At 43.7% G+C, this 68298-nt stretch overlaps 1 protein-coding gene across 1 annotated transcript; it reads right to left on the bottom strand.

Moving 5' to 3' along the window:
• Nucleotides 1-8486: 8486 nt before the first annotated feature.
• SAXO1 (stabilizer of axonemal microtubules 1) lies at nt 8487-47877 on the bottom strand. The gene is made up of 3 exons (XM_045780791.2): nt 47760-47877; nt 38223-38425; nt 8487-9842 (listed from the first exon to the last, which is right to left on the bottom strand). The coding sequence occupies exons 1-3, from the start codon at nt 47780-47782 to the stop codon at nt 8839-8841; spliced, it is 1230 nt and encodes a 409-aa protein (XP_045636747.2). The 5' UTR covers nt 47783-47877; the 3' UTR covers nt 8487-8838.
• Between the last annotated feature and the right edge of the window lie 20421 nt (nt 47878-68298).

The raw sequence follows: 68298 nt of genomic DNA, 5'->3' as shown, positions 1-68298 counted from the left end.
GAAGGAGAGGGTGGGGTTTTGAAGTCACTACCCCTCGGGGGGGCAGGGGGCAGTGCTTGGATGGAGTAATGGAAAATGAAAGCCAGGGAGACGCTGGAAAGCAACTGAGGGCCATCTGGGCGGGTCCCCAAGAAGTGCTCCCAGAGCAAGACCTTAGTGAGAACAGCAGCAGGCCCAGGAGTCTGGAAAAGGGTCCCATGATAGCCCCGAGTCAGATGGGCCCCCAGGGCGGATGGCAAAGGTAAGAGATACAGCGTCTTTGGAGCTGGGAAATCCTCAAGAGCTTGGTAACCAAGAGGCAAAACGTCCCTAAACACCACCATTTGTGAGATTATAGTAAAACAAACACAATAGACGTGACTGCATGTTACCAAATCACAAGATGAAAATACCTTTTTCCCGGAAAAAACCCAAGGAATCTTTTCGTACAATGAAGAGAAGCTAGGCTTAATGTGATTCACTATTTCTGATGAAGAACTTAAAAAATTCAAAGAGCCCTTCAGGGGCACCTGGGAGGCTCAGTCACTGGAGCACCCATCCGACTCTTGATTTTGGCTCAGGTCACGATCTCAGGGCTGTGAGATCGAGCCCCATGTCAGGCTCATGCTGGGTGTGAAACCTGCTTAAGATTTGCTCTTCCTCTGCCCCTCCCCCCGCCACTCGGGCACGCACTCTCACTCTCTTAAAAAAAAAAAAATTAAAGATCCCTTCAAATAGCCTTCAGCTCCTATATATCATCATGCGTGCCTATGTATTAGCCTTGTCGGTAAGCAAGCATTGTGTCAAGAAGTCCTGTTGCAACGCAATCGGTATTTTTGTAGCCATTTGTGTGCATCCAGAAGCAACTAGTAAGTCTGAGCGCGGAGCACAAGGTGCGGTGGAGAATCCCTCGCAGGTACACGCAGGTACCATTCCCCGAGCTCGTACACCCATACACCGCATGGCCCGGGAAGGGCGCTTGAAAATTCATTCTTTCCTCTTCACACGCACAGCTCCGCATCTCTCCAGCCTTCCCCTTCTTTCCAACCCGCAGCGGCATTGCACTGTTCACCCAGCTCATTCTGCAAACATCCTTTCCTCCACTGCCCCAAGTTACGGAGCCTGTCTGCGCCTCCGCTCCCCACCCGAACGGGGGATGACGGCAAGAGCAGGAGGCACGTGTGGGTGCAGCGAGAGGTCCCGCGCGGGTGCTGTCAGAGCGCGAGAGAGCTCCCCACCGGAGGTAACACGCTCGTGCCCACTGTCCGGTACATGAACTTTCCCAGGCTCCCTGTGCCCCCGCACTCGGGCTGTGCCAGCACCTCCCATTTATCAAAAAGCCAAACAATTTCAACGGTCAGTGACCAGGATGTTTCAACACTCAAGAGCTGACCCTGAGTCACGGCAGGATCCGCTGGGGCTTTTAAATCATCGAAGAAAGGTTCGACCACATGTGTGCTTGCATGCGTATTTTATTGTATTCTAAACGTATCTGAAAAAAATGTATGATGAGCGCTTGGCAGCGTTTCTCCATGTGTGTTCCAACAGGTTTTACGCAATAAAAGGGCTCTATTGTCAGAGTTGGAAACTGTTGTTTCTGCCCGCTCAGCATTCATCCCTCCCCTTGCCTGGAAACCATCCCTCGGCTTCCTTTGGGGACCCACCGCCTCCCAAGGCCTCCCACGGTTCCTGTAGTCTACATGGGGTTGACCCCACCCGTACACTCTACTCAGTCCAGGGGTGGACCTGATTCAGTCCTGGACAAGGAGGATTTTCTTCCTCCCTGGCCATGGCAATCAGTTCAGGGATCAGCAGGAGACTCGAGCCAGGCAAGAGAGACTCATTTCAGGGATCTTTACTGAACCACTGGGAAGGAGAAGCCCTTTAGCTGAAAGGATGTTGTAAGCTTAAAATCGCTAGAAACCTCCATATGGAAACCTCCATAGGCCTGCCTAAGAAGGCAGTACAGAAGAAAATAGAGCCAAAAGATGAAGACCGAGCACCCGTCACATCTCCTTCAAGCCCCTGGATTCATCTGTGCCTGAATCCCACAGATAAAGCCTTAGACTGTTCAAATGCCTGAACCAAAAAATGCCCTTTTTTGCTTGAGGTCTTGTAATTCCAAGAATACTGACTCATGCACTGGGCTATACAAAGTGAAACAAGTTTCCTTTACTATAGGGTTTCACAGAGACTTCAAAATATTATTATGCAGTGTGAATCTCAAACAGGGTGATATCTGCAGCCTCTCCCAAACTTAGGTGTCCACTGCACTTTTTTCTGAAGACCATATCACAGTTTCTATTCCATAGAAAACACCTTCAGAGAAGTTAACAGATATTACCTGTAAGTTAACCTCATATTCAAACACTCCAAAGCTCCTGTCCCTTATAATTCTGGACAAATGAGACAAATGGGAATTCATTTATCCAACACTGTTAATGCATTTGCCCAGACTTTAAAAATGTAGGTGTATAATTTATCATTTGTATTAAACTGGGGTCATAAGCATAAACTATGGTGTATTTTTCCAGACTTCATAAAATGGGTGTATGTGCAAGTGTGTGTGTACATACATTTTTTTTTAATTCCTACATTGGGGTCACAATTCCTGAACTGCCATACTTTTGAGTTCTACATTTTAAACCACTTTTTTCGTCTCTAGCCCTACTGCCAAGCTGTCAGCTGCCACTCCTATCTGGTTAGGTGTCTGGTTCTAGCAGAAGCCCCTGCTGCTCTTCTGAGGGCTAAAAAACAGGTAAGAGCAGCTCATTGGAACTGTATTTAAAAAAGAAAGGAAAAGAAAGGAAAAACGAGGGAGAGGAGCCAGTATGAGCAGAGCATGCGCCAGGATCGGGGGTGTGCCCTGCATAACGTACCTGAGTTTCCATACGAGGAACGCATGTCAGGGATTTTGGCAACTGAAAGGCAGCATGTGTCCCGGCTCTGGCCTCAGTTTGGACATGGAAGTCTCCAAATAACTGGCCTTTGAATACGGGAGGTGTTACAACACTGAGCCAGACAAAGAGCCTCTCCAAATCAATAGTAAGCACTGAACTCTGCTGAGGAACTTTAAAATGAAAAGTGGGGTTTGTTTGTGGGTTTGTTGGGTTGTTGTTTTTTTTTTTTTAAGTCTCAGCGAGCCTATCATCCCCCAAATTCCATTCTTAGTCTATAAGTCATTCACTGGCAGACATGCCAAATTTTAGTCATTTTTCAAGCATTCCGTCTGCCTATGTTTTCTCAAGTCGCTACTTGCCTGCTTCAAGGGTATTTGCGGGCTCCCCTGTTTTATGATCCTCTGAAATGGAAGGGGACTGGGACAGTGAGGGAGGAACCAAGCTGCCCCCCCCCTTGCCAGGGAAAGAACAGCCATGGCCCTGGGGAGGTAGGCAGGGTGCTGGGGGGGGGGGGGGGCAGGCAGGCTGGTCTGGGCAGTAAAAGCCCAAGAAAGTCAGGGTTCGATTTCATCACAGGAGTGGAAAGTTCGTGAATCCTTTTGGCGAACATCAACCTGGGTTTGCTGCCACACCCCACGTCTTGACAAGAAGCAGCATTGGGTTCTCACGTCAGTGCCCAAAGATCCAGACAGGGACCTGGGGCAGCTGTGCGCCAGAAGTAGGACTAGCGTTACCCTGATGCCTTTTCCAGAATCCAGAGCATATGTTCTGGAAGGTTTACAGGCTCCGGGGCTCGTGTTGCACCCCCAAAGTGGGGAGGAGCCAAGCACCTGCTCAGCCAGCCGTGTGGAAATTCCGAGCCTGCTCTGCCAAAGAAAACACCCCCGCCTGCCCGCCACCCCCAGTATTGATGCTCAGAAGGGCCTCTGCCTTGCCGCTTCCAGGCCGCTGACCAGATGTGGGCTGGGGGGATGGCAGGGCAGGCCTGAGGAGCCAGGGGCCATTTAATCTTGGGCTAGAACCTGCACACCCCCAGCCGGCCCGCATACTTCCTCTTGGCAGCCACACAACTGAAAAGCACTTTGAGAGGAAACCGATCCCTCAGTTCATTTTTATGCCCTAAGGGACCAGATCCCCAAAGGGTGCATCACTGTGCAAAGGAAGGGGCGTGCCGATCCCGTTGCTTTGGAGTCGTCGGTTTCACTCCGGCTTTAGAGGCAGAAGCTTGGAGTGGGGTGCGGAGGACAGTGATTTCTAACTACGTATGTTACTTCCAGCGTGTTTACAGCAATGAGACGACAGTGAAAGGTATTCAGAGGATACAATGTGAAAACAAAACCATGAGACAGAGTGTTTGCTCCCCCAGCCACCCCAGCTCGGAGCCTGGCCCGAGTCAGGACTGCTCCTCCTCGTGTCGCCACCGGGCTGTGGTCTCTACTCAGTTGACGGCTGTCTCTGAGCCCCCCAGACCCTCCCCCTCTGTGAAATTGCTGGTGACATCTGAGACCGGTGAGGCCAAGGATGCTGGTGGGGGAGCACCGTCTGATGCTGTCTGCACAGGGTGTAGTTCAGAAGCCAATGGTCCACACCAGGGCCCCCTTCACCTGTACACACTGGTTGGCCTGGTACTTATTCCACACTGCCCACGTTGGCCCTTCTGTCCAGTCAGGGGGGAAAGTCACCCTCTAGGTATGCTTTCCAGTTCAGAAAATGCCAAAAAAATCCCATTGGTGTGAGGTCAAGGGGCAGCCTACCTGTTTGTGCTGGTCTCCCTCCTGCCCCACTCACACACACCATAATAAGCTATAATAAAGCAATAATGAAATTACCAAGTGCCGTAGTGAAGAAGACGGGAGAAGGGTCATCAGTGAACAAGGGGTTTCAGGAAAGGAGAAGGAGACGAGAGGTTGATGGGAGAATGAAGACTGACAAGTGCAGAAGGAGAAGCCACAGCTTCAAACAAAACTGTCCCGAGAGAGCTAGAGCTGATGGGGAGCAGGCGTCCAAGGCAGAACCCGGCAGGGGTTTGGGGTTGGAAACACCAGCTACCATAGAAAGCAGGGGGACAAACGGTGCCAACAATGAGGATGGCATCTCCACCCTCCAGCCCCCACCTGGCCTGAGATCTTAGAGCCAACCTGTAAAAGGGAGGCTCATCCTTCAAGACATTGACCCCTGCAAACATGCAACAAGTATTAGAATGCAGCGTCCTTTCACCTGTTCTTAGGGCTGTGTTTATACCTTAATCTGGGGCAAAGTCGAGAGGGGGTTCCTGATCACCAAACAATGAGAGTGATGGGCTGGGGTCTTGACTCATGCAGGTGGCCAACCGTCCAGTGACCCAGGGGATAGGACCTGCCCTGCCGACATAGGGGCTGCCCTGTGCATGGCACAGGCGGGGAGACACCACTGTGGGGAGTGGGACCTCATCCCAACAGATGCCATATCCATGACACCATATGGTTTGGGCACCATACCTCAAACCAGCAGACCACATTCAAGCAGCCCAGGGCTTCCACACCAACAAATCTCACCAGCTGCAGCCCATCGGCCACACTGGGAGACTCGGCTTTCCTCTGATAACAGAGAGTTTGCCCTCTTTGGGCTTCAGAACTCCTATCCCTGTTTTCTCCCCCAGAACCTCACCCCCAGAGCATACTGGGGGTTCCCCACGGGAGCTGGTTTCCTGCTTGGCCATAAGACGTGTTCTCTCTTTGGTCTCTGATAACTTTTCTTTCTTAATGTGCATAAAGTTTTGAGATGCTGGGCTGTGGTAGGTGATGAAGCTCCCACTTCATTCTCACAAGTAAAAAATCATACAACATAAATTATAAATTTTTCCGTATTTCCTGGAGAAGACCATGTGTTTGAAGCCGTCCATCACCAGGGTTTGTCGAACACGATCCTATCAGGTGTTAGAGCAGTGGACACACACACGTGTAGGCGTTTTAACAGAGGTGTGTCCCACAAACCCTTATGTGGAAGCCAGATACACAGAACTGATTAACAAGAAGCCGCCATGACAGGACAAGGGAGGGGAGCCAAGGCCCCATCTGTTTCCCTCCTCCTGACCCCCATTACTTCCTAAAATACCATTTCCAGGGAGCACAGGGAGCAACCCCAACTCAGAACAACTAAAAACTATATGTGGGGGAAAATGTGAACATTTTCCTTTGTAAATTAGGCCAAACAGAACACATGAGTCTCACTTACCTTCACACTTGTCAACAACGGCCAAGAAAATCCTGAGTAGATTCAGCAAGGCAGAAGTCAGCAGCCATTTTCATCACTCCATCATCATCACCATCATCCTCACCTACGTCTAAATTAGAGTTAACCATAAGCCAGGGCTGAGTGATTGACATAGGCTATCATTAGACACCAACAATGAAGCCACGGGGCCACTACTGCTATTATCCACATTTTAAAGAACTTGACCAAGGTCTCCTAGCCAGTGGGTGACAAGGGCCAGGAAGCGAGCCCAGGTCTGCTGGACTTTCTCCTTACACATATGTTGCTAACCACTGGGTTCCACTGGTCCCTGTAATAGCAACTTGTATCCCCTCTTATGTAGTTTGTATGTTTCCTGAATTTTTTACTGTAGTAACTACTTTCACAATCCTAAGGATATTTTGAGACCAAAAAAGGACAGATAGTAGGAGAGAGAAGATTCCTTAATTCTGGTAGAAGTTGGCAAGTCAGGGATGCCCTAAGTGGCTAATCTGGCTTGGGGTCACCCTAGAGGTCACCCCTCCACGGCACAAAAGAAGGACTCAGAGGAAATTCCTCACCCCAAGGGGACTAGCTCTCTTTAATCAGCCAGGTTCATCCATCCTTCTTCAGCTTCTTTGTACTCATCAGAAACACTAGAAAAGCTTATCAGTCTTGATATACTGAGCACCATCCTACAACTAACTACACTGAGAAGGGGGGGAGAGAAGCAGGAAGGATCAGGGAATTAAAATTCCCAATCTACCAAAACAGACGTCTAAAATCAGTAAGTCAACAAACAGTATAGGCATATGATTCAGGAATATGAAGGTAAATATTAACAGAAACAGATCAAATAATTTTAAATTCTTCTCTGGGGAAGCAATAATGTGGGAGGCCGAGGGGCTGGAGCCTAAGAGATTGTTGCATTTTTATAAGCACTTAGCACTATGTGACTTTTCAAGTCAACTGCCAATATTTCTCCAATTTGTAAAAATTACTAAATAAAAGTAATTTTTAAAAAAAGAAGTAATAAAACCTACCCTCCTTAGTGGTCTCCTTTAGCTTAATGCACTCCAGGAAGGCGTTCAGAGAAAATGTGGCTTGGTGTGCTTGCAGAGCCATGCAATCTGGGACACAGCAAGATGGGAGGTACCTGGCCCCGTAGGAAGAGCACTGGATCTTGAATCAGAAGCCTGGGTTCCAATCTTGACCTTGGTGCTCCATGCTCTGTGGCCTTGGGCAAGGTGCATAACCTCCTTGAGCCCCTCTACCCCCATGGAGGCCGGTATCCAGACCCCATATAAGCAACAAGAGAATTAAATGATTTTGATCCCGACCCAGTGGTGCAAACCAACCTCATAGTGAGGCTGCGAGACACGGGAACCTGAGAGGTCTGGGCCAGGTAAGGAAGAGCCATGGAAAGACAGATCCCAGATAAAAGATACAGGTTTCTCACCCATGAACCAGGCACTGAACATAAACCCACGTCTCCACAATTGAGCCGAAATGTCCTCTTCCACACAGTTCCCAAGTTATTTTAGACCATGGAGTGGATTTTGGGGTCTGTGGACTCAGAAGGGAAGGGGGGTGTCCCTGGTATCAGCCTGCATGCCTCTGAGTGAGGTTCACCCACACCATGAGCCCATCCGATCCTGGCATAAGTCCTCTTGGACAAAATCTTTCCTCAATTCTTTCCAAATAAAAAAAAATTTTTAATCACCGAATTACTTTAGCCTTAGAATCAAGCCTTAGACCCAAAATAGAAACCTCCAGCCCTTCCTCCAGGGCAGGGTCCAACTTACCACTATGTCAACCTTTGTCGGAAGTCTGGTCACAGATGTCATTTTAGGAAAAGCAGATCTAGCCTTCCAGGAACCGGCCCAGCATAGGGCAATTTTTTTAGGCTCCAAGCACTTAGAAGAGCCCACAGTTTCTGCTCACAGCCCAGAGGGAGCCCGCCAACTACCCGGTTGCTGAGTGTCCCTTTGCCTCCCCCTCACCCTGGAATCAGAGCCAGCACTGGTTTGGGGGTAAGAGAGACCTGGCAGGTCCACGTTCCCCTGGGGCTGCCATAGGATCTCTTTCTCCCCTCCCCACTTTCTGTGCCTAAAAAGACCCAAGCCCCATTCAGACAGCACTGTTCTTGCAGGTATGTCATGGTGTGAAAAGATAGAAAGATGTCACATAAAGCAGCCCTGGGCAGAGAGAACACAAAATTCCAGACTGAGTTCAAAGCACTCCCATCAGTATTGCGGTGCAATGGGGGCTGTAGTCTGAAATCTCCCCCAAAGGTCCCAAAGGGCACAGCCTGTTCTCTTCATAGACGGCACATGGGGGTTGAACACATAGAGCTGCAGATTCATTCCCCCCAAAATAAAGTTTATTCTTCAGCACTTCATACTTGGCAAGGGTTAATTACAATGTCAATTCATACAATGATTAAATTAATGAAATATTTCTGGTTCAGAGAAAAACCCTTGAGACCAACTTTGATTCCATCAGCACAGGGTAAGGGACCCAAGTCGGGGAGGCAGCAGAGGGAGGGTTAAGGGGAATACTTAGCCAGTGATTAAATGTCATTTTCCTTGATTCAAGCGATTCTCATTTTATTCAAGTGTCCTGGAAATGATGATGAAGACTTTCTTTTCTCCATTTTGGGGAATTCTTTTTTGGCCAATGAATAACTCTCAATCATCTGCTTTTAAAAGTATTGTGCAATTTCTAAGTAACAATTTTTTTAAAAAAATCAGGCTGACACTGCCAACTCCCGCTGGTTGGGGTTTTCTGAATCACCTACAGAAAGACGGCTGCTCTGCAGAGAGCCTGTCTGGGAAACTGGCCTGTATATCCTGTGTCCCAAAGCATCTGTTTCCTCAAAGATGTAGCCAGGGGGCTCAGCATATGAAGCCAGGCACCTGCCCATATCCTTGGGAGTAAAGCTGATGCTGTATGTGGTCTGGCCCTCCACGGGGATATTTCCTTGGGGGCCAGCCCAGGGAGGCTTACAGCTTTTGGTATTGATGGGTGGGTGGGGCACATAGTGGGCCCGAGTCGTAGTCAGACAGTCCAGGGGCTCGGTGGGAATGTTCAGGTGGGGAACGGGCTTGACTAGCTCTGGGCGCATGCCAGGCCACTGCTTATAGTCATCCTTGGTGGTAGTGGAGCCTTCAAAGCGGCCACCCTTCTTGACTGAGAGCACCGGTCGGCAGGACTGAGCTGGGGCACCCTTAGGGTATGTGTAATGGGCCTGCACTGTCGTCAGAAGGTCCATCTTTTCTTCAGGAGGGACATAGGAGACAGGAACTTTGGAGAACATCTGGGGCGTTGGCCAAGCTTGGTACTTATCTCGAAACTCAGTCGTGTTAGAGAAAGGCATGTCTAAACCACAGGGCCTGGCTGCAGGTTTCAAGCTCTTGGCTGGCTCTCCCATCAGGCCCCGGTAGGATTCTTTGTGGGTGGTAAGGCTTTCAAAGGGGATTTCACAGGGTCTGAACTTCTCTGCTTCATACACAAAGCGCTTCTCCATAGGATGGGCCACATAGCTCATCTTGTAGTTAGTTAGATCCTCCAGGGGTATGTTACAGAGCCTGGGAATGGCCAGAGGCTTACAACTCATGGTGTTTACTCGACCCTTTACAGAATAGTCATCCTGGTGTGTAGTTCTACTATCAAACCTGGTTGATGCTGGACAGTAGTGGTGTTCTGGACGAAGGAGCTCTCGTCTTGGTTGGTTCCAGGGTAAATAATCAGCTGAAAATAAAACAGTAGTGGTAGTTACTTATAAATCAAATCCACTTAACCTACATGTATTCTAAGGGGCCCCAAAGCCTTAAACCAGTCTCCAATGAGATGGGCCTTGAGACAAAGGAAGAATAAAATAGATCTCTTCCACCACCTCAATCAAAGGCTTAATGTTTCAACTTTATTGTACTTGCAAGTTACTCTGCAGAACAGATAAATTTACAGGTGTCTCCTCATAATCCACAAAGCTGCATGCAGGGTTTTAGAGGGTCCACAGCTGTGGGAGGATCTAGGGACTTGACACTAAGGAGTGCAGCCACTCATGTACCCTGATCCAAGAACAGTTCCGTTCCTCTACAGGGAAGGTGTCCTCTCTGAATCAGCACAGAGTGGGAAGATGGGCGTGGTGTAATGAGATAGGGGATTAACAACCCACACTGGTGGGTGACCAACCAGACCGAGCAGACCTCCCGTGAATGAGAAGGGAGGTCTGCTCGGTCTGGTTGGTGTGACACATTTAATCCACATAAATTAAATATGCTGTCCCAAGGGAATAAAGGCATTGTGTTGGCTGGAGAGAGAACAGCAGCTGCCACTTGCACAGAGTTTATCATGTGATAGGAAATATTCTAAATACTTTCCATATTAACTCATTTAATCTTCAAACAGGCCTAATCAGACCCATTTTATATATGTATAAATACACCCACTTTATAGATGCAGAAACAGAAGCACAGAGAACTCAGGAAACCTGCCCAAGGTCACTTGGCTGGAAGTGAAAAAGCATGGCTGCAAATGCAGATTCAGAATCCATGCTCTGGACCCGCTCCACTACCTGGTTCTGACAGTCAAGGAACACTGACTATGTACCAGCTAACTGTGCTCCGGGATTTCCGTACATGATCTTGTTTCATCATACAATAACTCTTCGTATGGGTGTAATTATCTCTATTTTACACATTTCCAAGAGCAGGACTCAGAGAGGCTAAGAAACTTTTCTAAAAGTCACATGGCTAGGAAATTAAGAGTTGGCATTTAAACCACATAGTTGACTCCAAAGTCATGCTCTTCCCACAGCCTCTATTATGGCTAAGAGCATAATATATCTAGAGAATGAAGGTTAAAGAAAAGACTAATGAAAAATAATCAGAATATTTGCAGAAGAAGAATTTCAGAATGTTTGAAGAATGAAAAGAATAGGCAAACCATATCTAGGGGATATCTGTCTCAAGAGGAACCTTTGCTGTGGAACTTGCACAGCCACGATAATGAGAGGCCTGCACCCAAAGAAAATCTGCCCTAAAGATGGCCTCCACACATCCTGAGGAGCAAGTTTTGTCCTCAAATTGCGCTGTGGGATGCTTTTAAAGTAACACAATTTCTACGGCAACTTTGAAACTAAAAATCTAGATGAGAAAAATAGCACAGCAAACCATACCATTCAAACACCTTGATACCGCTTCCATTCTTTTCATAATACTGGACTCACACCTAAATCCTACATTGCCCCCCACTGCACCCATCAATTACCAGATCTAAAGTAACCAATATGAAATCCCAGTGAAAAGCAGCTTCTCAGGAGCCTTGGTTATATATAGCCAATACCAGTGGAGTCCACAGGCACACTTTTTGAAAATACTTTTACTGAGATATAATCTGTATAACACAAATGCACCGTCTTACATTCTTTAATTATGCAATAACTTTTACAGAGTTGTGCAACCATCACCAAAATGCAGTTATAGAACATTTCTACCCCAAAAAATATTAAGCACATCTGCAATTAATCTTTACTCCCATTACCAGACAACCATTCTATCTGCTCTTGGTCTCTATAGATGTGCCTTTTCTGGACATTTTATATAAACAGAATTGGACAATATATAGTGTTTTGCATCTGGCTTTTTTTCATGGAATATAACATAATTGAGATTCATCCCTGTTGCAGCATGTATCAGTTCATTGCTTTTGTTGCTGAATAGTATTACGTTATATGGATATACTAAATTTTGTTTATCCATTCATCAACTGATGAATATTTGGGTTGTTTCTACTTGTTGGCTATTAGGAAAATTTCTGCTATGAACATTCATGGTCAAGTCTTTGTGTGGATATATATTTCATTTCTCTTAGGTTGATACCAAGAGCAGAATGGCTAGGTTATATGGTAAATCTATGTTTAACTTTTTAAGATAGTGCAAACTTTCCAAAGTGGATTATCATTTTACATTTTCACCAGCAATTTGTGAAGGTTCTAATTCCTCTACACCTTCACCCACACTTGTTTTTTTTAAATTATAGACACTGTAGTAGGTGTTTAGTGGTATCCCAATACAGTTTACTTCACATTTACCCAATAACTCATGATGGCAATAAAAAGAAATACAGAGTTAAACAAAAGGAGCAGACAGGAATATGTCCCAAATGAAAGAACTAGACAAAACTACAAAGAAAGAGCTAAACAAAACAGAGATAAGCAATATGCTAAATAGAGAATTCAAAGTAGAAGTCATAAAGATACTCACTGGACCCTAGAGAAGAGTTTTCAGTGAGAACTTCAACAAAGAGACAGAAAATATAAAAAAGAACCAGTCGTAATTGAATATATAACTGACATTACAAATACACCACAAGAGAATCAACAGCAGATTAGAGGATGCAGAAGAATGGGTCAATAATCTGGAAGACAGGATAATGAAAGCAACCAAGGCAACCATCAAAGAGAAGAGAATATTTAAGAATGAGGATAGGTTAAGGGACATCTGCAACGTCATCAAGCATAATAACATTCACTCTATAGAGGTCCCAGGAGAAGGAGAGAGACAGAAGGAGGCAGAAAACCTATTTGAAGAAATAATAGCCGAAAGTTTTCCCGAGCTAGAGAATGAAACAGACATCCAAGGTCCAGGAGGCACAGAGAGTCCCTAACAAGATGAACCCAAGGAGATCCACACCTAGACATATAATAATTAAAGTTGCAAAGATTAAGGATGAAGAGAGAATCTTAAGAGCAGGAGGAGAAAACACTTACATACAAGGGAAACCCCATAAGGTTGTGAGCTGATTTTTTCCAGCAAAAACTTTGCAGGCCAGAGTGGTGTGATATATACAAGGTGCTAAAAGGAAAAAACTGACAACCAAGAACACTCTACCCAGCAAAGCTATCATTCAGAATTGGAGGAGAGAAAGATTTCCCAAACAAAGTTAATAGTTCATCACCACTAAACTAGCCTTACAAGAAATGTTGAAGTGGGGGAGGAGTTAAGATGGCGGAGGAGTAGGGGATCCCTTTTCCAGCCGGTCCCCTGAGTCGAGCTGGATAGGTACCACACCAGCCTAAACAACCACGGAATCAGCCTGAGACGCAGGAAGATACATCTGGATCTCTACAAATGAACATCTCCAGCGCTGAGTATTGAGGTACGAAGCGGGGAGCCGTGAAACCGCGCACAGATATCGGAAGATAAACGGAAGGGGGAGGGAGCCGCCGCGTTCAGGCCCCGGGAAGCGGTAGCCACTTGCAAGGGAGAGCGGGCGGGGCTCGCGGACGGCACTCGCGAGAGAGCAGCCTGAGAACGGTGAGTCAGAGCGCGTGGAACACCGGAATCCCGGTGTGCTCACGGGATCCAGACTGAGACCGGGAGCTTCCGGAGCGCGTGCGGGGCAGCTGGCGGGCCACCTGCACGGGGGAGCAGGCGGACTCGCGGTCGGCACCCGCGAAACAGCAGACTGAGACCCTGAACCAGGTGCGCGCGCGCCATCAGGCTTCTCACGGAACACCGGAATCCCGGTGCGCTCACCGGGCATAGACTGAGACCCGGAGATCCAGGAGCGCACGAGGTGGCTGGCGGCTGGCGGCATTAGAAACACAAAGGACACAGACGCGCTGGCCCTGGAAGTGAAGGCAGGGATGCCGGGTGTGGGGCGCACACCCCGGGACGCTGCAGGGTTGAGCAGCACCAACAGTAACGGAGTTAAAGTGGCCAGAACATCAGTGGGGAACGGGCCGCAATCCCTCTGTTCTGTGACAGAGGCTGGGATTCGGCCGCTGCTGCTCTGACTCTCAGAAGAGGCACAGCAAACTGCCAGGGAAAGCCGCCAGAGAACAAAAGCCTGGAAATACCGGCTCAGGGAGTGCCCATCCCCATCCCCCCTCGCAGGGGACACGGAGACTCTACCCAAACAGGGTTGCCTGAGTATCCGGCAGGCCCCTCCCCTAGAACACAGAAGGCAGGCTGAAAAATCAAGAAGCCCACAACCCGGGCGCCTGGATGGCGCAGTCATTGAGCGCCTGTCTTCGGCTTAGGGCGTGATCCCTGCGTTCCGGAAAGGAGTCCCTCATCGGGCTCCTCCGCTGGGAGCCTGCTTCTTCCTCTCTCACTCCCCTGCTTCTGTTCCCTCTCTCGCTGGTTGGCTGCCACATAAATAAATAAATAAAATCTTTAAAGAAGAAGCCCACATCCCTAAGATCCCTATAAAACAAGGGGCACGGCCTGGGACCCAGTCAATAATTTGGGCTCTGGAAACCCCGCAACCTCTCTTCATCAGAATGACAAGAAGGAGAAGCCCCCCCCCAGCAAAGAAAAGACAGTGAGACTGTGGCCTCTGCCACAGAAATAATGGATATGGATATAACCAAAGTATCAGAAATGGAATTCAGAGTAACGATGGTCAAAATGATGAGTAGAATTGAAAAAAGTATAAACGAAAAGGTTACTGAGAATATAGAATCCCTAAGAACAGAAATGAGAGCGAATCTGACAGAAATTAAAAATTCTATGAGCCAAATGCAGGCAAAACTAGAGGCTCTGACAGCCAGGGTCGCAGAAGCAGAGGAAAGGGTTAGTGAATTGGAGGATGGGTTAATAGAGGAAAAAATGAAAATAGAAGATGGGTCTTAAAAAAATCCATGCCCACGAATGTAGGTTACGGGAGATTACTGACTCAATGAAACGATCCAATGTTAGAATCATCGGCATCCCCGAGGGGGTGGAGAAAAACAGAGGTCTAGAAGAGATATTTGAACAAATTGTAGCTGAAAACTTCCCTAATCTAGCAAGGGAAACAAACATTCGTGTCCAAGAGGCAGAGAGGACCCCTCCCAAGCTCAACCACGACAAACCTACGCCACGTCACGTCATAGTGCAATTCGCAAATATTAGATGCAAGGATACAGTATTGAAAGCGGCCAGGGCAAAGAAATTTCTCACGTACCAAGGCAAAAGCATCAGAATTACGTCAGACCTGTCTACACAGACCTGAAATGAGAGAAAGGATTGGGGGAGCATATTTAAAGCTCTTTCAGAGAAAAACAGGCAGCCAAGGATCCTTTATCCAGCAAGGCTGTCATTCAGAATTGATGGAGAAATAAAGACATTTCAGAATCGCCAGTCACTAACCAATTTTGTAACTACGAAACCAGCCCTACAGGAGATATTACGGGGGGTTCTATAAAAGTAAAAAGGCCCCAAGAGTGATACACAAAAGAAAGTCACAGCCAATACAAACAAAGACTTTACTGGCAACATGGCAACATTAAAATCATATCTCTCAGTAATCAGTCTTAATGTAAATGGTTTGAACGCTCCCATAACGCCACAGGGTTGCAGATTGGATAAAAAGAAATGACCCATCCATTTGCTGTCTACAAGAGACTCATTTCAAACCCAAAGATGCATTCAGACTGAGAGTAAGGGGATGGAGTACCATCTTTCACGCAAATGGTCCTCAAAAGAAAGCTGGGGTAGCAATTCTCATATCAGATAAATTGGATTTTAAACTACAGACTATAGTTAGAGACGCAGAAGGGCACTATATTATTCTTAAGGGAAGTATTCAACAAGTGGATATGACAATTATAAATATATATGCCCCCAAGAGGGGAGCAGCAAGATACACAAGCCAACTCTTATCCAGAATAAAGAGACATATAAATAAAAATACATTAATAGTAGGGGACCTCAACACTCCACTATCAGAAATAGACAGAACACCCTGGCAAAAACTAAGCAAAGAATCAAAGGCTTTGAATGCCATACTCGACGAGTTGGACCTCATAGATATATATAGAACACTACACCCCAGAACCAAAGAATACTCATTCTATTCTAATGCCCATGGAACATTCTCAAGAATAGACCATGTTCTGGGACACAAAACAGGTCTCAACCGATACCAAAAGACTGAAATTATCCCCTGCATATTCTCAGACCACAACGCTCTGAAATTGGAACTCAACCACAAGGAAAAATTTGGAAGAAACGCAAACACTTGGAGACTAAGAGCCATACTGCTCAGGAATGACTCGATAAACCAGGAAATCAAAAATCAAATTAAACAATTTATGGAGACCAATGAGAATGAAAATACAACAGTCCAAAACCTATGGGATACTGCAAAGGCAGTCCTAAGGGGGAAATACATAGCCATCCAAGCCTCACTCAAAAGAATAGAAAAATCTAAAATGCAGTTTTTATATTCTCACCTCAAGAAGCTGGAACAGCAACAGAGGGACAGGCCTAATCCACGCACGAGGAAGCAGTTGGCCAAAATTAGAGCTGAAATCAATCAAGCAGAAACAAGAAGTACAGTAGAGCAGATCAACAGGACTAGAAGCTGGTTCTTGGAGAGAATCAATAAAATTGACAGACCACTGGCAAGACTTATCCAAAAGAAAAGAGAAAGGACCCAGATTATTAAAATTATGAATGAAAAAGGAGAGGTCACGACGAACACCATTGAAATTGGAAGGATTATTAGAAATTTTTATCAACAGCTATATGCCAATAAACTAAGCAATCTGGAAGAGATGGAATCCTTCCTGGAAACCTATAAACTACCAAGATTGAAACCGGAAGAAATTGATTCCTTAAACAGGCCAATTAATTATGAAGAGATTGAGTCAGTGATAAACAACCTTCCAAATAACAAAACTCCAGGCCCGGACGGTTTTCCTGGGGAATTCTACCAAACATTCAAAGAAGAAATAATACCTATTCTCCTAAAGCTATTTCAAAAAATAGAAACAGAAGGAAAGCTACCAAACTCATTCTATGAGGCCAATATTACCTTGATCCCCAAACCAGGCAAAGACCCCCTCAAAAAGGAGAATTACAGACCGATTTCCCTAATGAATATGGACGCCAAAATCCTCAACAAGATACTTGCTAATAGAATCCAACAGTACATTAAAAGGATTATCCATCACGATCAAGTGGGATTCATACCTGGGATGCAAGCGTGGTTCAATATTCGCAAATCAATCAGCGTGATACATCATATCAACAAGAAAAGACTCAGGAACCATATGATCCTCTCAATCGATGCCGAAAAAGCATTTGACAAAATACAGCATCCTTTCCTGATTAAAACCCTTCAGAGTGTAGGAATAGAGGGTACATTTCTCAATCTCATAAAAGCCATCTATGAAAAGCCTACTGCAAATATTATTCTCAATGGGGAAAAGCTGGAAGCCTTTCCCTTAAGATCAGGAACTCGACAAGGATGCCCACTCTCACCACTATTATTCAACATAGTACTAGAAGTCCTTGCAACAGCAATCAGACGACAAAAAGGGATCAAAGGTATTCAAATTGGCAAAGAAGAAGTCAAAATGTCTCTCTTCGCAGATGACATGATACTCTATATGGAAAACCCAAAAGAAGCCACTCCCAAATTATTAGAAGTTATAGAGCAATTCAGTAACGTGGCAGGATACAAAATAAATGCTCAGAAATCAGTTGCATTTCTATACACGAATAACGAGACCTAAGAAAGAGAAATTAGGGAATCCATCCCATTTACAATAGCACCAAAAACCATACGTTACCTTGGAATTAACTTAACCAGAGACGTAAAGGACCTATATTCTAGAAACTATAAATCACTCTTGAAAGACATTGAGGAAGACATAAAAAGATGGAAAGATATTCCATGCTCATGGATCGGAAGAATTAACATAGTTAAAATGTCCATGCTACCCAGAGCAATCTACACTTTCAATGCTATCCCGATCAAAATACCAAGGACATTTTTCAAAGAACTGGAACAAACAGTCCTTAAATTTGTATGGAAACAGAAAAGGCCCCGAATCTCCAAGGAACTGTTGAAAAGGAAAAACAAAGCTGGGGGCATCACAATGCCGGATTTCGAGCTGTACTACAAAGCTGTGATCACAAAGACAGCATGGTACTGGCACAAAAACAGACACATAGACCAATGGAACAGAATAGAGAGCCCAGAAATGGACCCTCGGCTCTTTGGGCAACTAATCTTTGATAAAGCAGGAAAAAACATCCGGTGGGAAAAAGACAGTCTCTTCAATAAATGGTGCTGGGAAAATTGGACAGCTACATGCAAAAGAATGAAACCTGACCACTATCTCACACCATACACAAAAATAAACTCCAAATGGATGAAAGACCTCAATGTGAGACAGGAATCTATCAAAATTCTAGAGGAGAACATAGGCAACAACCTCTACGCCATCGGCCAAAGCAACCTTTTTCATGACACATCCCCAAAGGCAAGGGAAACAAAAGATAAAATGAATTTATGGGACTTCATCAAGATTAAAAGTTTCTGCACAGCCAAGGAAACAGTCAGAAAAACTAAGAGGCAGCCCACGGAATGGGAGAATATATTTGCAAATGACACTACAGATAAAGGACTGGTATCCAAGATCTACAAAGAACTTCTCAAACTCAATACACGAGAAACAAATAAACAAATCAAAAAATGGGCAGAAGATATGAACAGACACTTTTCTAATGAAGACATACAAATGGCTAACAGACACATGAAAAAATGTTCAAAATCATTAGCCATCAAGGAAATTCAAATCAAAACCACACTGAGATACCACCTTACGCCAGTTAGAATGGCAAAAATAGACAAGGCAAGAAACAACAATTGTTGGAGAGGATGTGGAGAAAGGGGATCCCTCCTACATTGTTGGTGGGAATGCAAGTTGGTACAGCCACTCTGGAAAACAGTGTGGAGGTCCCTTAAAAAGTTAAAAATTGAGCTACCCTATGATCCAGCCATTGCACTACTGGGTATTTACCCCAAAGATACAGACATAGTGAAGAGAAGGGCCATATGCACCCCAATGTTCATAGCAGCAATGTCCACAATAGCTAAAACGTGGAAGGAGCCGAGATGCCCTTCAACAGATGACTGGATTAAGAAGTTGTGGTCCATATATACAAGGGAATATAACTCAGCTATCAGAAAGAACGAGTTCTCAACATTTGCTACAACATGGACAGCACTGGAGGAGATAATGCTAAGTGAAATAAGTCAAGCAGAGAAAGACAACTATCATATGATTTCTCTCATCTATGGAACATAAGAACTAGGATGATCAGTAGGGGAAGAAAGGGATAAAGAAAGGGGGGGGTAATCAGAAGGGGGAATGAAACATGAGAGACTATGGACTATGAGAAACAAACTGAGGACTTCAGAGGGGAGGGGGGTGGGGGAATGGGATAGACCGGTGATGGGTAGTAAGGAGGGCACGTATTGCATGGTGCACTGGGTGTTATACACAACTAATGAATCATCGAGCCTTACATCGGAAACCGGGGATGTACTGTATGGTGACTAACATAATATAATAAAAAATCATTAAAAAAAAAAAAAAAAAAGAAACACAAAGGACACAGTCGCGCTGGCCCTGGAAGTGAAGGCAGGGATGCCGGGTGTGGGGCGCACACCCCGGGACGCTGCAGGGTTGAGCAGCACCAACAGTAACGGAGTTAAAGTGGCCAGAACATCAGTGGGGAACGGGCCGCAATCCCTCTGTTCTGTGACAGAGGCTGGGATTCGGCCGCTGCTGCTCTGACTCTCAGAAGAGGCACAGCAAACTGCCAGGGAAAGCCGCCAGAGAACAAAAGCCTGGAAATACCGGCTCAGGGAGTGCCCATCCCCATCCCCCCTCGCAGGGGACACGGAGACTCTACCCAAACAGGGTTGCCTGAGTATCCGGCAGGCCCCTCCCCTAGAACACAGAAGGCAGGCTGAAAAATCAAGAAGCCCACAACCCGGGCGCCTGGATGGCGCAGTCATTGAGCGCCTGTCTTCGGCTTAGGGCGTGATCCCTGCGTTCCGGAAAGGAGTCCCTCATCGGGCTCCTCCGCTGGGAGCCTGCTTCTTCCTCTCTCACTCCCCTGCTTCTGTTCCCATTCTTGCTGACTGTCTGTCTCTCTCTCTCTCAGATAAATAAATAAATAAAATCTTTAAAGAAGAAGCCCACATCCCTAAGATCCCTATAAAACAAGGGGCATGGCCTGGGACCCAGTCAATAATTTGGGCTCTGGACAACCCCACAACCTCTCCTCATCAGAAGGACAAGAAGGAGAAGCCCCCCCACCCCAACAAAGAAAAGACAATGAGTCTGTGGCCTCTGCCACAGAAAAAATGGATATGGATATAACCAAAGTATCAGAAATGGAATTCAGAGTAACGATGGTCAAAATGATGAGTAGAATTGAAAAAAATATTAACGAAAAGGTTACTGAGAATATAGAATCCCTAAGGACAGAAATGAAAGCGAATCTGACAGAAATTAAAAATTCTATGAGCCAAATGCAGGCAAAACTAGAGGCTCTGACGGCCAGGGTCACTGAAGCAGAGGAAAGGGTTAGGGAATTGGAGAATGGGTTAATAGAGGAAAAAATGAAAATAGAAGATGGGTCTTAAAAAAATCCAAGCCCACAAATGTAGGTTACGGGAGATTACTGACTCAATGAAACGTTCCAATGTCAGAATCATCGGCATCCCCGAGGGGGTGGAGAAAAACAGAGGTCTAGAAGAGATATTTGAACAAATTGTAGCTGAAAACTTCCCTGATCTAGCAAGGGAAACAAACATTCGTGTCCAAGAGGCAGAGAGGACCCCTCCCAAGCTCAACCACGACAAACCTACGCCACGTCACGTCATAGTGCAATTCGCAGATATTAGATCCAAGGATACAGTATTGAAAGCGGCCAGGGCAAAGAAATTTCTCACGTACCAAGGCAAAGGCATCAGAATTACATCAGACCTGTCTACACAGACCTGGAATGAGAGAAAGGGTTGGGGGAGCATTTTTAAAGCCCTTTCAGAGAAAAACAGGCAGCCAAGGATCCTTTATCCAGCAAGGCTGTCATTCAGAATTGATGGAGAAATAAAGACATTTCAGAATCGCCAGTCATTAACCAATTTTGTAACCATTAAACCAGCCCTACAGGAGATATTAAGGGGGGTTCTATAAAGGTAAAAAGGCCCCAAGAGTGATACACAAAAGAAAGTCACAACCAATACAAACAAAGACTTTACTGGCAACATGGCATCATTAAAATCATATTTCTCAGTTCTTAGCGCTAATGTAAATGGTTTGAACGCTCCCATAACGCCACAGGGTTGCAGATTGGATAAAAAGAAATGACCCATCCATTTGCTGTCTACAAGAGACTCATTTCAAACCCAAAGATGCATTCAGACTGAGAGTAAGGGGATGGAGTACCATCTTTCACGCAAATGGACCTCAAAAGAAAGCTGGGGTAGCAATTCTCATATCAGATAAATTGGATTTTAAACTACAGACTATAGTTAGAGACGCAGAAGGGCACTATATTATTCTTAAGGGAAGTATTCAACAAGTGGATATGACAATTATAAATATATATGCCCCCAACAGGGGAGCAGCAAGAAACACAAGCCAACTCTTAACCAGAATAAAGAGACATATAAATAAAAATACATTAATAGTAGGGGACCTCAACACTCCATTATCAGAAATAGACAGAACACCCTGGCAAAAACTAAGCAAAGAATCAAAGGCTTTGAATGCCATACTCGACGAGTTGGACCTCATAGATATATACAGAACACTACACCCCAGAACCAAAGAATACTCATTCTATTCTAATGCCCATGGAACATTCTCAAGAATAGACCATGTTCTGGGACACAAAACAGGTCTCAACCGATACCAAAAGATTGAAATTATCCCCTGCATATTCTCAGACCACAATGCTCTGAAATTGGAATTCAACCACAAGGAAAAATTTGGAAGAAACTCAAACACTTGGAGACTGAGAACCATCCTGCTCAGGAATGACTCGATAAACCAGGAAATCAAAAATCAAATTAAACAATTTATGGAGACCAATGAGAATGAAAATACAACAGTCCAAAACCTATGGGATACTGCAAAGGCAGTCCTAAGGGGGAAATACATAGCCATCCAAGCCTCACTCAAAAGAATAGAAAAATCTAAAATGCAGTTTTTATATTCTCACCTCAAGAAGCTGGAACAGCAACAGAGGGACAGGCCTAATCCACGCACGAGGAAGCAGTTGGCCAAAATTAGAGCTGAAATCAATCAAGCAGAAACAAGAAGTACAGTAGAGCAGATCAACAGGACTAGAAGCTGGTTCTTGGAGAGAATCAATAAAATTGACAGACCACTGGCAAGACTTATCCAAAAGAAAAGAGAAAGGACCCAGATTATTAAAATTATGAATGAAAAAGGAGAGGTCACGACGAACACCATTGAAATTGGAAGGATTATTAGAAATTTTTATCAACAGCTATATGCCAATAAACTAAGCAATCTGGAAGAGATGGAATCCTTCCTGGAAACCTATAAACTACCAAGATTGAAACCGGAAGAAATTGATTCCTTAAACAGGCCAATTAATTATGAAGAGATTGAGTCAGTGATAAACAACCTTCCAAATAACAAAACTCCAGGCCCGGACGGTTTTCCTGGGGAATTCTACCAAACATTCAAAGAAGAAATAATACCTATTCTCCTAAAGCTATTTCAAAAAATAGAAACAGAAGGAAAGCTACCAAACTCATTCTATGAGGCCAATATTACCTTGATCCCCAAACCAGGCAAAGACCCCCTCAAAAAGGAGAATTACAGACCGATTTCCCTAATGAATATGGACGCCAAAATCCTCAACAAGATACTTGCTAATAGAATCCAACAGTACATTAAAAGGATTATCCATCACGATCAAGTGGGATTCATACCTGGGATGCAAGCGTGGTTCAATATTCGCAAATCAATCAGCGTGATACATCATATCAACAAGAAAAGACTCAGGAACCATATGATCCTCTCAATCGATGCCGAAAAAGCATTTGACAAAATACAGCATCCTTTCCTGATTAAAACCCTTCAGAGTGTAGGAATAGAGGGTACATTTCTCAATCTCATAAAAGCCATCTATGAAAAGCCTACTGCAAATATTATTCTCAATGGGGAAAAGCTGGAAGCCTTTCCCTTAAGATCAGGAACTCGACAAGGATGCCCACTCTCACCACTATTATTCAACATAGTACTAGAAGTCCTTGCAACAGCAATCAGACGACAAAAAGGGATCAAAGGTATTCAAATTGGCAAAGAAGAAGTCAAAATGTCTCTCTTCGCAGATGACATGATACTCTATATGGAAAACCCAAAAGAAGCCACTCCCAAATTATTAGAAGTTATAGAGCAATTCAGTAACGTGGCAGGATACAAAATAAATGCTCAGAAATCAGTTGCATTTCTATACACGAATAACGAGACCTAAGAAAGAGAAATTAGGGAATCCATCCCATTTACAATAGCACCAAAAACCATACGTTACCTTGGAATTAACTTAACCAGAGACGTAAAGGACCTATATTCTAGAAACTATAAATCACTCTTGAAAGACATTGAGGAAGACATAAAAAGATGGAAAGATATTCCATGCTCATGGATCGGAAGAATTAACATAGTTAAAATGTCCATGCTACCCAGAGCAATCTACACTTTCAATGCTATCCCGATCAAAATACCAAGGACATTTTTCAAAGAACTGGAACAAACAGTCCTTAAATTTGTATGGAAACAGAAAAGGCCCCGAATCTCCAAGGAACTGTTGAAAAGGAAAAACAAAGCTGGGGGCATCACAATGCCGGATTTCGAGCTGTACTACAAAGCTGTGATCACAAAGACAGCATGGTACTGGCACAAAAACAGACACATAGACCAATGGAACAGAATAGAGAGCCCAGAAATGGACCCTCGGCTCTTTGGGCAACTAATCTTTGATAAAGCAGGAAAAAACATCCGGTGGGAAAAAGACAGTCTCTTCAATAAATGGTGCTGGGAAAATTGGACAGCTACATGCAAAAGAATGAAACCTGACCACTATCTCACACCATACACAAAAATAAACTCCAAATGGATGAAAGACCTCAATGTGAGACAGGAATCTATCAAAATTCTAGAGGAGAACATAGGCAACAACCTCTACGCCATCGGCCAAAGCAACCTTTTTCATGACACATCCCCAAAGGCAAGGGAAACAAAAGATAAAATGAATTTATGGGACTTCATCAAGATTAAAAGTTTCTGCACAGCCAAGGAAACAGTCAGAAAAACTAAGAGGCAGCCCACGGAATGGGAGAATATATTTGCAAATGACACTACAGATAAAGGACTGGTATCCAAGATCTACAAAGAACTTCTCAAACTCAATACACGAGAAACAAATAAACAAATCAAAAAATGGGCAGAAGATATGAACAGACACTTTTCTAATGAAGACATACAAATGGCTAACAGACACATGAAAAAATGTTCAAAATCATTAGCCATCAAGGAAATTCAAATCAAAACCACACTGAGATACCACCTTACGCCAGTTAGAATGGCAAAAATAGACAAGGCAAGAAACAACAATTGTTGGAGAGGATGTGGAGAAAGGGGATCCCTCCTACATTGTTGGTGGGAATGCAAGTTGGTACAGCCACTCTGGAAAACAGTGTGGAGGTCCCTTAAAAAGTTAAAAATTGAGCTACCCTATGATCCAGCCATTGCACTACTGGGTATTTACCCCAAAGATACAGACATAGTGAAGAGAAGGGCCATATGCACCCCAATGTTCATAGCAGCAATGTCCACAATAGCTAAAACGTGGAAGGAGCCGAGATGCCCTTCAACAGATGACTGGATTAAGAAGTTGTGGTCCATATATACAAGGGAATATAACTCAGCTATCAGAAAGAACGAGTTCTCAACATTTGCTACAACATGGACAGCACTGGAGGAGATAATGCTAAGTGAAATAAGTCAAGCAGAGAAAGACAACTATCAAATGATTTCTCTCATCTATGGAACATAAGAACTAGGATGATCAGTAGGGGAAGAAAGGGATAAAGAAAGGGGGGTAATCAGAAGGGGGAATGAAGCATGAGAGACTATGGACTCTGAGAAACAAACTGAAGGCCTCAGAGGGGAGGGGGGTGGGGGAATGGGATAGACCGGTGATGGGTAGTAAGGAGGGCACGTATTGCATGGTGCACTGGGTGTTATACGCAACTAATGAATCATCGAGCCTTACATCAGAAACCGGGGATGTACTGTATGGTGACTAACATAATATAATAAAAAACCATTAAAAAAAAAAGTAATGTTGAAGTGACTCCTTTAAGTGGAAAGAAAGTGCCACAACTAGAAGAAAATTATGAAAAGAAAAAATTTCACAAGTAAAAGGAAACATAAAGGTAGTAGATTAATCACTTATGATGCCCATATGGAGGTTAAAACACAAAAGTAGTAAGACCAGTTATATTCTACAAAAGTTAGTCAATGGGTACACAAGAAGATATAAAATATGAGATCAGGTACACAAAATGTAGATGGGGAGGAAAAAATTAGTGCTTTTAAAATGTATTAAACTTAAGCAATCACCAACTTAAAATAGACCTATAGCCTGCCACACACATAGGAGGTTATATAGGAACCCAATGGTAACCATAAAGCAAAAGCTTACAACACAAAAAAATAAAAAGGAAAGAATCTAAGTATAGCATTAAAGAAATCCATCAAACCACAAGGGAAGAGAACAAACCACAAGAAAAGAAGAAAGGAACCAGAAAACAATTAACAAAATGGCAATAAGTAGAGTCCAGGGCCACCAGATGGATTCACAGGTGAATTCCACTGAACAGTTAAAGAAGAGTTAATGCCTATTCTCCTCGAACTATTCCAAAAAAATAGCAGAGTAAGGAAAGCTTCCAAATACATTCTATGAGGCATTACCCTGATATCAAAACCAGACAAAGACACTATGAAAAAAGAGAACTACAGGCCAATCTCCCTGATGAACATAGGTACAAATATCCTCAACAAAATATTAGCAAACCACATTCAAGACACATTAAAAGGATTATTCACCATGATCAACCAGGATTTAATCCAAGGATGCAAGGATGATTCAATATTCATCAATCAACATACGCACCACATCAACAAAAAGAATAAAAACCATATAAACATCTCAATAGATGTAAAAAAAAAAGCATTTGACAAAATTAAATATCCATTCACCATCAAAAAATATCTTAACAAAGTGGGTTTAGAGGGAACATACTTCAGCATAATAAAGACTATATATGAAAAACCCACAGTTAACATCATCCTCAATGACAAAAAACTCAGAGCTTTTCCTGTAGGATCAGGAACGAGACAAGGATGTCCCTTCTTTCCACTTTTATTCAACATAGAACTGCAAGCCCTAGCCCAGCAATCAGACAAGAGAAAGAAATAAAAGGTATCTAAATTAGCAAGGAAGAAGTTGTCACTATTTGCAGGTGACATAATACTATACATAGAAAACCCTAAAGATTTCACGAAAAAACTACTAGAATAAATGAATTCAGTAAAGTTATAGAATACAAAATTAATACACAGAAATCAGTTGTGTTTCTACACAACAATAAGAAAGTAGCAAAAAAGGGCTCATGGGTGGCTCGGTCAGTTAAGTGTCTGCCTTGGACTTTCTGCTCAGCAGGGAGTCTGCTTCTCTCTCTCTCCCTTTGCCCCTCCCCACCACTCGTTCTCTCTCTCTCTCTCTCAAATAAATAAATTTTTTTTAAAAAGTAGCAAAAAGAAAAATTAAAACAATTTACAAGTGTGCCAAAAAGAATAAAATAGCTAGGAATAAACTTAACTAAGGAGGCAAAAGACCTATACTCTGAAAACTATAAAACGCTGATGAAAGAAATTAATGACACAAATGGAAAGATATTCCATGGACTGGGAGAATTAATATTGTTAAGATGTCCATATTACCCAAAGCAATCTACAGATTCAGTGCAATCCCTATCAAAATACCAATAGCATTTTTCACAGAACTAGAACAAATAATCCTACAATTTGTAGGCAACCACAATACAAACCCAAACAGCCAAAGCAATCTAGAAAAGGAATAGAGGTATCACGATCCCAGATTTCAAGATATACTACAAAGCTATAGTAATCGAAACTGTATGGTACTGGCACAAAAACAGACTCAGAGATCAATGGACAGAATTCAGAGCCTAGGAATAGACATAAACATACACGATCAATTAATCTATAACAAAGAAAGCAAAAATATGCAATGGGAAAAAGACACTCTGTTCAATAAATGGTGCTGGGAAAAATGGATAGCTACATGCAAAAGAATGAAACTGGACAACTTTCTTAAACCATATACAAAAATAAATCAAAACAGATTAAAGACCAAAATGTGACACCTTAAACCATGAAATTTCTAAAATATAGGCAGTAACCTCTTGGACAAATTTAGGATGATTTTTCTGGATCTGTCTCCTCAGGCAATGGAAACAAAAGCAAGAAAACTATTGGGACTACATCAAACTAAAAAGTTTTTGTACAGCAAAGGAAGCTATCAATAAGATGAAAAGGCGACATACTGAATGGGAGAAGATATTTGCAAATCATATATCTGATAAGGGGCTACTATCCAAAATACGTAAAGAACTCCTATAGCTCAATAGAAAAAAAAAACTCAATTTAAAAAATGGGCAGAGAAACTTAATAGACATTTTTCCAAAGAAGACATATAGATGGCCAACAGACACATGAAAAGTTGCTCAACATCACTAATCATTAGGGAAATACACATTAAAACCATAAGATTAAAAAAAAAAAAGATATTACCTCAGACCAGTCAGAATGGCTAGTATCAAAAATACAAGAAAAAACAAATGTTGGTGAGGATATAGAGAAAAGGGAGCCCTCATACTCTGTTGGTAGGAATTCAACAAAGTTAAGTAAATTGGTGCAGCCACTCTGGAAAACAGTATGGAAGTTCCTCAAAAATTTTTTAAATAGAAATATATGATCCAATAATTCCACTACTGGGTATTTGCCCAAAGGAAAAAAAAACACTGGGGTGCCGGGGTGGCACAGTAGGCTAAGCATCTGCCTTCAGCTTGGGTTGTGATCCCAGGGTCCTGGGATCGAGCCCCACATCAGGCTCTCTGCTCAGTGAGGAGCTTGCTTCTCCCTCTCCCTCCCTGCTCCCTCTGCTTGTGCACTGTCAAATGAATAAATAATATCTTTTAAAAAAAGAAAAACACTAATTTGAAAAGATACATGAATCACTATGTTTATTGCAACATTACTTACAATAGCCAAGATATGGAAGCAACCCAAGTATCCACTTACAGATGAATGAATAAGGAAGATGTGGTGTGTATGCGCGCGCGCACACACACACACACACACGCACACACACGCTGGAATATTACTCATAAAAAGAATGAAATCTTGCCATGCATGACAACATGGATCTACCTAGAGGATATTACACTAAATAAGTCAGAGAAAGACCAATACTATATGATCTCACACGTATATGGAATCTAAAAAATAAACAACAAAAACCAGGCTCTTAAATACAGAGTGGTTTGGTGGTTGCCGAAAGGGTAGCGGGAGTTGGGCAAAATGGGTGAAGGAGATTAAGAAATACAAATTTCCAGTTATAAACCACAGGGATGAAAAATATACCATAGGGAATATAGTCCATAACGCTGTAATAGACGTACCATGATGAGCATTTTATAATGTATATAATTGTTAAATCACTGTTATACACCTGAAACTAATTTATCATATGTCAACTGTACAACTCAATTGACATTTTTATAATTTTAAAAGTAACAATGTCGAATATCTCTGCATGTACTTATTAGCCATTCATATGTCCTTTTTTGATAAAATGTCTTCTCAAGTCATTTGCCCATTTTTCTTTTGTCATCTTACTATTAAGTTAGGAGTTGTTTGCATATTCTGGATACAAGTCCCATACCAGATAACTGATTTGTAAGTATTTTTTCCCATTTGTCACTTACAGTCTCATCTTCTTAATGCTGTCTTCTGAAGCACACAGTTTTAAATTTTTGTAAGAGGAAATTTTTTTCCTATGTCTTAGTCTAAAAGGTTGATAGTTTTAGCTCTTACATCCAGGTTTCTGATCTTTTCTGATTTTTGAGTATAATGTGAGGTAAATCTAAGTTCATCTTTTTGCATGTGGACTTTCAAGTGTCCCAAAATCATTTGTTAAAATGACAAAATTTTGGCTATCCTGGTTTATCTCAGTTTAATATATAAAATGTGGGATCAGCTTGCCAATTTATGGGAAAAACACAGTCTGTTGGGACTTTGATAGGAACAGCCTTGATTCTTTAGATCTAGGAGCAACTCTATCTTAATAGTATTGTATCTTCTAACCACTGTACATGGACTGTCTCACCATCTATTTAGATATTTCTCTCAGCACTGTTTTCAAAGTTCAGTGTACAAATCTTACACTTCTTTTTCAAAAAATTATCCCAAATATTTCATTTTGAAGCTAATGAAGAGAACTTTTTCTTAATTTCATATTCAGATTGTCAACATTAATGTATAGAAATACATTGTATACACTTGGCTGAATTTATGTATTCGTTCTAGTAGTTGTTTGTGAATTCCTTAGGATTATCTCCGTACAGGATTATGTTGTCTGAGAATAAAGACAGTTTTGTATCTTCCTAATTTAGATGCATTTGTTTATTTTTTCTTCCACTATCTAACTGGCTATAACCTCCAGTACAATATCGAATGGAAGGGGTGAGAGCAGACATCTAGACTGGTTCCCAATCTTAAGGAGGAAAGCATTCAGTCTTTCTGCATTAAGTATGATAGTAGCTATAGGGTTTTCTGTGGATGCCCTTTAGCAGGCTGAGGAAGTTTCCTTTAATGCTAGCTTGTTGAGAGCTTTTATGGTTATCAGATATTGTCAAATGTTTTCTCTGTGTCTACTAATCATGTGGTTTTATCTTCTACTTTATTAATGTGGTATGTTAATTGATTTTCTGATATTAAAACAACCTTGCATTCCTGGTATAATCATTACAGTTTTATAATTATTGGTTGTTTTTAAAATAGAAGAAAGTAGACATTTACCTACATAATTACCTTTACCAGTGCTCTTTTTATTAATCACCATATAGTGCTTCATTAGTTTTTGATGTAGTGTTCAATGATTCATTATTTTCTTATAACATCCAGTGCTCATTGCAACACGTGCCCTCCTTCATACCCATCACTGGGCTAGCCCATCCCCCCACCCCCTCCCCTCTGAAACCCTCAGTTTGTTTCCTGGAGTCCACAGTCTCTCATGGTTCATCTCCCCCTCTGATTTCCCCTCCTTCATTTTTCCCTTCCTTCTCCTAATGTCCTCCATGCCATTCCTTATGTTCCACATATAAGTGAAACCATACGATAATTGTCTCTGCTTGACTTACTTCACTTAGCATAATCCCCTCCAGTTCCATCCATGTTGATGCAAATGGTGGGTATTCATCCTTTCTGATGGCTAAGTAATATTCCATTGTATATATGAACCACATTTTCTTTATCCATTCATCTGTTGAAGGGCATCTCGGCTCCTTCCACAGTTTGGCTATTGTGGACATTGCTACTATGAACATTGGGGTGCATGTGTCACTTCTTTTCACTATATCTATATCTTTGGGGTAAACAGCCAGTAGTGTAATTGCTGGGTCATAGGGTAGCTCTATTTTTAACTTTTTGAGGAACCTCCATACTGTTTTCCAAAGTGGCTGCACCAGCTTGCATTCCCACCAACAGTATAAGAGGGTTCACCTTTCTCCACATCTTCTCTTTCTTTATGTGGATTTGTGTTACCATTGAGTATTAGTTCAGGCCAAAGGATTTCCTTTCTTTTTCTTGTAAGGCAAGTCAGATTGTCTTTATCTGGGAATGTCCTTATTTTCTCTTAATTCTTGAAACATACAGAATCCTTGGTTGACAGATTTTTCCTTTCAGTACTTTAGGTCATCTTTGCAGCCTTCAGTCCTCCATTTTTTCTGATGAGAACTTAGTTGTTATTGTCATTTCGCTGTATGTGATTGGGGGGGGGGTGTTTTGTTTTGTTTTGGGTTTTTTTGTTGTTTTGTTTTTTGTTTCTTTGTTTTTTTGTTTTTTGTGGGGTTTTTTGCTTCTTTCCAAATCTTTGGTTTTGGCTTCCAACAGTTTGATTACGTGACTAAGTATGGGTCTCTGTTTCTTCTATTTGGACTATGATTCTTGGATATGTAGATTAATATTTCTTCTGCCTTTTTCTTCTTCTGGGGTTCCCATCATGAGTATGTTGGTACAGCTGATAATACCCACAAGTCTGAGTTTCTATTTTTCTTAGTATTTTCCTGTTCTTCAGATTGGATATTTATTGACTTATCCCCATTTTCACTGATTCTTTCTTCTGCCAGTTCAAATCTAGTATTAAGTCACTATAATTATTTTGTTATTGTCCTTTCAACTCCAGTGTTTTCATTTGATTTTTATGGCTTCCTTTTATTCGTATTCTCTGATAAGAAACCGTTCTAATATTTTTACTTCTTTAAACATGGTTTCCTGGAGCACCTGGGTGGCTCAGTCAGTTAAGCATCCAAACTTTTTTTTTTAAAGATTTTATTTATTTGAGAGAGTGAGCACGAGAGAGTGAGAGAGCGTGCGCACGCAAGAGTGGTGGAAGGAGCAGAGGAAGAGGAAGAGGCAGATTCCCTGCTGAGCAGGGATCCCCATGAGGGGCTCCAACCCAGGACTCCAAGATCATAACCTGAGCCGAAGGCAGACGCTTGCTTAACCAACTGAGCCACCCAGGCTTCCCTAAGCCTCCAACTCTTGATTTTGGATCCGGTCATGATCTCAGGGTCGTGAGATCTAGCCCCACATTAGGCTCTGTGCTGTGTGTGGAGTCTGCTTAAGATTCTTTCCCTCTGTCTCTGCCCCTAACCCCATCCCACCCCGCACCCCATGCTCCCCACTCAGTCTTGCACATGTGCACACATGCTCTCTCTCTAAAAAAATAAGAAATAAAAATAAACATGGTTTCCTGTTGTTCTTTGAACATATTTATAATAAGTACTTTGAAACTGTCTACTAGGTCTAATATCTGGGCATCTTCAGAGGTAATTTTTATTTACTGCTTTTTTTCCCCTATTCATAGATTACATTTCCATGTTTCTTTTTATGCCTTATAATTTTTTGCTAAAAACTCAACATTTCAGATGATACGCTATAACAACTCTGGATTTCAATCCCACTGGGAGCCATTTTGCTGTTTAGTGACTTGCCTGCAGTAATTCTATGGAGTCTTGTCTCCCTGGTGGTGTGTGACCACTGATGTTTTGCTTAGTTTCTTTTTTTAATTGTTTTTAAAGCCAAGATTCCTAAAAGTCATCCTGTGTTAGAATTTTTAGTAATTAACCAATGATTATCAAAAGTTATGCTTAAACACCATAAGCCAGTAAGGCTTTCACCCTTTGCTGATGAATCCATGTGTGGGTTAGGGAACACAGTCAAAGATCAGACAGTTTACAACTCTGCCTTGGCTTTTAGTTTCTTCCGGGATTTCTCATGTCTCCTCTGTACCTGGACCAGGCATCATCTTCAGTCAGGGAAGATGAGTAGATCACTAGGCTCTGTCTCTTATCTCTCTTGAGCCTGTATATTGCCTTACCCTTATGCAGTCTTCTAGACCATAAAGAACATGAATGAGCTTATCAAGGCCTTCCCTATTCTCTGTATCTCCTGGTTAGATTTCTGGATGGTCTGCTGCCTCCCCCAGCTAATTCTGCAACCCCGGACTAGCTGTAGAAGTTGTCTGCACTGACTTTTTTGCTACTGAGATCACTATTGTTTTTATTGAAACCTCTGGGTATGTACTCTACTGCAAGCCAAGTTAGCCCCGACTAGCAGAAGAGCTGCTGGTTTTCACAGCCCAGCCTACCTAGGCAGAACCACCACACAGATCAAACTTGGGAGGAGGGGTGATGGAAGCAGCCCCAGGATAAAACACCACAAACTCCCACTTTTTATAATGATGGTTTAGCAGTTTTTCTGGAATAAATGCTTCTCAATTTGTTGTATGCCTTTAGTTGATTTCCAGAGCCCTAAAATGGTTGGTTTTTATTGTTTTGTCCACTTTTATTGTTGCTTTTTAGGAAGAGGATTTACTGAGCTCCTCACTCCACCCCTCCACAAGTCCTGACATCCCCACCCCCAGGCACACTCTTAAGTTTATGTTAGGCCAATAATACTACTAACTATTTATTTTAAATTGGCCTCATTTTAATTGAAAATCTAATCTTTCTCTGAGAGCCATTAATGGCTCTATCAGCATCTTGAAAGCATTAGGGGGCCTTGGAGGGAACCATCTTGCTGAATATAAACCACATGTTTTCCTTTCAGACTTCAGGCCTCACTAAAATGGGGGCATCTACCTGTAGATGCCTACACACTCCTCAAGGTGCGTGGGGGTGGGTAGGACAGGGCTTTTCTGGCCCTCTCCTGTGATGGATGAAGTGCTAAGAAAACAGATTCCTAGGCTGAAAGTTGCCTCATGTGATTTCTGATACCCGACAATACAGTCGAAACCACATTATTATCCAAACCCCTAACTTCCTCCACCCAACATGTATTACAAAAAAGCCTGCGTAGGACCCTGAAAACCTCGGAATTCCACATGACAAACTATGTACACGCCTGAAAAGCCATCAGTAAAGCCCTTCAGGGCCAGGGTGTCATGTGGGTAATTGGCAAGAATCTCTTTGGAAGGGATTCCATTCAATAATGTGTCTTTTAAAAAAACTTAGCTAAACCTAAAGTTGAGCATCAAGTAATTACACTTTCAATCTTTCCAATTGCACAGTGTTTTGAAAATGTCAAAATTACAACCAAATGCTGCTGAAGCATATTTAATGGTGGTTTTCTGGGCCCCACCAAAGGTGCTGGCCATAACAGAAGAAAAAAAGTTTGCATATTTTTCCTGTAGAACTACAGTAAGTGGAACATAGAGACATAATATAGATGGCACCCATTGAAATACACATATTTAATGACCTTGGACTTTGGTTTTTCTTCTCCTTTGGGGGAGAATCAATGTATGTCCATAAAACCAGGAAGGTTGCTATGGAAAAGACTTCCAAAGGAAGCAAATGTCCACAAGTCATGGAAAGGTGATACACCAAGTGATAAGGCAAGGGTGTGGCCCCCTCACACATGCGTGAGGTTTTGCAGCACGGACCCAAGGGGAGAGTAAATGTCCTGGGTCTTCCCTGAGCTTCATTCCTGCTCTTAGCCAGGACCCACAGAGAAATAGGCTAGGTGGGGGTCTGTGTAAATCTAATGCCAAACTGTGCCACCTGGAGACTTGTTAACAGTGGTCCAGACTAGGGGCGCCTGGGTGGCTCAGTCAGTTAAGCATCTGCCTTCAGCTCAGGTCATGATCCCAGGGTCCTGGGATCGAGCCCCACATCTGGCTCCCTGCTCAGTGGGGAACCTGCACCAGAGAGCCTGCTTCTCCCTCTCCCTCTGCCCCTCCCCACCACTTTTGTGCTCTCTCTCTCTCAAATAAATAAAATCTTTTTTTAAAAAATGGTCCAGACTATTCATTCATTTATTTCCTCACTAAGCATACCTCTGTTGTGCCGTCCCCAGTGCTAAACGATAGCAATACATATGCTGGGCAGTCAAGGCCCACTTTTGAAAACCACTATATCATAGGGAAGTAATGCAACAAATAAACCACTTAAATAGTTGGATATGATAAGTACTATTTCTAAAAAACTATCAAGACACATAGGTTGTAAACTGGCACCTATGGGTCAAATCTAACTACAGAAGCATTTCCTTTGGCTAAATACTGATTTGTTTTAAAATCTGAATTTCAGAGGAGAACTATGAACTCCAACCCCAAGTGCGCATGCAGCCAGAACAAACTCCCTCCCTTATCTGAGTATGCCTGGTTCTGAACAGTCCTGTTGATGACTAACTAGTATTTATTCATTAATTCTGTGCAAGTAGGTGAGCAGTTAATAGGTGTCAGAATTTTTTTAAATGGAAAAGAAAATAGGGTTTTCTCAATTTTAACTTTATCGCTAGGGAAAAGTCAACCATGATTCAGTTTTAGCAGTGGAATAGTACTCTGGTTGGCAGAGGACAATGTGAGATGCAACTATTTAGAGAAGGGGAGGAATATGGGACAGATTAAAACAAAAGTATTCAATTGTTGTGGGGTTTTTTTCCCTGTGTGTATGAGTGGTGAGTATTTTGTCAGGAGGAATAGGGAGGACTTTTCTTTAAATAACAGCACTGGGCTACTCCATCCTCATCAAACCCTAAAGTAAGTAAAGGTATTTCTCACTAGCAGACCTCTCTCTGCACCTAGGGCAAGGTGGGAAGGGGGAATTGAGCTGAGCAGGAAGTTGTACTGAAGAGTCTGTAACTCCATCAAGATTCATAAATCAAGGGGACCCATAAGGAGTATGTGAAGGAAAGGAGAGTTTGTAGCTGGACATACCCTACGAGAGTTCCTGCTCCCTCTCCCATCAGACATAAGGGCTCACTCTGGTTTTGTGTCCCCTTCCTACCTTTGGAGGGTCCATAGTACCCCCTTTCTTGCCTTCTGTAAACACTGGATAGAAAGGGAGATGAAGGAGTCCTGTAGAGGCCAGAATGCCACCCCACCATGCATCTGGTTGTAATGACTCCTTAGTGCCAGCCTTATTGTGGGTAGTTGGCAAAGAAAAAGACATACCCCTGCCACCTTAGAGATTACAGCCTGGCCAAGGAGACAAATGTTAAGCGAAACCCAAAAAAATTACACATTGAATTATAAAACAGAAGATTACAAGGCGATTCTTAGAGCATCTAATAGGACGTATGTAGTCTGGTACAGGAGAAGGTCTAGAAAGGCTTCAAAAGTTGTGCTATTTCTGCTGCTCATTGAAGGATGCGTGGTAGACAAGGGAAGGGTGGAGGGCTCTACAAAGAGGAAGTAGCATGTGCAACCTGCCCTGAGACAGAAAAGAAATGCAGGAAAGGAACTGAAAGACGGTCCTGCAACCAGAGCAGAGGGGCACCAGGAGGAGGCACCAGCATCTGCAAGGTACCAGAGGAGATGGTAAAGATTTGAGATTTTTCCCAAGAACCACAGTAACTGAGGAGTTTCGAGCAGAGAAGGGATCAGATCATATTGCCATTTTTAAAAGATCTCCCTGGGGGCGCCTGGGTGGCACAGCGGTTAAGCGTCTGCCTTCGGCTCAGGGCGTGATCCCGGCGTTATGGGATCGAGCCCCACATCAGGCTCTTTGGCTAGGAGCCTGCTTCTTCCTCTCCCACTTCCCCTGCTTGTGTTCCCTCTCCCTGACTGTCTCTCTGTCAACTAAATAAATAAAATCTTTAAAAAAAAAAAAGATCTCCCTGGTTCCTTTCTGTGGAAAATGAATAAAAGCAGACAAGATTGGAGACATGCTCAGGTATATACCCAGGTATAGACATGGAGAAGGCAGGACTCGGGCTTTGCTGGCAGGAAGCAAGGAAAGAAGACAGAGGGAGTAAAAGATGGGCTGCAATGATATACCAGAGAATAGGCTACATGGAGGGACTAATGAGATGGAAGATGGAAGGTTAAGGCACCAGTGGACAGGGGATCCCAATGAGGCCAAAAACTGTCATGGTGGGAATAAATGAGAGAGCAAGCTGGGAGCACTGGATGTTCGGTGCATAAGGGAGGAGCCATTTCAGGGTATGACAAGGTCCAAAATGCAGCTTGGCAGAGGGTGACAGTGGAAGAGAACGATACTAAAGATGAGGTAGCAAAATGTCAAGAGTCCAGGTTCTTGGAAGAAGCAGAGAAGCTCAGCCACGAGTGGTGTCTTTGGGATGATAGATTTAGAGCCCCTTGAAGGACTTCAGGAGGATTCCCTACATCCCCACAAGCCTTCCCACCTCCACTTGCCTAAATGTTTGGCTTGACTAAATAAAACCAACTATTAGCTCAGTCATTTAGGGATCCACCAACATGTGACATAAACAGTTGGACATATATTCCTAGGGCAACCATGTGCCCATGTGCATCACAAGCAGAAGAGTTAGGGATTACTGGCCTCCATCCCCATGGCCTCAACCTGTGGCTTGTGCTCCACAGACTGACTGCCACACTGCTTTCACTGTCCCTACCACTCCATATCCCGTCTCTCCTACAGGACTATTAAGTCAGGGCAGGTCATTCTGCTTCCTTCACAGCTCCTAATACCATGCCTGGGATGTAACAGGTGCTCAATAAAGAATGAATCAGGGGCGCTTGGGTGGCTCAGTTGGTTAAGCATCCAGCTCTTAGTGTCGGCTCAGGGCATGATCTCATGGGCCGTGAGATGGAGCCTATATCAGGCTCCCCGCACAGTGTGGAGTCTTTTGAGATTCTCTCCTTCTGCCCCTCCTCACCCTCCCTCTCTCAAATAAATACATGAATAAATCTTCTAAAAAAAGAATAAATCAACCCCTTTTATATGAAGTACAAAACTGGTGAAACTAATTTACAGTGCTAAAAGTCAGCATAATGGTTCTATCCTAGATGGGATCAATGTTCTATTTCTTGATCTGGGCACTGTTTCCCGGAATGTGTTCACTCAAAATTCATCAGTCTGTATAATTAAGATTTGTACATTTTTCTGTATGTACATTAGGTTTCCATATTTTTTTAAATGGATGAATCAATCGATCACTCAATCAGCAATGGAACCTAACTTAAACTTGAAATGCTTCCCCAGTGTAAAATTCTAACAGCAAGTTAAGGCAGGGGTTGGCACATCTTTTCCATAAAAGACCAGATATTAAATGTCTTAGGCCTTGCAGGCCATGCAGTCTCCAACACAACCACTCAGATTCACTGCTACAGCATAGAAATAGCCATGGATAATGTGTAAACAAATGAGTATGGCCATGCTCCAACAAAATGTACCTATGAATGCCAAAATTTGAATATCATGTAATTTTCACATTTCCTAAAATAATAGTCTGATTTTTTTTTAATCATTCGAAAATTTTAAAACCATTCTTAGCTCTCCAACTCTACAAAAACAGGCTGCAGACCAGATCTGGCCCACGGGATGTAGTTCCCCAACCCCTGCACTCCAAGGGTGTACCTGTAAAACCCATTTCCTGGCCTGCATACAGGCTCAGCCTATCCTTCCCAACCTGCCCCTCAAGCACTCCCCCACCTTTGTAAGTAGGCAGACACTCCATCTTGTCACCACATGGGTATTTGCTGTCCCGAGGCTTGATGGGGTCCATTCGACAGACAGGGTAGGCGTTATAATCTTGTTTATATGTGGTGAGCAGATCCATGTTCTCTTCACTTGGGATGAACTGGTCGGGCTGGTGTAGCTTCACTGGCAACACTTTGTGAGGCCCAAAATCTCTCCTAAAAGGAAAATAGGCGCATGCCATTGACCCAGGAGAAAGCTTGTAAGGGTTTCTATTTAACCCAATTCTACAAATGTTTGCTGTGACGTCATCTTCTACTCTATCCCCCTAACTGCTCTTCCTCCTCTGCTTCCCACTTTTGAAAAAGGCACCTCCCATTACCCTCTCACCCCAGTCACACACCCAGATGCCCTCCTGGACCCACCGCCATCACATCTCCAGATAATCGCTCACCAAGTGCAGCCCCCCTCCATGTCATTGGTTTGTCTTTCCCCCTTGGTTCAGACCCTAACCATTTCTCACTTGGATCATGTGACAATTTACCACCTGGACTTCCTGCTGCATTTCCCGCCACTTCTACGTCATCCCCACAGTGTGGCCCAGAATTACCTCTCTGAAATGAGATCACAAAATGGGATCATTTTACTCCCCACCTGAAAAATCTCCCAGATAAAACCAGACTCTCTAGCATGGTATAGAAGCTTTCCTGGACCTGCCTCTGCCTTCCTCCCCAGCTTCATCTCCCACCTCCGCCCGTGCCCCACACTGAACCCCTCAGAAGGCCTCTCTTCTGTGCCTGCTCTCTCCACCTTCTTTCCCGCCAGTCACTTGACTGGGGAGCTAACTTTTCTTTTTCAGGTACCACCACTTCCTCTTCTGTGCTCCCAATAGCTTCTCTTCCTGAGCCTGATCTCCTTCCTCTACTTGACCCTATAGAAAACCTAGAGGGCAGAAAACCATAAATGAAGACACGGAGTCTTTCATTTCTCAGCTCTCTGGCATCAGTGCTCCCATTATTTCAGGGAGTATGGAAACAATAGGTCAGAAAAAGCAATGATGGTCTTCAGCTAGACAGGAGAACTCCCTTCCCAGAACGTCCCACAGTTACAGAGATGCCAAGATGCTAAGTGCACCATCACCAGGAATGATCCCGGCAAAACCAGGGCTCAGCTTGGGCTTGCACTGTCTGCCAGGGCAGTCTTGACTCCCCGCTGCTCAATGCAAACTCTTTTAAGCAAACATTTCCCCCCATGGGCTTCTGATTTACACAACAGCCTGTTTTTGCTTGGAACCCATTTATCCAACTGGACAAGTGGAAGGGAGATTTTCCCTGACGGTGCTTGCCAAAACAACCTCGCCAAGGGAAGAGGGAGGTTTCCGGACAGGAAAACATCAGGCCCAAACACCAATAAAACCTACTTCCCGGCCAAAATCTGGAGCAGCATTACTGAGCCATGCTTGAATAACAAAGGTAACACGCTCCACTGTAACCTGTCTTGCATGAATTATACACGTAGTTGTGAATAAACCCAAACTGGGGCCTGAAAGTGCTTGGTGGGATGGGAGGAGGGAGTGAGGAAGCAGGAGAATTGGTCTCTCTAGGGCTCTAAGGGGGAAATGGGAGATGCTTCAGTTGAACTCCCAGCACCTCCCTCTGCACAGATTTAAAAATATATCTCAGCAGCAGTTATAGGGTCTTCAGCCTGGGCTCCCTTCCCAAGGGCCCCATGTTGGCAAATAGCAAGAGGAAGCTGAGTGACCTGACGCATCTGGAAGCTGACTCTGTATAAATTGGGGCTTATGGAGGGAACAGGCTAAACAAGAAGCCGAGGGTCAGTTCCATATTTCTACTCTTTTTAGTGTACGAGTACCTCATGCTGGTGTCTGTTTAATACTTAGCCAACTGCAGCAGGGAACCAGAAGTGGTGGCCCTAGGCTGCAGAGCTGCAAATGGCTTCCGTCAGAAAGTGTGCTCCCAAACGGGAGGAGGTAAGCTCTCCTTAATCCAAAAAGCAGTGGTGACAGCCTGAGACCACACATCCCTACATAAACCCATGTTCACTGATGGCAACCCAACGGTTCAGCCCTCTTCATTTCCAAGAAGGAACAGCAAGAGATATCTAGGGCAATCAAAGAAGGACAGAGCTGAATGTCCAAGCTGCCCCAACCCCAAAGCATCCAGGAGTGCTTTCCAGTCACAGGACTGCCATGTTCTGAGACCCGTAGCACAGAGACATCCTCTACTGCCATGATGTTAGTGAGGGAACCAACTTCCCCCGCAGAGAGGCTGTGACAATCTTCCTTCCAGGGCCACCAAGCTCAATGACAATGAAAATGTGCTTAATACCTTTATTTCCTGCTGTTTCCACAGGAAAAGAGCAGATAAATGCCAACCAAACTCACCAGCTCATGAGCTATCCTGAAGTTGGTTACTCAAAGATAAAAACTGATACAGCAAAATCCTTGCTCACCTTATTTAGGGAATGAAAATGTTAACTGAATCTCCTTCTCTGGTGCAAAATTCAAATTCCCGTGTGAAAGTATACCTATGGTTGTATTTGCTGATCAGCTGTAACTAAGTAAAGGATCTTTGCAGGAGTCGGGGGTGAAGGAGTGATCTACTTCTGGAGAGTGGTAAAGTTTTAAGTTTAAAGTGTAATTCATTTATACCTCGCCCAAAAGTATTTACTGTGGCTGAAGAGTGAATCTGATCAAGACTGGGTGTTATTCACACCTGATGAATTATTGAACATTACCTCTGAAACTAATGATTTACTATATGTTGGCTAATGGAATTTAAATTTTAAAAAAAAAGTAAATTTGATCAGAATATATGTGTTTCCTCATTATATTGTTATGTTGAGAACATTCACTGAAATCTACCATTAACCACAACATAACTACATGTCCCCAATCTCACATAATCTTACAGCTTTTAAGGTCATGTAAGAGAAAAGTATTTTATTCTTCCCAGAAATTGCTCAAATTTAGTAGTTTTTTTTTTCTTAAGAACACACCCCTTTCTTCCTGTGTTACATTCCCTACCTAGTGCCTGTGCCCCTTGTGACTATGAACCAAGAAAAAAATTGGTCAAAGACGTTAAGTCTTTTTAGGTGCAGAGCCATAAAAGTTATATAGTATGGAAGGCCAAGAGTTAAACTCCAAGTTAAGCAAAGGTTAAAGTGGCCCTGCCGGGAAAGTCATAACAACTTGATTTCCAATTGTTAGGCAAAGCTAAAGAAAGGTGTTTGGCTGTAAGAGCCAACTAGGGTCCTGAGCCTGGAAGTGGGAAATGGAGATTTTCACAATGATAAAGGGACCATGTAATACTTTTTTTTAACCTACTGATGTTTATCCCCAAAACCTTCAGTACTTGTTAGTGTGTCCAATTAATCAATTCATTGGAACCCATTTTTTTTTTAAGATTTTATTTATTTGACAGAGAGAGACAGCCAGCGAGAGAAGGAACACAAGCAGGGGGAGTGGGAGAGGAAGAAGCAGGCTCATAGCGGAGGAGCCTGATGCGGGACTCGATCCCAGGACTCTGGGATCACGCCCTGGGCCAAAGGCAGACGCTTAACGACTGAGCCACCCAGGCGCCCCGGAACCCATTTTTAAAAGAGTTGCTCCTCTTCCCCAAAGCCAATCTCTTCACCCTTATCCTAAATCCCCTCCCTCTTTCTCAGGAACCTGTCCATATACTAGTCTGTTTGTGCGTTAACCTTTTCCTCCTACCAGCTCCTTCCTCTCAGTAAACATTCTTCAGTTTTTCCCAACTTTAAAGGAAAAAAATAAAGTGACACAACCCTCACTGGAGTCCACTCCCCTCCCCTCTCTTCCAGGAAGGGCTGCCTACACACAGACTTGCCTTCCTCGCCTCGCACTCACACTCCCCCCCATCCAATCTTGTTCTGCTAACCCTTCGCTCCAGCCCAGGCCCCCCAAGTCCTGCGGGGTTTCCAAATCCAGTCACTACTCTTCACGCTGTTCCCCTCCTGACCATCCTGTAAGCAGCCATACTCTGACTCATCTTTTGAACACTCTCTCCTTGATTTCTGGGATTCTCCTCCTCATGATTTGTCCTCTCTCTCAATCTCCATGCAGGGTTTGGCTCTTTGACAGCTGATTTGATTTCATGCCTTCCACATGTAATTCTAACATTTTCCAGGATTAAAAGGCACCCTCTAAGAAAACCATTACGTCATCCCAGGCAGGCTGGGAGCCCAGCCCAGCACAATGAGAAGGATCCTAAGGCGGATTCACAGGGCTTGATTCATGCTCCTGACCCTGATAAGGACACACGGAGCCCTCCTTGTCTGTGCCGTGACAGACAGGATTCTAAGGACCTGCCTCCAGGATTCGAGTTACACAGCATCTGTCTCCTGCCTTACTCTCTCATCTCCTCAATGCCCACGAGAGCTGAAGCTAACATCTGTCACCACTTCACATCAGCTCTGCACAAAAATACGAGGAACGTCTACCTAGAAGCACTAAAGAGCAACCAAGGTAAGCATATTCTGGAGCGAAGCCAACAGGTAGAAGAAGGGAATGGTACTGCATGAGCCTCTGAGTAAGTTTCCATTTTGTGGTGGGATCTCTGTTTTTCCCAGAGCTTCCAGTCTGAAGGCAGGCTCCAGTCTGTGCCAGCCAAGAACCCATAGTAAACAGAAAACCTCCCCTTGACTGAAGAACCGGACGACCAAGTCTGAAGCAACCACAGGTGCTGGAAAGTAAGGAAGAAATCCTGGAAAGGAGAAAACCCAAGACAGGAAGCTCTGGCTTCTGTACATAAACTGGGCCCAGGTCTCCCACTGACTTCACAAGCAACCATGCTAAAGACAAGTTACTGAACTGATGGGGCGCCTGGGTGACTCAGTCAATTAAGTGTCTGACTCTCGATTTCAGCTCAGGTCATGATCTCAAGATCATGAGATCAAGCCCCCTCTGCTTAAGGTTCTCTCTCTCCTTCTGCCCCTCCTTGCTCGCATGCTCTTTCCAAAACAACAAACCTGAACTGAGCTTGGCACTGCCACCCAAAACACAGAATTTGCATTTTGAAGCAAATCAAATTACCTCCTATCTGCCTTAAAAAACAGTAATATTAATAACGTCTTTGGAGGAATGTAAAAAAAATCCAAAGTCTTTACAACCTAACTTTAACGATGTACAGGGTCAATCTAATATCACTGACATACATACAGGAAAATGTGACCCATTCTCAAGAAAAAACAAGATAATCCTGGAGATCAATTTCAAGCAGACCCGATGTTACAATTAGCAAACAAAGATTTTTAAAGCAGCTATTCTAATTATGCTAAATTATAAAAAGCAAAATAAGGTCATCATAAATTAAAATGTAGGAAATTCATAAGAGAAATAGAAACTATCTAAAAATAATCAAATGTAACTTCTAAGACTGAAAAATACAATATCTGAAATAAGACGGTCACTGGGTGGGCTTAATATCAGAATGGAGTTGGAGGAAAGACTGTGAACTTGAAGACAGATGAATAGAAACTATCGATTTGAAAAACAGAAAAAAAAGGATAGAAAGAAATGAACAGTCTCAGAGACAGAAAAAGCACTTGAAGAAATAAGGGTCAAGATGTTCCCAAATTTAATCAAAGATACACAACATCAAAGGCCCCAAAATTGCCCAGGCAAGTCTAATGCTGAGGCCTCTTTACATTTCTTCTTAATTCTAGGGCCCAATCTACAGGGCAAGGGAGTAGGGGTATCCCCAAGGGTATAGCTCTGGGGAGAGAAGTACGTATTTAAACAGGAAATGGGTGAAATTCATGGAGTAGAGAAAGACTTAGGCCCACTACCAACTTTCCTGCTTTTTTCCTAGCATTTGAAGAGGATTCCAAACGCCTTTTCTCTTTTAGCTCTCTCCGCCCCAATTCCATTCAGTTGAACAAGAGTCTTGTCAATAAATGAAGGAATCTGTTCTGTCAACTTGCTGCCCTCTGCCCTTGAGCTAGACCCATCAAGTCAGAACCTGATTCCATCTTCCCTCCTACGCCTCTAGTTCACTCTCCCCGTGGTCCCACTCCCCTGAGAATAAAGATGCAACACCATCTTGAAGACTTAGCCCTTTCCTCTCAGGTTATCCATTCTACCATCCTTAGAGATCTGCCTTAGCTAACAAAATAATGTCCCAGAATGGGGCCCAAGTGTTTTACACGGTGACATGCCTAAGGGGAAATGAGGCTTGAAGTGCAAACCTCTTATTCATAAATTGATGTCCCGTCTATCTGGACTAAAGGCAGATCCTGTACCAGAGAATCACCAAGGGCTGCAAGAAACTGCTTCATACTAAGGAGGGCTAAAAATCACGAACTTTCCCCTCATGGCACCTGCTGTAAATCCCTAAGATTTACAGTCAGTAAGAGTTGTGTGCAGCTGTAATCATGCCTCATGCTGGGATGATAACCTTTCCAGAAACCAGGTGTTTTTTGTGTCTGGACTTAATCACCAAGCCCAGCCAAGCCCTGAGCCATGTGACTTTTCATTCAGCAGGTGGCAGCCCCATGTCCAGCCTCAGAAACTGAGCTGGGTCCCTTTACATAGAGAAGTGGGAGGGATGTTCAGGTAATAAGGGTTCTAAGGGCAGAGAAGTGACAATCCATGCAGAGAGAGGGGTGTGCAGACACAGGGCTGACCCACCGCCTCCCCAGAAGCCTCTGGTGAAGCACTCAGATGATGACTTCTCTACATTTCTTCTGACAGAACAGTCTGCTGTATATACAAGTACACTGACCAGAGTCTTTGCTAAGTTTATACAGTTCGGAAAACACAGTTGGTAAAATCTTGGCTTTTGTTCATTTATCTCAACAAAAGCTCACTAGAACTTTAAAAAAAAAAATCCTGAGAGGGACATAGTTTTGTTCACAGTCTCTGAAAACTAGTGCCCAGCATCGCGGGCACAGAACTGAGATATGATTAACTTGAAGCACAGGTGAGGGAAGAGATGCCCTCTGCTCATTTCCCCCCTCGGTTCTCTCTCTGGGGAAGGACATAAAGGAGAGGAGAGAAGCATTTCTGCTCTTCTTCCTTCCCAAGGGTAACCTCGATCCTGCCATCTTTTCTTTTAAGGCCCTTAAGGTCACGAACAACTTGTTTTGGAAATTCTTTTAGTATCTGCACTCCTCCACTCTGGCCACATTTTGACATGAATGATATTTACTGTGGCTCTGGCAGGGACAGAGGGAACTTCTGAGTAATAGGTTTATGGCTTTCAGTGACATGAGTCAAGGATAATTGAGGACAGGTCAGAGGGGAAGTTTTTGCTTTTGCAAAGCATCATCAGGAGGCAGGAAGGCATGTGGGGCTCTATCTGGGGACCTTAGAGCTAGGTGACGGGGTAGGGCTGCTGCTGCAGAGAGAGGATTTGTCCTCATCCTCCTAAGCTCGTAGGCAACAAAGAGCAGCCTTCAACATCCACCCTCCAGGCGTCCTTTTCTGTATTTTCTAAGACAGAAAACACACCCCTAATGTAACAACATCTGAAGCTGTCCTGTACTTTACATTTCACACCTTGCTCTCAATTTCCTGCTCATTGGGTATGAAGAGAAGACCAGCACCTAGAGGCTGAATGTGATATTTGCGAATTATTCCTCAGTGTTACTTCCATCTTTCTCTACCCATTACATGTCTCTTATACATAGGCCTAGGACTCTTCATCAGCACTGACCATGGTTTCTTACAAGGAAAAAGCAGTGCTCAGGAATGGTACATGTCTCTTGCGGTCTTTAGACTCTTAGAATCTAAGAGTGCTGTTTTCTTGGTAAAATGAAGCCCAAACTCATATTGTTTTATAAGCCATAGGTTGAAAAAAGGTTGCCTAAAATATATTTTTTTAGTACTCAGAAACACTGTGCTTAAACCAAATCATGTAAGATATCTGTCCAGCATAAAGAGGATCTGATGGGGGGGGGGGGGGTCAATGGGAAAAAAAAGAGATGATCTGAGTCATGCATCAAACATGGCCCTCGACTCCCTCCCAGCCTTAAAATCAGGAATCCTCTGGCTTCATTTATCTCTTCATGGGTCTTTCTGCCTCATAACTCATACATGGACTTCCTTTGACTCTAGAACATAGCAGCTTTTTGTAGAAATACGTCCATGCCTCCAACCCACAATCTCAAAAGAAGATGTATCCACTTCCATCGTGGAGGAAACCTGGAGGCAGAATGAATTAGAGCCGTTCTGCTTCACCTGAATCATCTGGGACCTTTACTAGGAAAGCACAAAATTATGAGCAAAGGGGGAGCAATAGGAAGAAAATTTACCAGGTCTTGAGTCTTGTAATGTGCAAGCACTGGGCTGCAGCAATTTACATACTCTATAATCCCCACCTCCCAGCAATCCTGCCCTGCAGGGATGAGGAATACCAGAGACAGAGAAGGCATCCCTCTCTCAGGTCTCATCTGGGCTCTAAGTATACAATCTGAGACACTGCTCAACTACACTCAAAGATGTTTCTACTCCACTGGGTCATCAGTCACAGGTCACCACCCAGAAGTCACTAACCAAGTTGTCAGTGGCAGACTCTGTTACTCTTGCAACATGCGGAGCAGACCTGAAATTGATCAGTTTCCCCACCGTTTCAATATAGATACCTCGGCAACCCTACTACAGTAAGCCAGGTGGTTCAGCCTCTAAAACTGGATTCTCTAAAGAATCTGAGTTTGGAGGTCAAGAGCAATTTAAAAGGAAATACCACTGACCTTTGAACAATGCAAAGGTAAGGGATGCTGACCTCCGATACAGTCAAAAATGCACGTATAACTTTTGACTCCCCAAAACAAACTGCTAATAGCCTACTGTTAACCAGAAGCCTTACCAATAACAGCCAATTAACAGGTTTTATACATGATATGTATTATATACCATATTCTTACAATAAAATATGCTACAAAAAAAGTTAGGAAGAGAATCATGAGAGAAAACATTCACGGTATTGTACTGTATTTATTGAAAAAAAAAAAAACCCACACGCAAATGAACCCTTGCAGTTCAAACCCATGTTGTTTAAGGGTCAACTGTAGTCTTTGTTCATTCTTGAAGAACATTCAGGAGGATCCCAATTCAAAGTCTGCAGCATAATTTCCAAACACCTCCCTCTGTATCCCCAAGTTTCCTTTCATCACTATCACTATCGCTTTGCTGCCCAAGCTGACCTGGAGCTTTGGTGCCAAAGTCCAAAACTCCCTTTCTAGCAGCAGCGGCCCCCCCCAGCTGTTTCATCTCTTTATACTTTACTTAACCTCCAACGCTTTGCTATGTAGATCATTTTATCCTTCCTCACCCCTAGACGGGCAAGTAACAATTCTTTCTCTGTAAGAGGAGGTTGGGAAAAACTGGGCAGGCTCACAAATGCATGAGTTCCTTCCTGAGATACAGTATATTGACATTAAAGGCTCTGATACCATACACTGGCTCTGTACACTGGTGCACTAATACTGTACATTGTATTAATATTATACGTTAGCCCCGGACGTTACTCTATTCATGATCATTCATATATTTATTCTACTCGCACTCACCTTGACGTGGTCAGGCCTTCCATGGGTATGGATCCTTTCTGGTACTCCAGCTTAGGCTTGAAGGATTCTCTGGGCAGGTAAGAGTGATAGAGAGGGTAGTTCTCGGTGTATTCGGAGAGAAGACATGGTTTCTCTGTTTTATCATAAATCTTGGTAGGGAGATGTGGACAGTGATGCCGCCTATAAAAAAAAAGACATGAAGTTAGCTCTGTTACCTCCTTGGGAAGAATATATCCAGTCTGACAATGCCACCGCCTCAAAATGGGACCCCAGGCTTTCAAATCAAAACTGCCAGCATTAAAAACAGGAATTTAACTTTCCTTTTCTCTACTAAACTATGAAGTGGCCAGAATTTTTTTTTAATGATGTATAACTGTAATTGGCTAATCAACAAAATTCCTTAAATCACAAGATTACACACAAGCATGACGGACATTCAACCATTACAGATGCCACACTGCCTGTTTAAATACGAAATACTGCCGGTACCATAGTGGGTAAATCGCTGTGGCCCTGAGCCCTTCGAGTGATGCTCCCAGCTGGTCTTCCGATCACCCAGCAGTTAGGGTTCAACACCTGACCTGACAGCGTGCCACAGGGCTGTGCACTAGAGCCTTTCCCAATTGGCTGGTGCCTGGGTCAACTCAGAATGTCACCTTTCCATACAAGTGGCCTCACACAGAGCAAAACCACTACACGCCACTGTCTACGGGAACCTATTTCACACGGAAAGTCTGGCTCGCCATTCCCGTCTCGCCTCAACTGCTGTCTCCAGAGAAAGACTTGCACTGGTTATCTTCTACCTAAGCCACACCCGCCAGCCCTCCCCCGCACACAGGATTTCTCATCCCAGCGCATGCCTTTCCCATCACTTACTGCTCTCTGTCATTGGCAGGTGTGCTGGTGAGTGTGTTCATGGTCTGTCTTATCTCTCAAGCTCAGGACCTTTTCTATCTTGCTCACTGCTAGAGCCCCTGCCTGGTACACAGTAGGCTGCCCATAAACAATTACTGAACAAATGATGAAATACATAAATACATTATTAAATAAATGTGATGCCTCGTTACACAAACAGAGGATAGAAAATCATGTGAAGTTATAATCTATGGTGAGTTTTTCCACTTTACATGCATGGTAATAAATGAACCTTATGATTCTACTTATTGCTGGACAAAGGGCAGCTGTTGGAGCTTTCAAAACCTAAGCAGTATGTCAACTATTCATAGGTCCACATACAGTTCTTGCAGACCAGCTGGGGCACCCCTCGCCTAGACACAGGCATCAGCACATCAACTAACTTGCATGTTAGTGATTTCCAACTTCCTGCTATCGAGGAATAGCACAGAATGGCATATTTTTAAACTATTTTTTATACTGATTTTACTTAGAGAAACGAAAATACACAGTATTCTGGGGCAGCACATGGGGAAAGAGAGAGAGAAAGAGAGAAACAGAGAGAGAACTCATCACTGTTCTAATCTAAAGCTATATTCCAGGCAACAATTAGCATGCTACCTGTCCCTGTTGTTAGTAAGTTCGACCCTCCATATAAATGTTGCTGCTACCACTGTTGTTACTACATCCTTCTCTTCAACCTCCCAAGCCCTAGAGAAACGATCAACACCTGTACGGTTCATATGGATAGCACTGCATGGTATCAAGTACCTTTAAAGAGATCCCTATTTGCAGGGCACCTGCATCTGGGTGGCTCAGTCGGTTAAGGATCCACGCTCAGCGGGGAGTCTGAGATTCTCTCTCCCTTGCCCTCTGCCCCTCCCCCCTCACCTTGCTCTCTAAATCTTTTTGAAAAAGAGAGAGATCCCTATATGATTTTTTTCTCATTTGTAGGTTTGTGTATCAGAAAAGCTTTAAGATGGCATAAACTTGCCACATTTTTTTAAGACTTTAAGTAATCTCTACATCCAATGTGGGGCTCAAACTCACAACCCTAAGGATCAAGAGTTGCATGCTCCACCAACTGAGGCAGCCAGGCGCCCCTATTTTTTTTTTTTTTTTTTTACAGAAGTACTACTGGTTCATGGTAAGTATTTTAGATTCTCCTAATTATTTACAAGGAAATCTTCCATAAATATACTGTCCTTAGGGTATGAATTCCAGTGTTTACATTTAATAAAAGTTTAGTTGTCCTTTCTCAAAATGTACATTATTGGCATTTCGTGGACAAAGATGATCGTGTATTTAACATTTTATATATATAATAAAATATGCCCTAATCACGGGTACACAACTTGATGAGTGCTTTAATCTTCTGTCCACTCAAGAGATAATTGTTGTGTCTGCACAGTAAACAAAATAACCATACCCCATGCTATGTAAACATTAGATATTATTACCATTTCTGTGTTCACAATCGTCCAATTATCTGAGTTTTCAATCTGAACCAATTAGCACCCTATCATTTTAGGATTCCTACAAACCTCAAATCAAAAGCCAAGAACTGCTGGCTACCAAAAATCCTTCTGCCAATCTATTTTGTTCACCACGCCCTGAGAAAAAAGTCAAGATTTTTATTAAGAATAACTTCGATTCAGGCCCTTGCAATAAAATCGACCCCACAGGCATAGCAATATTTTCCGTCTCCAGTGCCCTTGTTTTGCAAACCAGTAAAACTTTGTTTTTATATAACCCCCCTTCCATAACGTTACTCTTTTGACTTTACAGTATAAAGACTTATTCCTAAAGAAAAAGAAATTTCATGGCAAAATATTACATTGTGATTGGTATCACGAGAGGGGACTTCAATGTAACAACAAGCTTCCACCCAGACACCAATGTTCCTTTAAGTGGAATGTTCTCTATTGATGGGGAGAAGGGCAAGTTTTATTTGACTCGTTGCTAGTTAACTAAAATCTGTCTCATTTTGAAGTAGCAAAGATTCTTACTTGAAAGTAAATGTTTCACAACCTGTCTGCTCCTAGGACCACCTACTCTGCCTTACCTATAACCCCAAACCCCGAGTATCCCTCTCAAGTCATCAAGCACCATATCTCCTCCTTGCTGGTCTGCCCATCCCTTTGCTAAAAGGGAAAACACCTCAGCTCTTAATTTTTAGTGGACCTAGTCAGCGATTAAAGAAAGTGTGTGGAATCACCATGCTTGGGGTACTTGGTTTTTATTAACATATAATGTATTATATGTTTTGGGGTACAGATCTGTGATTCATCAGTCTTACACAATTCACAGCATTCACCATAGCACATACCCTCCTCAGTGTCCATCACCCAGCCACCCCATCCCTCCCATCCCCCTCCCCTCCAGCAACTCTCAGTTTGTTTACTGAGATTAAGAGTCTCTATGGTTTGTCTCCCTCTCTGGTTTCATCTTGTTTCATTTTTTCCTCTCTTCCCCTATGATCCTCTGCCTTGTTTGTCAAATTCCACATATCAGTGAGATATGATAATTGTCTTTCTCTGAGTGACTTATTTCACTTAGCATAATACCCTCTAGTTCCATCCACGTCCTTGCAAATGGCAAGATTTCATTTTTTGATGGCTGCGTAATATTCCATTGTGTATTTATACCACATCTTTATCCGTTCATCTGTCAATGGACATTTAGGCTCTTTCCATAGTTTGGCAATTGTGGACATTGCTGCTATAAACATTGGGGTGCACGTACCCCTTTGGATCACTACATTTGTATCTTTGGGGTAGATACCCAGGATGCAATTGCTGGGTCATAGGGTAGCTCTATTTTTAACTTTTTGAGGAACCTCCATACTGTTTTCCAGAGTGGCTGCACCAGCTTGCATTCCCACCAACAGTGTAAGAGGGTTCTTGGGGTACTTTAAAGCCTGATGGTCATGAGCCAAAGAAAGGAGACCTCTTCAAACCCTCTGATATTTGTATCCTTTGAGGAGCTGCCATGGCCACCATGCTCACGAGTACATACTCAAACCAGCCTTGACAGGACCACTAGGCGGAGAAGGCAAAGGGGAGAGAGGCTTCCTTACCAGAACTTTCTAAAGTCTTTCCACTCCAGAATTTACTAAAGGATCACAGGAAAAAGGAAATAATCCTTTTTCTGATATTTGGTAAAGGGAATAGTGGAAACCTTTCAACAGAACACAGAAAAGGTTAATAATAGTTGACTCCGAGCACTGACTCCAAGCTAGAGCCATGGAATTTTTAAAATTAAATTTTAGAAGGGGCCATGGAGGGATGCTGGGTGGCTCAGTGAGTTAAGCGTCTGCCTTCAGCTCAGGTCATGATCCCAGAGTCCTGGAATCGAGGGTCCGCATTGGGCTCCTTGCTCAGCAGAGGGTCTGCTTCTCCCTCTGCCTGCCCCTCCCCCTACTTGTGCATGCTCGCGCTCGCTCTGTCTCTCACTTTCTGACAAATAAATAAATAAAATCTTTAAAAATAAGTAAATAAAAGGCGCCATGGAGAATATCTGATCCAATGTCCTCACAATGCTGACAAAAAAATCAGAAGCTCAGAGAACAATGGACACGACCCGGCCATGGACAGCATCTAGCTCTCTTTCACATCCGAATGACCAGATTCATTTCCTGACACCTAGGTCTCAAGGAACCATAGAATGGATGAAAGAACTTTAAAGATATTGAAAGTACCTCTAGCATGGCATCACCTGAGAGAGATAGAAGGCAAGTCAGGTAGGAGAGCCACACACATCATTTTAAATGTTCTAGTAGCTTCAGAGGGGAGGGGGTGGGGGAATGGGATAGGCCGGTGACGGGTAGTAAGGAGGGCACATATTGCATGGTGCACTGGGTGTTATACACAACTAATGAATCATCGAACTTTACATCAGAAACCGGGGATGTCCTGTATGGTGACTAACATAATATAATAAAAAAACATTTTAAAAAAATGTTCTAGTAGCCACATTAAAATGGTAAAAAGAGACAGGTAAAATTAATTTTAATATTTAATCCAATATAGTCCATTTTAACATATAATCAGTATAAAAAATCAACATAGTTTACTTTCATACTACATCTTCAAAATCCAATAGGTGCTCTACATTCACAGCACATCTCCATCAGGAATACCACATTTCGGGGTGCCTGGGTGACTCAGTCGGTTAAGCATCCAACTCCTAACTTCAGTCCAGGTCTCTACTTCAGGGTCGTGAGATCAAGCCTCACATCAGACTCTACACTCAGCGCAGAGTCTGCTCAAGAGTCTCTCTCTCCCTCCGCCTCCTTCCCGCCCCCCACTCACACAGGCATGCACGAAATAAATACATAAATAAAATCTTTTTTTAAAAAAAGGAATACCACATTGCAAGGACTCAGTAGCCACATGTGGTGGTGGCTTCTCCATTTGGAAAGCACAATCTAGAATTTGAAGGTACAGACAAAAGAACTGCCAACACTTGAATGCTGGTTTTCCCTGCAAGTGAAAGAAAGAAAAAGATACCTAGAAATATTTTTCTTTTTTTTTTAATATTTTATTTATTTATTTGATGGAGAGAGAGACAGCCAGCGAGAGAGGGAACACAAGCAGGGGGAGTGGGAGAGGAAGAAGCAGGCTCCCAGCAGAGGAGCCTGATGTGGGGCTCGATCCCAGGACCCCAGGATCACGCCCTGAGCCAAAGGCAGCCGCTTAAGGACTGAGCCACCCAGGCGCCCCTCAAAATATTTTTCTTGACTAATGTGTTTATCTCCTCCTTGGACTCTCTGGCCTGCCTTCCTGGGACATAAACAGAGGCCTTAAGAGACACGAAAAATTGAATTTTCCCTAATTCTTCTCACTCCCTGTGCCCGTGATGCTGTCCGAAGCTGCTCTCTTGGCTGCCACTTCCACTTTCCCAAAACACTCCTCCTTCTTCAAGGCCCATCTTGGAAAGCCACCCCTACCACCACCACCACCTGAGAAGCTACTAAAAATGCCACTGCACCATCACTGGCTATGACTCACTCTCTTCTCTGAGTGTGCATGGCTCTGTGTCCTACCCCTCTTAGGACACTTTCTGCACGGCCTTGCACAGGCATCTACTTATAAACTTTCAGATCAAGGGTCCTCATGGCTGCAAGCACAGGTGTTCATCATGGCAACTCTCCCCGCCACCAACAAGCAGCCTGGATAACAGCTAGTATTCTACAACTTAGGACTTCTCCAGCAAAGAAACTTCTAATCCTGTTTTAGACCATAACCTGTTTGTAAACAACATAGCATCTATGGATATCAATGACTTCTCTTGCCTCCACCATGGTTTTCCAGACTCCCCTGAGCTTAGCCTGGTGTGGGCAGTGAAGAAGGCTCTCCTTCACTCCGGGAGGCAGTGCACATGGCAGAAACGGACATTGGAGGCAGGAAGATCTGGTTTCCAATCCTAGCTCTGCCACTGACTGCTTGTGTAATGTTAAGGAAACTTTTTTTCCTTAGTTAACTTAATTCTTCTGAGCTTCAATTTCTTCCAGATCTGTAGATAACGTCTACTTAATAGGATTATGTGGATTAAATCAAATACTGGAGATTAAAATGCCTAGCCCAGTCCAAAGCAAGCAGTCTGAAATTAATAGGCTGTTTATTGAGCAATTACTATCCACCACGTGGACTGCAAGTTTTATATGTTGACCTGTCTAATCCTCAAGGCAATGCTACAAACAAGACACTATTATCCCCATTTTATAAACATGAAACTGAGATGCAGGAGGTGTTATTTTGCTCAAGGCCACATAGCCAGACTGCAATGAAATCAGGACTAACACCCCAGATCTTCTGCCTGATTCCAAAGCCTGCGCCCTTAATCATGGCCATATACCGTGTGGTTTCAGGGGATGTCAGCCTGTACCAAATACCTCGGTTTCCTGGCTGTTCTGGTAAACGTAAGGGCAGTCAGTTAATAAGCAGTTCTTAGACCTGCCCCTTCATTTCACTCAGAATCTTCCAAGGCAGGATACACTCCTCTTTCCCAAGGACCCTAAAGCTATTCTGAACCAAACCAACAAATCCATATAATCCCAAATGCTCTTTAAAATTCTGACCTTTCCATTGCTTCTCGGCCTTTTAGCTAAGATCAAGTGTAAAACTCTGACCTTTCCACAGAACTTCAATGCTGTCTAAAGAGCAAATCATTAAAGTAATAAAAGTAACAACCAGGAAAACAAAGAGCATGAACACCGGATCCAGAAGGACCCATGAGATCAGCCAGCCCTACAGCTTCATCACACAGATATGGACACTGAGACCAAGAGACGCTGAGCTACTGCCTAAGGTCACACAGCTGGTCAGCAGCAGCGTTCACCCCCGGTCCCACATCACCTCCCACGTAACTGACTTGCAGTTATGATCCAATTTAAAACTCAAAGTTCACACTCTTAAAGGATTTGCAGCCCATTTTTCCTTTTTCCCAGTAGTTAGGAGCCTGTGACCTGTCACAGCTGCTGTGCGAGGGAAGAAAACAGAGCAGAAAATGCATTCTTGGTCTAGGAGAGGGAAAGCTGCCAAGGATCACCAAACCTCCAGTCCTAAAAGTCATATTCCACACTGATAGTTCAGAAAGAGTCCAGGGTGTCTAGAATAACAAAAACTTTAAGCTCCTAAAGGCGGGGTCTTCTCAAAGGAAAACCCATGTCTCTAGAATGATCTCCCGGAACATGAGCAGCTCACAAAGCCAACCCAATTAACCTCTGCTGATGAGTAAAGCCAGTACCTTTCCTGAAGTGCATGTTATCTACCTGCAGTGGTTTATAAATTTTCATAATTTTTATGAAAATTTGTTCTTTCATATTTATTATATACCCAGAGGCCAAAGGACAAGTGAGAATGGTTTTATTAACTGATACATAGGACCATTTTTGAACATATATAGATACATATTTCATGCCCATTTGAGACAAAAAGACTCATACTCCCTACCTACCTCTTCTATATAGATCTTTAAAGAATCAGTTAAGCCTCTGACTCATGATTCCAGCTCAGGTCATGATCTCAGGGTCATGACATCAAGCCCCACATCAGGTTCCATGCTCAGGGCAGAGTCTGCTTGAGATCCTCTCTCTCCATCTCCCACTCCCCCTGCTCACACACACACTCTCTAAAATAAAATCTTGAAGGAAGGAAGGAAGGAAGGAAGGAAGGAAGGAAGGAAGGAAGGAAGGAAGGAAGGAAGGAAGGAAGGAAAGAAAGAAAGAAAGAAAGAAAGAAAGAAAGAAAGAAAGAAAGAAAGAAAGAAAGAAAGAAAGAAGGAAAGAGGGGCGCCTGGGTGGCACAGCGGTTAAGCGTCTGCCTTCGGCTCAGGGCGTGATCCCGGCGTTCCGGGATTGAGCCCCACATCAGGCTCCTCTGCTATGAGCCTGCTTCTTCCTCTCCCACTCCCCCTGCTTGTGTTCCCTCTCTCACTGGCTGTTTCTATCTCTGTCTAATAAATAAATAAAATCTTTAAAAAAAAAAAAGAAAGAAGGAAAGAAAAAAGAAAAGAAAAGAAAAGAAAAGAATCAGAACACTGTGAGAAATCTGAGTAACTCCAGCTTCTATTCTGCCCACAGTACTAGGGAAGTGAGCAGGCAGGGATTATAAACTAGAACTCTTTGGTGGCAACTCATCTTTCAGTAGGTCAATTCTCAGTGACAGAAAGCAGGGCCAAAACCTTAAATACATGAGGGAGAATAAACAACCTGAAGACCATTCGGTACAAATACGACAGCTGCAAATGATGAACCAATCGGCAGTGCCTGGGGGGCCACAGTGAAGAGATCCTGAGATCACGACCAATTTTAGGGAGAAAGATCATCTTGACTGATTAGCCATGTCTGTCAAGGACACCAGGCTAGGAAAGTGGGGATGGGTGGGTCAGTCAATCAATCAACAAAAGGGAAGGAAAGGGAGGACGGGAATTCTGGTGGAAATGACCGTACACCATTGAATATGGTGACTTGCGGGAATGATACATTTGGAAAACATCTGGAATGACAACAAAGGCATCAAACTATAAAAGAAGTTCCTGAGAAGACACAATAATAGAAACAAGGACAAAACCTTGAAGAGGGCTAGGTTTAGGAAACAGGACAAAGAAGTTGCAGGGTGGGGAAAAAAACTGACAATAAAAGAAAATTCAGTAACATAAAGTTCAAATGAAGAAAAGATTTAAGTGTTCAACAGTTAAATGCCACAGAAACATGGAATGGCCTGAAGGCAGAGAAAAAGACATCTGTGTCGACCGGAAAGTGGCCTTAGTAGAATAGCTGGGCTGGAGCCATGGAATCGAGGCTGCTGAAGTGGAGGGAGAGAGGCCACCAGGCTGAAAAATCTGGTAGCAAAAGTAGCAAGAAAAGTTGAACAGGAGCTCAAGAAACCACCCAGGAAGTACATAAGAATTGTTAACTCTGTGAACATCATCAAGAGGCAGTGGACAGAGGTCTGATCATCTCTGCAGGGAGGGGAACAGATCAGCAGATAGGGATTCTCTGATGAGCAAAAGCGACTGATGGAGCCAGAGCCCGGGCTGCAAAGGGGATGGGACTGAGGAGGGAAGGTGGACGAGTTTCAAGAGACAAGAAGGGGATCAGCAGCTCCCGTCCAACAGCCTCGACCCGGAGTACAAAGGCACTGAGAGAGGGAAAGCCAAGGAGGTGGGATGGCAGCCGGAAGAGATGTTCAGCGTGTACACAGAGCCCTCAGGGGAGTGTGCTGAAGGGCAGCGAGAGAAGAAGGCAGACGCTCCCAGGAGTAGTGAGGCCGAGAACAGGGCCCACTAGGCCCACCGGCCCGTGTCAGTGTCAGGACTCTCCAGAGCAGTCCTCAGCATCTCTGGGGAGAGCTCTGGCTTGGGGGACAAGAAGCTGAGGGACTACTGCAGGAGAGGAGCCCTGGCTGGCTGTGAGCGCTCAGGGGACAGAAGGGAAGTCAGCAAGAGCCAGTGGTTCTTGGGAGAAACTGAGGGACTGGAGAGCACAACCCAGAATATGTGTGGGGCTACCCTTCCCCTTGCCGGTCAAAAGGAAGAAGAGTTTCTTCTGCCAAAAAGTACTTATAATAATTGGAGAAACCACTTCTAGAAAGTGCAGTTGGTCAAGGCACCCCTAGGAGATAAAGGGCGGGGATTCTGGCAGTGCCTCAGTGGGGAAAGAGACACATGGAAGAGGAGAGAGAAACATGCCAGTCACCAAGGCTTTTTCTCTATCTAACTCTTAGAGAATCAACTCTCTGGGTTCTGGAGAGGGAGGCACCACCCTGGCAACACTCAACCCAGAACTCTATTCCTACCCATCTTGCTTCACTTTCGTCAGGTTTTAGCTCAAAAACCCCTCCTTCCGGGAGGACTTCCGGGACCCCCAGATCAGGTCATGTTCTCCCTGCTCTTCCCCACAGTCACACACATGCTGGTCGTCTCCTGGCAGGAGGGTCTTGGGTACCAAGACCTCGGTGCACGGCTCATGATGGGCACTCAATACATGCTTGCTGGAAGATACAAGAACAGGGGCCAGTATCACATATGACTAAGTTCTGTCCATTGTGGCCTCACACAGGAGAACAATTACAAACTGCTAAAAAGGAAACCCAGCAGCTATACTCATATTTGTTTACCTTTGTTGAATGGTGCTTCCCCTATATAAACAAAACCTAGAAATCAGTTTTAAAAAACAAATCTTTGAACCTTGTCTCAAATCACACACACACACACACACACACACACAATTTGAGCTGAATTATAAACCCAGATGTGAAATCTAGAATTATAAAGGTTTCAGAGGAACACACAAGAGAATATCTTTGTAACTTAAGGGAAGGCAAAGATTTCCTGGAGAAATCAAGAAAGCAGTAATTATAAAAGAAGCAATTAGTTAGACACTGTCCAAGTCAAAACCTGCTCAAAGATACCATTAAGAAAATAAATAAGCAAGCCACACACTTGGAAACAATATTTGCAAAACAGATATCCAGCAAAAGACTGAGATCCAAGATATGTAAAGATGAATTATAACTCAATAATAAAGACAAAAAAAAAAGCTTTGAACAGACACATCGCCAAAAAGATATGCAAATGGATAATCAACATATACAAAAGTGCTTAACATCATGCAACATCAGGCAAACACAAGTTTAAACCACAATAAGACACCACTACACACATAACAGAATTGCTAGAAATATAAAGATTGACAAAAGCTACAGGTAGCAAAGTGGAACAACATGAATTGCCCTCCATTGTTAGTAGGAATGCAAAACCTATTTGCATTCCTATCTGGCAAAATGTACGGCCATTTCAGGGCACCTGGGTGGCTCAGCTGGTGGAGCCTCCAACTCTTGGTTTCCACTCCGGTCATGATTTCAGGGTCATGAGATCAATCCCCATATCAAGCTCCACATTCGGTGCGGAGTCTGCTTGCGATTCTCTCTCTCCCTTTGCCCCTCTGCCCTTCCCCCAGCTCATACTCACTCATGCTCTCTCGCAAATAAATAAGTAAATCTTTTTTTTTTTTATTTAACATATGGCCATTTCTACATGCTGGGCTACCTCCTAGTCCCACGATTCCATTCCTAGGCATTTATCCCCAAGAAATAAAAACCTTCCATTCACAAAAAAAGAGTTAGTCAAGAATGTTCATAGAAGCATACTCATTTAACCAAAACTAGAAACAGGTCGGACATCCATCAGTGGGAGCACAGGTAAACTGTGGTAGAATCACTCGATGGAATAGTACCTCGGCGGTAAAAAGGAACAAACTACTTGAGTCACAGGACAGCAGAGATGAATCTCAAGAACATTTTCAGTGAAAGAACCACCAATCAAAATGATTCCATTTATGGAAATTCTAGAACAGGAGGAACTGATCTTTAATGGGGAAAAAAATCAGACTGTTGGTCACCACTGGGAGAGAGAAAAGGGACCAACTGGGAAGGGGAATGCAAGAACCTTCTGAGGTGTTGGTAAGGTTCCGTATATGGTATGGATTTGGGTTACACTGACACCGGAATTTGTCAAAGCTCAGCAAATACCACCTCAAGATTTACTTCAAAAGAAGAAAAAGGACAAAAATATTAATGCTGCTGTTAATGGTATGAATGCTGAACTATTTAGGGGAGAAGTTTGCAGATTTCTGTGATTTACTTTGAAATACATTTTAAAAAGATAGTTGGTGGATGGATGGATAATAAGATGACTAGATGGAAAGATATGTTGATGTTAATGATAGAATCCAGCCAGTGGATATACAGCCATTCACTTTAAAATCTTTTTAACTTTGTTGGATGTTTGAATTTTTTTCATAATGAAATATTGAGGAAGAAAAAGAGCAAGAAAAGTTTCCAAAATTCCCTGATTTTTTTTAAAGATTTTATTTATTTGAGAGAAAGTGCGTGTGTGTGTGAGCAGGGGGGAAGGGCAGAGAGGAAGAGGGAGAGAACGTCAAGCTGACTCCGTGCTGTGCACAGAGCCAACTAGGGCTCAATCTCACGACCCTGAGATCATGACCTGAGCCAAAATCAAGAGTCAGATGGTCAATGGACCGAGCCACACAGGCACCCCTAAAATTCTCTGATTTTTAGATGTGATCATGACATAGGTTATATAAGAAAACGCCCTTACTCTGAGAGATGCGTAATCAAGTATGTAGGGGTGAATGACAAGACGTCTTGAACTGGATGAACCAAATGTGGCAAACTCTTGATGATTACTGGGGTTTGGCTGATCACTTTTTTTTTTCTCTTTTTTTTTTTTTGGCAGATTTAAATTCTTCTGATTAAAGAAATATTAAAAGAAATCCCTAAGAGGCAGGGCCTCCTCGAAACAAGTGTGTATCTGCTTAAGAGTTCCCTTGAGGCTAACAGGGCTTTAGTCCAACCACCTGGGACAAAACAGGGTTTTGATTTAAGCAGACGATGAGTGCAGAGCCTACACGCGCAGGAAGCTTCCCTTCTCACACTCTGAAGCTCGCGTCAGCTGCACTCGGCTTGTTCCCACATGGCCTCTCAGGGTCCCACGGCCAAAAAGCAGCAAGCTCACATATTTCACTGGAGTTTCACTGTCTTCTCAAGACATCTATTAAGTACCCTGTGAATTTTGGATGAAACCCGACAGCTGTGCTAAACAAATCTTCCCAAGGCTCTCTCAGGCATTGCAAAAACAACCAAACCTCTTTAATCTAGATCTTAGCACAATAACTGTCCTCGACCCACCACCACCTCACCCCTACCCAGGATGGCTTTGCTTGCATAGCACTCGGTGGTCACTCATCGTATCATTTGTCCCACAACATTAAAAACTGCTTATTGCTTATTTGCTGCCCAGACTAGGCTCCCCTTTTTTCTGGGGGGGGGGGGTGAAGGGGTGGGTGGTGAGAGGGGTGTTTTGCTCACTCTTCTATAACCAACTAAGCACAAGGTCTGGAACACCTACATACTGACAAAAATGTGGTTTTTTTGTTTTGAAGGTTTTTTTATTTATTTATTCGACAGAGATAGAGACAGCCAGTGAGAGAGGGAACACAAGCAGGGGGAGTGGGAGAGGAAGAAGCAGGCTCCTAGCGGAGGAGCCTGATGTGGGGCTCGATCCCAGAACGCCGGGATCACGCCCTGAGCCGAAGGCAGACGCTTAACCGCTGTGCCACCCAGGCGCCCCAAAAATGTTTTTGGATGATTAGATAACCAATTTGTAGAACACGTAGAGTGTACAGAAATTTTCCACATGGTCTCACTCCTCCCTCGACCCTACAAGCTAAGCAGGACAGAAATTACTAACCCTCTTCCCATATCCCAGTGCGGGAGTAAGGCCAGGGGCCTCAAGACTCGGTCAGCCTCAATCAGTGGTAAAACCAGGACGAGGGCTGGTTTTGCTGACCTCCCAAAAGATGTTGTTTTCATCATATCTAGTTCCTTTCTGAGGAAAATTCAAGTTAATCACTCAGAATGTGAGGCCGTTTTCCTCCCACAATCTCAGAGCTTGGAGCTGGGGGTGGGGTGGCCTCTGACTGTGAACGGTACCCAATGAGCATGGATCTTACTTAGAAAGCAGGGAGAGCCTGAAGTTGGATAAATGCCACCACCCATAAAACCCCAGATGTTTGGCTTGATGTTTCAACATGTTAAATGTCTCATATAATTAATTAAGGTGGAAAGACAACAGTTATATTACTATACACCCTGTCAGTTTCCACCAGCCAACTGACATCAACCACTGCACATGTATTAATTTGTTTCATACGCTCTCCTTCCACACATGCCCTTGTCCTCATTTTGCATAAATAGCCATGAAGGGCTGTGTTTTCACAGCCTCTTTCTTGCAGATGATTAGGGACTGGCTAGGAGTACCATGAGCTGTCATCTTTGAGGTCAGATTACCCCCAACTACAGTAGTTCCTAAAAGACTCCTGCTTGCCTCTCAGCTTCAAGTGTGGGGAAAGAACTGGAAGTTCTGCATGAGCCTGTAAATAAAACACCAGCCATCGGCTCAGGTGTACCGCCTACACCTGGGTATGTGGGCACCCACCCCAGCCGTCGATTTCAGCTTTGAGTTTCAGCAGGTGAACTGGCAACAGCTTGAGTGGGGCCAAAGGTCCATGGAGCAGGTCTCCAGGCACAGCTGCCTTCCATCTCCTTCAGAACAGCATCCCCACATCCCATCTCTGGGGTACAATCCTGTTTTTATGTCCTACACGAAGTTACCAAAAGGCCTGGGAGCTGTCAAGTGCCTGGTGAATTACTGTGAATTACCAGGTACTTCACAGTGTTTATAGACGTCCGACAGCCTTGAGCCCCAAAACTTGGAACTGAGGTATCTTGAGTCTCCATGTCAGATTTTTTCAAGGCCAAGGGCTCCCTCTGTCAAAGTCTCTAGGGGCTCTTCTTTCTCGAAACACGGACCTGTCTCCTGCTACGGATAATGGAGAAGAGATGGCTTCCACCCGTTCTCTCCTGCCCCAGACTTCCCACCCGATACACCATTTTCCACCTGCGTAGCCACAGAAAGGAACACTTTGTCCTTCAAAGCAGCAAGTGGCAGAGCAAAACACGCAGACAGATCTGAATCCAGGAGCCAATGCCTCATTCGGACAGTGAGGCTTTTTTTCCACCACTCGCTCATTAGCCACCAACTTGATCATTAACTCAACATTCCCCATGCCCCACTGCTGCTTGCTCGAGTTCTCGAAACCTTTGGAATTTCAGCTGATACCAGAATTTCAACAGCTGTTATATCCTCCATCAGAAAAGATTTACTATTGCTAATCTACATTTTTTTCTCTCTGCCTCTAAGGAGCTTTTCAAAATTTGAGCCAAATCTCCTATAATGTCATTAAAGTGAAAGAAAAGTAATTTAAACAATGAGTGGAATGATTGTAGAAAAATTGCCTTATTGCACTAAATTTATTCCTCCATGTACCATAAATATTTTCAAACAAGCATTTGATTCTTAGAGACTGAAGTCACTATTCAAGACACCCCCTACTCCCCCCAGAAAAGGAAGAGGTTGAATTTTGAGTTTAATTATTACCACAGTTGAGCAGCTGCAACAAAATTATTTCTCTGTGCTGTGTTCATAATTCAGTATGTCAAAATTGCCTCTGATTTCCTTAATGATTTTTCTCTATTTCTCAGATGTTTAGCTTAAAGGGAAAATTTTTAAATCACCTCTTTCCAACTATACTCTTTCAATATATTCTTCTCTACAGCAATTAAAGTTTACTGCTAGGAACTTTATATGGATCGTGTGAAACACAGTCATTCCATAAAATACGATGTTATCAGATGTGTTAACAGCAACCCGCTTACTTATCTCTGAAGAAATATCCTGCTTTATATCGATTGCCCAATAAACAATAACGGAAAATTCAGGTTATGCTTTACTTGACAAACACACAAAGATTTCTGGCATAAAGAAACCAAGTGGCAGAATTTTTTTTTTTTTTTTGGTTTATATGTTTTAGCTAAAATCAGAACTTGTTAAACCCCTTGGGCTTCTGGAAGAATGCAAGGATTTAAAGAGCATTTCTTACTGGACCTCCCAGATGCTGGCAGAGGTCTAGGGAACGAGGAGGTGTTGGGAGAGAACAGACAGATATCCACACATGATGGGTGTTAAGTCCATTCTTGATTTCTGGTAGAAGATAGCCCTTCTTTACAGAAAAAGAAAATTCACAAAAATAAAATTCTTGGCTCTGGATAATCTTTTTTTCATCTCCCATCACAGAAGAAACAAATACCATACAGTTCTATCAGACCAACTGACAAATGGGGCCTTGGCCTTTTTGTTCATCAAAGTATAAAATGTGGACTAGATTTGTATACCTTCAAAGGTAACAAGATGAATCATTAACATTTAGAAAGTGCTATCATTTATTAAGCACTACGTGCTGGGCAGAGATCTCAACTCTGTGGAGCAACTCACTTAAGCTTCGCAATGACCAAATGGCATAGAAAACACTTCAGACCTGAGGTTGTGAGTCACACTGCACAAAGACCCCAGAGGCCATAAAAGTCCAGCCACGAGAGCCACACAGAGGCATTCACAAGGGAGAGGACGTGGGTCTCCAACTCTGACCCTCTAAGCAGCCTGAGGGGCCAAGGCTAGGCCTCCCCCCCGCCGCCCCAGCTTCTCCCAAATTCCCTCCTTCCTCATTCTCCAGCCTCTGCTCTTCCCCTGTTTCTTTTTCTCCTTTTTTGTGTTCACATTATGTTATGCCTCAAATCCTTCAGGATCAATGGTGGAGACCGTTTCCAGCCAAGAACAGTCTAGGAGACAAAGTTCACTTAGAGACACACCAGCAGCAGGCCCGGGGTACTAGTAATTTTGCCCTCTGCAACCAAGGGAAAAGTGAAAACCCCTCAAATCCCTCCCCAGAAGCTTTCTCACTGACTAGAATCAGGTCATAAAGCCACCCCCCAGCCGCAAGGGGCGCTGCCAAGTCAAGGGTCTGGCTTCTTGGTCACTGTAGTGGGCACCAGGCAAGAGAGATGGGGTTCGGAGAGTAATCCGAGGGGCCACCCAACAGAATCTCTTCTTAAGATAATTCTAACAAAATAAGGTAGATTTATGTATTGTCTCCATAGTACAAGTAGTTACCATGTGAAGGGTTAGTGAAAACTCCGGTGGGGGGAATAATAGGTTTTAAGGATCCACCATCTAAAATCATGCATGTTTATTTACCCAATTAGAGGGGAATCACTGGTTCTAAAGCGCTGGCACCTTCAGACCAGCGATCAACATAGATGCCACAAAGTCGCACATTCCAGTATCGCTGGACCGGATGTCACGGAAAGCTACAATCCAAATGGAATTCAGAATTCATAGGTGCATGGGAACTAGTTGGTCTGGATTATTGCATGGTATTAACGCATGCGCGCGCACACACACGCCTCAAACAAAATGAAGCAGCCCAAGCGCAGACTGTGCCTTGCACCTGCTCTCATCATTTCACCTGCTGACCGAAGGGTCCTCATGTGCCTGGTGAGCTGGATGCAGAGACCAGCCTCATGCTGCCAACTGACTCCAAACCAGAGTTTCATTCCGTTCTTCCGGCTGCTTGAGCAGACGCCCCGTGCCGGTCCCTTTCCTGTGCAGCCTTCCAGAACGGCTTTCCAGGATGCAAAAGACACAGAAATCTTCCTGGACAGAGTAGATCATTTGGTCTTACCTACCCTATCTTCATCCTCTGATAATCCTGACCTAACATTCACAAACTACACACTGCACAGCAGTACGTATGTGCACTCCGACGTTTGCCCACATGCGGATTCATTCACGCCGCCTCACAAAGCCCCCGCTCCGTGCCAAGTACTGTGTTGGGTGTTCAGGTTAGAAAGAAAAAGTACGTATTCCTTGATAGAAGCACACACGTATTACTTCAAGATTTTATTTATTTGAGAGAAAGCACGCGCACACACAGAGAGAGAAGCAGACTCCCCGCTGAGCAGAGGGCCCGATGTGGGACTCCACCCCACGGCCCTGATCATGACCTGAGCCGAAGGCAGACACAACTGACTGAGCCACCCAGGCGCCCCAGCACACTTGTATTACTTCCTATCTCTACTTCTTGACATTGGTGCTCAGGAAAAGGGGGCCGTCCTGCCTCGTGAAGACACTGGTGGCAGTGTGCACGCACAAGCCAGAAAGCAGGTGGTAGTAAGGGGCTGGAGGTATGGAGGTGGCAGACAGAAGAGGCAGCCAGGATAGTTAGGAATATTGGTCACATGGAACCAGTAAGTAAATATGAAAATTAAAGCCAGTTTTCTCACTCTAAGTAGGGATTTGTAAAGAAAGCTATAGAAACATCTGAGGTGTTAGATTGGAATTGGTAGTATTGGCATGAACTGATGGGTTTTTAATATATATATAGAAATACTTTCTCTCTCTCTCTCTCTCTCTATATATATATATATATACACATATACAGGTAGGCACATGTGCACGCACACGCATGTGTGTGTACAGAAGCAATGAGCACGATCAGATCAGTTTCGCAAAATCATCCTCCACCAAAAAAAATCAGAGCTGTTTGGAAAGAAGTTGATTTCAGGATTGGGGCAGAAAAAATACCAGATAAGCCTGGAAGCACTTGTGTCAGAAAAGAAGGAAATGCCTAGTAAATGACGGGAATATGTCAAGAGTACATACAGGGCTAGCCTGAGGGAGCTCAACTTGAGAACAATCTGAGGATTAAAATGATAGCTAATGATAGAACCCATTGGATTAAACAGAACCATGGTTCATACTGAAATATACATATAAATGGAGAAGGGAGTGCCTTTTTTTTTAACAGTAGAAAGCAGTGTCTACAATAGAAATGAGGGAAACTGATCGTCCCTAGTTGGTAACGGTGGTGGTGGTGGCTGCAGGTGGGGCTTAACCATGGATACCGAAGCTGATGGGTGATGTTTTGATGGCGAACAGGTTAGTGGGATAATACCAAAGTATCTCCCCATAGTCATCAAATACAAAGGAAAAATGGTGACTTCAGTGGAGACATCTCGCAGATCCCAGACGATCAAAGTTATCCCCACCAGTGATAAGATAGGTTGTCGTGTGTCTCTTGACAAGATGCATCAGGAAGAGCACAGCAGCATTTCTGTGGTTTCCCCCCAAAAGTGCCCAGCCTGAGTCAACTCATGAGAAAATGTTGGACGGACAGAAGGACGGCCTACAGGATGAAAGTTCCATCAAGGGGATGAGACACAGGGAAGAGAGAAGGAACAATTCCAGATTAAAGGCTACTAATGAGATGTGGTAACTAAAGATGGTACATGTTCCTAGATAGGATCCTGGGCCAGAAAGAAAAGGTATTGTTCCAACACTTGAGGAATCAGAATGGGGCCTGCGGGTTGCAGGGTGTCTTGTATCCATCACGACCTCCTGACTGGGATGCCTGTACCATAATGTGGGAGGAGAGGCCCGTTTGGGGCAGTATTAGGGGTGATGAGTCATATCAGACTGAGAGGTGTGCTGTGTATGTGTCCACATGCATATAGAGAGGAAAAGAGACGGGCACCAGACATTGAGGTGAAATATTTACAATGGGAAAACCTTGGTGGGGTGAAGGGGATACAGAATTTGATTTCGTGCAGTCTGGCTTGGGGCCAAAAAGGTGAGGAGGCTTCCAAAGCAGGAGTACAGGTGTCGGGGTTGAAGGGTGAGGAGGCAATGGGGAAGCGAGGGGCCAGGGATTTCAGGTGGGCGTTCGGCAGATACAAAGCCATATCGGTGTGATGGCAGGGGTGCTGGGGGGACAGTGCATGGAGGGAGGGTGTGGGCTGGGAGTGGTCCATGATTCGGGGCAGAAACCACATCATCAACAGTCTGGTGTGCCATGCTTCGAAGTTTACACCTTGTCCTCTTGGCTAGGGATGACGTGGCACGTCTCCCCCACCCCCACCCCGCCTCTCCCTACACGTGTCCAACATCACCAATCACAGCACTTTAGTGCATGCACTTCAGACACTCACTGCCAACCACCTGGAAGTGGCATGTAAAAGAATCGTTTGCCTTCCCTACTCCAGGCAATGGGAAGCTCCCAAGATCGGCAACAGGAGGCTGCTAAGAGTGTTTGTGCGCTGAACCAAGCTCAACCGGGAGAGCAGTGAGTGCTGATCAACAAAGAGCCTGCGGGCACCGTGACAGAGTTAGGGCCCCTGCAGTAGTCCCGTGTGCCATATAAATGCGAGGCGCACACCCCAGTGACGTCGGAATTGGGTCAGACTCCAAGCTTTGGTCTAGTCACTGTCAGAAGGCATAGGATGGTGGAGACAGCACTTAAAGTATTCTTCAAACAATGAAATCTAGCGGCCAGGGCCAGCTAAAGGTTGTGCCGAGGGGCCAGCGAGACCCAGAAGAAAGGTCTAGAGTGGGAGTGAAGCAAGCAGACGGAGAGAGATGGGAGCTGTGCTCGCCTCGGCAGCACATATACTAAAACGGAGAGAGATGTGAATTTAACTCACCTTGAAATTCCACGACAACAAGTTGCAAACAGATGCCAGCAGGACGGTAATACCTAGAGGCCCTTCAATTAGTCATTCCCTGCAACGTTAGATGCTCAAAGATTATTGAAAGGTGATTAGTCTCAGTTTCCACATCTTAGGAAAAGATACAGGATATTTAAGAAGTTAACACACACACGTGC

The sequence above is a fragment of the Ursus americanus genome, chromosome 18 (genome assembly GCF_024610735.1).
Source record: "Ursus americanus isolate L20-20 chromosome 18, mUrsAme1.1.p, whole genome shotgun sequence".
Classification (NCBI taxonomy): domain Eukaryota; kingdom Metazoa; phylum Chordata; class Mammalia; order Carnivora; family Ursidae; genus Ursus; species Ursus americanus.
This window is presented reverse-complemented; position numbering and strand designations above follow the sequence as displayed.

Excerpts from the sequence above, each read along its gene's own strand:
- SAXO1 (XM_045780791.2), bottom strand. The coding sequence starts at position 47,782 with ATGGAAGGCCTGACCACGTCAAG. Across the intron at positions 38,426-47,759 it reads GAAGGCCTGACCACGTCAAG|GAGAGATTTTGGGCCTCACA; the intron begins GTGAGTGCGAGT and ends TTTTCCTTTTAG. Across the intron at positions 9,843-38,222 it reads GTGTCTGCCTACTTACAAAG|CTGATTATTTACCCTGGAAC; the intron begins GTGGGGGAGTGC and ends TTTTATTTTCAG.